The 71,866-nt window shown below is 35.8% G+C and overlaps 5 protein-coding genes and 1 long non-coding RNA gene across 9 annotated transcripts; 2 read left to right on the top strand and 4 right to left on the bottom strand.

Moving 5' to 3' along the window:
* Positions 1–3,169: 3,169 nt before the first annotated feature.
* LOC147491701 (glycosyltransferase family 92 protein RCOM_0530710-like) lies at positions 3,170–5,221 on the bottom strand. The gene has a single exon (XM_086566805.1). The coding sequence runs from the start codon at positions 5,097–5,099 to the stop codon at positions 3,342–3,344; it is 1,758 nt and encodes a 585-aa protein (XP_086422931.1). The 5' UTR covers positions 5,100–5,221; the 3' UTR covers positions 3,170–3,341.
* A 13,086-nt stretch (positions 5,222–18,307) lies between these two features.
* On the top strand, positions 18,308–20,360 carry LOC147491700 (small nuclear ribonucleoprotein SmD3b-like). The gene is made up of 5 exons (XM_086568715.1): positions 18,308–18,650; positions 19,504–19,556; positions 19,675–19,741; positions 19,828–19,884; positions 20,078–20,360. The coding sequence occupies exons 1-5, from the start codon at positions 18,492–18,494 to the stop codon at positions 20,135–20,137; spliced, it is 396 nt and encodes a 131-aa protein (XP_086424841.1). The 5' UTR covers positions 18,308–18,491; the 3' UTR covers positions 20,138–20,360.
* A 16,837-nt stretch (positions 20,361–37,197) lies between these two features.
* On the bottom strand, positions 37,198–71,553 carry LOC147491696 (BTB/POZ domain-containing protein At2g30600-like). Of its 4 annotated transcripts, none has more exons than XM_086565220.1 (12): positions 69,916–71,029; positions 69,426–69,755; positions 69,040–69,270; positions 68,496–68,657; positions 39,885–40,097; positions 39,753–39,800; positions 39,611–39,669; positions 39,159–39,291; positions 38,998–39,072; positions 38,825–38,905; positions 37,524–37,592; positions 37,198–37,438 (listed from the first exon to the last, which is right to left on the bottom strand). In XM_086565220.1, exons 1-11 carry the CDS (start codon positions 70,714–70,716, stop codon positions 37,578–37,580), a joined length of 2,148 nt encoding a protein of 715 aa, XP_086421346.1. In that variant the 5' UTR covers positions 70,717–71,029; the 3' UTR covers positions 37,198–37,438; positions 37,524–37,577. The 4 variants fall into 4 exon arrangements, with proteins under 4 accessions (XP_086421346.1, XP_086421344.1, XP_086421345.1 ...); XM_086565218.1 differs by lacking the exons at positions 37,198–37,438; positions 37,524–37,592 and adding exons at positions 38,093–38,286; positions 71,400–71,553 and having other exon boundaries at positions 69,916–70,769; XM_086565219.1 differs by lacking the exons at positions 37,198–37,438; positions 37,524–37,592 and adding an exon at positions 38,324–38,724 and having other exon boundaries at positions 69,916–71,030.
* On the top strand, positions 40,104–41,318 carry LOC147491699 (uncharacterized). Its single transcript, XR_015198193.1, has 4 exons — positions 40,104–40,552; positions 40,666–40,732; positions 40,819–40,875; positions 41,041–41,318. It is a non-coding gene; the product is annotated as an uncharacterized LOC147491699 (long non-coding RNA).
* LOC147491698 (protein FAR1-RELATED SEQUENCE 5-like) lies at positions 58,104–59,636 on the bottom strand. The gene is made up of 4 exons (XM_086568871.1): positions 59,124–59,636; positions 58,559–59,041; positions 58,412–58,485; positions 58,104–58,301 (listed from the first exon to the last, which is right to left on the bottom strand). The coding sequence occupies exons 1-4, from the start codon at positions 59,632–59,634 to the stop codon at positions 58,221–58,223; spliced, it is 1,149 nt and encodes a 382-aa protein (XP_086424997.1). The 5' UTR covers positions 59,635–59,636; the 3' UTR covers positions 58,104–58,220.
* On the bottom strand, positions 64,636–66,743 carry LOC147491697 (BTB/POZ domain-containing protein At2g30600-like). The gene is made up of 5 exons (XM_086565223.1): positions 66,611–66,743; positions 66,450–66,524; positions 66,277–66,357; positions 65,076–65,144; positions 64,636–64,981 (listed from the first exon to the last, which is right to left on the bottom strand). The coding sequence occupies exons 1-5, from the start codon at positions 66,659–66,661 to the stop codon at positions 64,763–64,765; spliced, it is 495 nt and encodes a 164-aa protein (XP_086421349.1). The 5' UTR covers positions 66,662–66,743; the 3' UTR covers positions 64,636–64,762.
* Positions 71,554–71,866: the final 313 nt, after the last annotated feature.

The raw sequence follows: 71,866 nt of genomic DNA, 5'->3' as shown, positions 1-71,866 counted from the left end.
ACCGCACCACTACCAAACACACAAAATGTTATCTAACACTAAAGGTGTGATTTTGAGTTTCAAAATTAATACATTTAAATTTAATGGGTGATGGAAATTTAAATTTATAAGTTTCAACTCCAATATTAGTGTAACAACTTGCAACTTGTTCTAATTTTAACTTTACAAATTGTTCTAATTTTAACTTTAGGCACAATTTTATGGATTTTGAGGCATTCTTGGTTAGATTGAGAGAGAAGATATAGAGAGTTTGACGGTGGTGCAAGTGGTCACAGCAGTGGTGGCGTAACACGGAGAAAATGGTGGATGTTGTCATTCGATCTAAACTTCAAAGGGTTAGTCCACTTTCTTTTTCTTTTTTTTTTTTTTTTGGGCTCGCGAACACCCCCTTCCCCAAACTACATCAAGGTAACATGTTGGCAACTTGTTTAGCATTTCTCTTATTTTCTCCCACATTTCTAATCCCTAATCCCTAAACTATACCCTAAGTCCTAAACTTAAAATTGTGCCAAAATTATTAACACTATACAAATCGTCCTTGAATAAAGTAATATCATCAAAATATAGTAGCTCAACATTTTATCTTGGACCATGTTTGGTCTCTGGTCTCATAAAACCAACATTCTCAACGATAATTGCAAATGCTACTACATATGACGAGGTGATGACTTAGGAGAGAAGCGGACCAAGACAAACTTCTTGATGTGTAGATATCCATACAAATTAGCAACATAAATGCGCCTCAAAGGGTATTCAGAGAAGGAAGGGGAAAACGAGCACGGGTGAATGGATTGACCATCTCCAACCCCCCGCAAATTCTATCACCAACCACCCAAATGGAGATCCCTGAACATACACGGATAAGCCCTTGGCACTTCGAACATGATTTTCATAGTCTTGTAGACTCAGTGAGTTGAACTTGGCATTTGAAGTTTCATCCATCGGAAAAAATAGCCAAGAATAGATCCCTGGATAGATATTATTTTGTTGTTTCTCGACGACAAAGTTCTAAATAGAAGAACATACAACACCAATAACATTTTTTTTTTATAGGTCTGGAATGTAACATCTCTTTAAAATCACGTTTAAGAACTTGTCTTGTAATTAGCAACCCCAACAGAGGATGACATAAGAGGTTTACCTTGGTCTTCCTCTGACGTGTCTTCATCGCTCAAGTAAACCATCCTTTATGAAAAACAAAATATCTCAGTACTTCAGTAGGAGAATCATAATTTATCATAGTATTTCAATAAACCATCCTTTCTTAATACAAACTCTACTTTGTTTAAACGTAATGAAGTTAACTGGTTGTAACTTAAAATTTTGATTTGCCAAATGAAATTAACTGGTTGTAACTGGTTATTTCCTGTTTATTTTTGTGCGGGCTTTGGTGATGTGGTCTGCCCAACACAAAATTGGTCCGTCAATAACAAGACTTTTTTTTTGGGCTTGGCAACTGGTTGTTGAGGGATGCACGTCTCTTATCCACGTGGCATAATATTATTGATCAATATTTGTTGCCATACTTTTCGAATGTGCAAAAGATATGATGATAAGCTTTAATTAACAAAAAAATATGAGTCCTATTACTCACAGACCACATATTATGTTGGGCAGACCCAAAAAAAAAAAAATTATTACAAGTGTGCTATTGGTTAAAAAAAAAAACAATTATTACAAGTGTGTCATTGGTTCCAAAAAATTGAATTCGAAAACTCCAAACTTAAACGACCCGGCTAGGTCGTTCATTGTGCAAACCCAACGATATGACCACACCGTTTGGGCCAAGTCGTTTGGACTAAGTCTCCAACGATATGGCCACACCGTTTGGACTAAGTCCCAAACAACTTGGCCACACCATTTGGGGCTTAGTCAAATGATGTGCACCGTTAAGAGTTAAGAAAGCGTAAACTTTATATTTTTTCAAAGTTCAAATTTAAAGCGGTGTGGCCATATCGTTTGGGGACTTAGTCCAACGGTGTGGGCACATCGTTTGGACTAAGTTCCAAATGACTTGGCCACACCGTTTGGGACTTAGTCCAAATGGTATGGTCATATCGTTGGAGACTTAGTCCAAATGGTATGGCCACACCGTTTGGGATTTGAACTTTGAAAAAATATAAAGTTTCGTTTTTGGCCTCTTGACCCGGTAAGGCACATCGTTTTGACTAAAGGCACAGGCGGTTATGGCCAAGTCGTTTGGAACTTAGTCCAAACGATGTGGCCATATCGTTGGAGACTTAGTCCAAACGGTATTGCCATATTGTTGGGTTTGTACAATGAACGACCTAACCGGGTCGTTTAAACTTGGGGTTTTCGAATTCAATTTTTTGAAACCAATAACACACTTATAATAATTATTATTTTTTGGACTTTTTGAAACCAATAGTACACTTGTAATAATTGTTTTTTTTTTGGGTCTGCCCAACGCAATATAGGTATGTTAATAACAAATACCAAAAATATTAGGGAGAGTTTAAAAGTTGAATTGAAATCTGAATGTTTCTCATTCAACTTGTTTTAATGGCATAGTATTTGTTGTGATACTTTTTCCAATAAGCAAATACTTAGGAATATGATGATAAACTTTAACTAAAATGAATTATTGTTAAAGCTTAATTAACCATACGTCTTCACATCTTTCTATGAAATATAATCTAATTTTGGCTTCTATTTCAACTGACTGGAATAGAATTTGAAATAGACCTGGCAAATGGAGATTTTTGGAAGTACTTCCCTGTGGCAAATTGATTGCGCTATCTATCTTTCTCTATCTTTCTGATTTCAGAAGAAGCTTGATGAGGGTTAAGGAGTTGAAGGAGTGAAGGCCAACTATAGCAGTTGGGGAGTGCCCTCCTTCTGGAGATTCATACACTTCAGTGCCTTTCTTCTAGGCCTGTGAAGAAGCATGGAAAGATTAATACGCGTTCTTAATTTTTCTTAATTTGTTTATTTTTGAAGACTAAAAACTAAATGTCATTGCTGAGAGAGAGAGAGAGGTTTATGATGTGAAGAGAGTTGGATGATTGTCTGGGTGTAGGTGATTGTATGTTAAGTAATCGGGTTTGATGACGTTGAACTTCAACAGTGTATTTTGTGTTCTTTAGAGCATCCTTAAATGGTGCACTCAAATTTAATGCACACTTGATTTTGAGTTTAAAAATGAGAGTAAGAGAACACACCCCAACGAGTGAAAAATATATATTGAGAAATAAAAGAACAAAAGATTTTATGAACATGTTTCCCTATTACATTTTCTGTATATACAAGTTTTTTTTATGTCTTCAACTGTTCAACATGACCTGACCTTCAAAAAGTTAGCACAAATCATTAGCCACACACTAATCTTGCCAAACCAATTTAGAGCCAATGGCCGAATCTTGACTAAACCATCTTTGAGTAGTCCTCTTTAGCCTAGTATCATTCACTTCACAAAATTGTTGAGCCCACCCTTCTGGCTCAATTGCTTCTAATCCAAGACCAGGCGTTCTATCTTTAGACTTGAGGTTCGCCTCTTGTGTCCAATCCACAACATAAGTTGATACCCTTCTTCTAAACTTAGCCTTAAATTCAGACCAGGCTTGATACTTGAAGTGATGCACAACTCCTTTATGCAAACTCAATGTGTTTCCTCGCCATCCTTCTTTTAATCGAAAATGGTGGATTGCATTCTGTAAAGATGTATCGATAGTGTCTAGTAACACAATTGATTTGTGTCGTTGCTCATTCCTTCTTCGACATGTATACCCTTGAGTAACTCCGGCAATAGGGTGTGATTGTTGATTGGATGGGCCGTAATCGAGACACTTAATTGAGACTTGCCCAATTGGCTGCGCTAACCATTTCGCCTTCTCATCTGACAAATTAGTATTAGGCGATGGCGCTGGCGCTGGGGACGACGACAAAGGAGTTGTTGGTAAGAATGATGGTATCATACCTTGAGATGGTTCAGATTCATTAAGCCATGAGTGAGCGAAAACAAATTCATCAACATCCATATACATCATCCATTTACATGATTCTTTAGCATAAATTGCACTGTGTGAGAATCCTGCTTCTTGTGCTTTAGGCCATGGCCAAAAGAAAACCTTCACATTATACTCTTCACCATCAACTAGTCCTTGAACCACCTTATGCAAATCATCATCACTATCATTATCATACAGTATAAACTTCTCAACACCAAGTTTTGAATTATATATAACCCACTCTTTCAAGAACTTGGCCACATTATATACCATTGTACACGCACACAATTGTGCCTTTCCCTCGCCGTCTTCAATACTACTCTTAGGCACATAATAGGCCACTGAAGGAACCCGAACCGGTCTTATCCCAACTATCTCAAGCGAAATTTTGATTTTCTCATCTCCATCCTTAAACAAACTGCCTAACTCTGTTTCAGTAGGATGATTACACCTAAAAACTTCTTGGGCAGAAGTGACAACGCTCGTTTTAACAGAATAACCAACGCCATTATCGAATACACAAAGTAGCTCTTCTGGTGATCTATTCACTCCTTGTCGGTTATTTATTCCTTTAGCAAACAAGATAACGTCGTTCTCCGTTGACAAAGACTCATAAGCTAAAAAACTCCACCTAATCATCTCTACCGCGTTGGACCCATTACTGAACGTAATATTTTCATCCGATTTCGTCAGAATAGGCTTAAGCAATGGCCTGATACAACGGACACTATCCGGTACCTCGCACTTAAATACCGTCCGGTTACTAGACTGTAAAAAACCGGTATACTCCCCTGGAGAAGTCTCGTTGTTTTGGAAAACACATGTATACTCGTTATCCTTGGACAATATACTATCAGGCGATGAGACAAATAGTACTTCCCAGTCAGGTAAGAGGACAGATTCAGGTTGCACATATTTTACTAAAGGCGGGTTGTTACGAACTAGGCGGTGAGAATCTTCTTCGACTTCTTCTTTGATCAAGTTATTGTGCTGCAAACTTTTTATGGTGGATGGACTAAGTTGAAGTTTTTGCCCAGAGAAGAAGTTGCGAACGACGTATAAAGATAAAGTTGTGAAAAGAAGGAAGGAGATGAATATGGAAATAAGAGGTGTATGGTTTTTCTGGCGCATAGTGGCTGGTTTGAGAAAAAAGAGAGATATGAGGTTTTGAGTAGAAGGGTTTTTTTTTAAGCTGGTCTTTGAAGTTGCGTGTGTGTGTCAAATACGGTTGATGGTAACACGGATTTTGGTGAAGTCTTTGGCAAAAATAATCAAAGTTTTATTTTAAGGTGCTTATGAAGTCTTTGGTCGCTTTTATACTGACTCGGGTTCATGTCTTTTCCTAGTCGGAAACTACTTACTAATTTAGTTCGAACTAGATTTTGGACCCGGGCCGGGCCGGGCCGGGATCTTTAAGATATTTTGCTTGAAGTAAAAAAAATTTTTTTTTGGTGCACAATGTTTTGAACATTTTGGAAATCAATTGGTAAATATTAAACCAATCAATTATGATAAAATGTGAGAACATTGCAGACTTAATTTTGATTACTCGCCATCTATTGCAAAATAACTCCTCTGATCGAGCAGCTCTAAGTACAGCACTATTGCCCGACCTATCGTTTAACAATCAATTTTTAATTTTCATTTGCTTCATTCCCCTTTTATCGTTTCTTCATCCTTCATGTAAGCCTCAATACTAAAAAAGATTATATTGCACCTTTTGCATAATTCTCTTAATCTTGACCTCCTTGTGCTCATACCTAATCAAGTTCCCGTTGTCCAATATCTCTATCATTAGAAACATGATGATATAACCTCAAAATTTGATTATAGAGAGGATGAGGATGCATTATAAACTTTTCATTATATTGTAGCGTGATAGAACCACTTAATCTCTTTACTAATGGTGCGGTGCTTACTCAACATATAAAACAATATCTGCACGGATCCTCATTATTAGATCATTTGATATGATTATGATTGTTCTATATGTAGAAATCTAGAGTTGACAGTAGTATTTCTATAATTGTTGTATATAGAAAGGCAAAATCAATTCAAAGAGGTTTATATATCCCTTAATTAGAGTTAGAACATATAACTTTTCGATATTAGGTATTATGGATACCATTGCTCATAAGTCACATTGTGCTAAAAAATTTGATCCTTTGAAAGCGAAAATGAAAAAAAGTAAAAAGTTCACTTCGGTCCCTTTGCATGATCTTTTATTAGTAAGTTTGGGGAAAATTAAACCTCCCATCGGAGTAATGTCCTTTTTAGTCCTATCGTACTCATTATCAACAATATGCATGCATGTGACCCATGATAAATCTTTCCAAGCTTGTATATCTTTTTGTTCATCTACGTATAATAGTGATACCCATTCTTCTCTACCCTAGCTATAGAGAATGAAACTCTAGCTGGATGCGCAAGCACCGATACAGGCTACCTTCAGCAAATCCCTATGAGTCTTGCCAAGAAGGCGACTAACACCCCATTGAGTCACCACACTCTCATAGCCTATGAAACACGAGCAAACCTCTTGGCGGGCTGTAAATATTCAAAAGAAGTGGAGAAAGGGGAGTGAATTGAATGAACCCAGTTTCAAAACTTATCAATATTTATAGGGACAAAGAAACTCAAAAGTGAGTAGTACGATTGATATTCTTATACTCTAGTAGTTTTCTCCATAATTCTTAGCTGATGGTGCAATAATGATTGTTAAGGGTGTAAGATCGGTCAGCTTGCATCATCGACTCGACCTTCCACTTCCCTTAAATGGCTCCATAAATGGTCCAGCTTCTGGGCTTTTAACTCTTGCCGAACGTCTCCGTCTAGTTTCTCATAGTGTACCAAGGTGTTTGAAAGAGTACCAAGCTAGGGCGGGTGCTTGCTTATTAGTACCATTCAATAGGTTAATAATTCTAGGAGAGTCAACCATATTACTCTTGTTCTTTGGTATCCAACTGTTATAGCTTAGCATCGTCTGATTATTCTCAGCCAAAAAAAATAATCAATCAACAGTGGACGAAAATCCCACGACAATGTGGTTTAGTTTAATGATATGAAGTCGATCACCACTCAAGTCATCATAAATGAGAATGTGAAAGGATTATTTAGACGTGAAAAGATATAGATCTTCTATATTTTGGTGAATACCTTATCAAAATAGACGCATCTATAATGTTTCCATCTTCAATTAAGTCTCAAAATAAGAGTTGCATACCGCCCATAGTCCCATACCACGTACACTCTTGAGACAATTATAGATAATTTCCTAATATCAAAGAAATTATGTTGTGAATTCTCAAAAGTTCCTAATCGATCAAGGTCAAAGTGGCACGAAGGAGTCCAGCAATTTTTGGGTTCGATCGTGTAAACATGTACATAAAATGATCTGCCATAAACAGGTACAGGTAGTTAAATCAAATGAAAATATAGTGTAAGTAAATTAAGCTTATGTCCCTTCATGCGGAGTGAGTATACAAAGGCCATAAGAAATAATATAATTTGTTTATACTTTGATCAACTAAGATAGTTTTGTTGGTCATGTCATGCCATACCATGCTATGCCTTCAATATAACCAAGAGAAGAGAAAAAGATCATCACTACACATTATTTGTGGCATAGGGTTTTCCCAATACTTTGTATTATGACAAAACAATGTAAATTGATCGCGTAATGGTTATTACATTACCAATTAGTAAGATCGCAAATTAGATTCAATGCAACTACTTTAGATTCTTTAATTTACCCTTATATTTATTTTCTTGCAGCTAATGAAAAACGTATATACTTATGTTGATCTTTAATTCCAACATTAAAGGAAAATCTATGTGTACAAAACTTTAGTGGGGGGGGGGGGGGGGGTTAATTATAAGATTATGTTTCCTATTTTTAAGGAAATAATTTATATAAATTTCAAATTTAAAGAGGATTCCTATTTCTGGAAGTTCTTTCCTATTTTTGAGGAATTAGGAAATGAAATGCTTTAAGAAATTCGCAATTTTATAAGATTATGTTTTCTATTTATTAGAAAATAATTGATATAAATTCCAAATTGAAAGAGGATTTCTATTTTTGAAAAAAAATCCTATATTTTTTGAGGAATTAGAAATTGGAATACTTTAAGTAATTCACAATTGATGGACTCTTATAAGAGAGTGCCAAGTAGATATCCACGTCATCACAACTCTATCAGGAGAGGCCACCTAGGAGAGAAAAAAGTCTATCGCTCATATTAGAGTGTCACAAAAAATAATTTATATAAATTTCAAATTGAAAGAGGATTCTTATTTCTGGAAGTTCTTTCCTATTTTTGAGGAATTAGAAATCGGAATGTTTTAAGAAATTCACAATTTTATAAGATTATGTTTTCTATTTTTTAGGAAATAATTGATATAAATTCCAAATTGAAAGAGGATTCCTATTTTTGAAATTCTTTCCTATTTTTGAGAAATTAGGAATTAGAATGTTTTAATCAATTCACAATTGATGGACTCTTATGAGAGAGTGCCAAGTAGATACGTCACCACAACTACATTAGAGAGGCCACCCAGAAGAGAGAAAAGTTTATCTCTCATATTAGAGTGCCACTTAGGAGAGAGAGAAATCTCTTTTAGAGGTCTCTCTTTAGTATATAGATAATAGATTAGAATTTGTTGCTCTAGGTAGTTTGGTTATTGTAAAACACGATTTTGGTATGGCGTGATCTCAACCATTTATTAGATTGTGATTGAAAGACATGCCTTTGATTGTGAATTGTGAATTGTGATTGGGTTGGAGTAATTTCTTTATTGTGAATTTAGTAACACATGATTAAAAAATATGGAAAAAGTCCTTATACAAATGTATTTTGGAGTTATTTTTCAAGTTTGATTAAGATTTGGGCGGGTGAGACCTTCTCAAAATTAGGCATTATCTAAGTCCGTGTCAAGATATACTTCCAATTAGGCATTATCTAAGTCCATGTCAAGATATACTTCCAATTTCTAAATTTGATGAAGTCTTCAATTGATCTTAGAAAAATATATTCCAAATTGGTGTTATGATTATTCTAATACACTGTTTGTTTCTGCCATATCCAACTCCAGATTAATACTTAAATCATAAAGCGTAAATGATTTCCGAATGAATAATGATTCTGCTAAGTATAAAATCTAGCTTTATCACGTAGGAGATAACTTATAAAATCTAGCTTCATCACCTAGTTAAAAATCGTTCTCAAATTTGATTTTTTTTTAAACGGCTCAGATTTTATGATTTTGCAATCATCTTTTCACATAGTTAAACATTATCAAATTAGTTGAAATTTTGTATAGATGATCTTCATGGTTAATTGAATACATCTACAAAAAATTAGGTTACAATTAACGTTGTAAATAAAGTTGTGGGGCATGGTATAAACTACGGTATAAAAAGTATGGTAAACGGAACCCTTTCATTATACTTTTTATACCATAGTTTATACCCCCCCCTACGATTTTGCAATCATCTTTTCACATAGTTAAACATTATCAAATTAGTTGAAATTTTGTATAAATGATCTTCATGGTTAGTTGAATACATCTACAAAAAATTAGGTTACAATTAACGTTGTAAATAAAGTTGTGGGGCATGGTATAAACTACGGTATAAAAAGTATGGTAACCGGAACCCCCCCCCCAAAAAAAACAAGATGAGTTAAGTGTTAATAATTTAATTTGTAGATATGATCTACTAACCATTGATAATATCTCCACAAAAATTTGTCTCATTTAGAAATCTCTAACCTAGTTAAAAATGGTTCTCAAATTTGATTTTTTAAACCGCTCAGATTTTACGATTTTGCAATCATCTTTTGACATAATTAAACAATATCAAATTAGTTGAAATTTTGTAGAGATGATCTTCATGGTTAATTGAACACATCCACAAAAATTAGGTTACAATTAACGTTGTACATAAAGTTGTGGGCATGATATAAACTATGGTATAAAAATGTGGTAAAAGTAACACCTTTCGATATATATATATATACTAGCTTTCGAACTTGTCCTACGAACGGGTGTTGTTATATTAAATTATTTTAAAAAATATTAGCAACTATTCATAACTATGAGATATGGAAATTATATTAATCACTTGTTTAAATTTCTTGCACCACTATCTATCAAAAGAAAACACCAAATCTTGGTAAAACCCATCGATTTATTTTTGTTGTTATGTTTAATAATAGAAGTTTGATTGAAATTTTGTGAGAATGCTCAATGTGGCGAAGATGATACTGAAGCTACTTAAATAGCAAGACATTCCTAATTATAATAAAGTAATTATAATAAACACTACTTAAAATGCAAAACTATACTTGTCGAGATATTATGTTCTCCCTATATATAATACAACTATGTTTCAAAGTTAGTTCAATGCATTTACATCAAGTTTCTAATTTTACGTTAATTATTCTTTGAGGCTAGTTCAATGTATGTAGTTGGATCTAGTTTCTGATTTTCCATTAATTATTCTTTGAGGTTAATTCAATGTAGTTGTATCAAAATTTTGATTTCCCGTTAATTATTATTTGAGGTTAGTTTAGTGCAGTTGCACCAAGTTTACGATTTCCCGTTAGTTATTCATTAAAGTTAATTCAGTGTAGTTCCATCTAGTTTTCAATATTTCGTTAATTACTCTTTGAGATTAGTTAATTGCATTTGCATCAAAGGTTCTAATTTTTCATTAATTACTCTTTGAGGTTATTTTAATACACATCGTATCCGTTTTCGATTTCCACATTAATTATTTTTTGAAGTTAGTTCGCATCTAGCTTCCAATCAATTTTCGATTATTTATGCTTTGAGGGTAGTTCGATGTAGTTACATCCAGTTTCTGATTTCTAGTTAACTATTCTTTAAGGTTATTTCAATGCATTTGCATCTAGTTTCGATTTTCCGTTAAATATTCATCAAGGATATTGCATCTAATTTCGATTTCTTGGCCTATTAGTTAATATATGATTTTAGTTTAATGCGGTTACATCCAGGTTTTCGATTTTCCGTTAATTATTCTTTGAGGTTAGTTTAATGCAGTTGCATCAATTTATTAATTATTTTTTAGGTTAGTTTAATGCATTTGCAGCAAGTTTTTGATTTATTGTTAATTATTTTTTGAGGTTTGTTCAATGCAGTTGCATCAAATTTATGATTTCCCATTAATTATTCATTAAGGTTAGTTGTAACGCCCGTATTTAAAATACGTATTTAGTTATTAATTTATTAATTAAATTATTTATTTAAAAATCGGTTGGATTTGATTTGGGAAACGTGGGCCTGATTTCTGGGCCTGAGTCTGTATTGGGCTTGGGTTTCAAACCCAAGTATATAATCACATTGTTCTAGAGAATAGGGTTTTTAGAGAATAAAATAAAATAAAAATGGAGGCAGAAATAGAAGCTGGATTGCTAGAGCGTTGGAGCGCGACGATTCGGACGATGAGGGTTTCGTCGAGTTGAGTTTTAATACAGGTGAGTAGTTAGTTTTTCTACTTCACCGTATATCTGTAAACAGATTTTATTGTTCATTCTTCTTCGTCATGTCTCGTTATTATTAAACTAGTTAAATATCGGTATATTGTTTTGGGTTATTATTGAACTATTTGCTTATTGGTACATTTGAAGCTCGAAAAAAGCGTCAATGGCGGCGCCGCAAGAATCAAACAAGAAGAATCGCCAATATTTCTATTTGAACCTTTATTATTATGTTATACTGTGTTGTGTGTGGGTTGGTTTCGGATTGGTGGTCGCGATTTGGAGGAAGGGTGCAGACATAAATCAGGTTGATTGTTTTGGTGGGTGATGTGGGTTTAGAATCGGTTGTTGAGGAGCTGTTCAAGCTCTGAAGGTGCGTCAATGGCGTCGCCTGTCCGTTTTTATTTTGAACTATGGTTGTTGTAGATGTTTAATTGGTTGGTTGAGGTTGGGTAGTGATGGGTGATTGAATGCTGGGTCGGATGGGGTTGTCGGAGGTTGTAGAAGCCGTTAATGGCGGCGGAAATTTGTCTCAGATCTAGTTTTGGTTGAAGATGTTGAAATCAAGAATGGAGGATTTCGCGTTTGTTAAAGTAGTGGGGGTTTTTACCCTCTTCATTTTCGGTTATGTTTGGAGTTTAGGGGTGGCGGGGTGGGTTGGCAGGTGGTGGTGGTGGTGGTAGTGGTGAGGGAAAGACGATGACCGGTTGGGCTTGAGGCTTGGGCCTAAGCTTGTTTAGTTCTTTGGGCGAAATTTCTATTTTTGGTTGGTTGGGCGGACCACATAGTTGCTTTTGGGCAGTTTTCTATTTGTTTTGATTGGGCCGGTAGTGTTTTAAGTTGTTGGGCGGTTTAGCTGATTGTTTGGGGCGGTCCATAGGACTTAAAATAGAGATCCAAATGGATCTTTCAACATTTAGACTTTTGGGGCCGGGTTCTAAGGTTTGGGCATGGCCAGTTGGGTCCGAACTATTACCTTAGTCATGAGCCCATGAGCCATGCACATTGACCTTAGCCATGAACCATGGCTACGACCCTGAACATGTTGAACATGGAAACGACACTTTGACTTTGACAATGACCGTTGACTGAGGAATGTTCACTTTTTCCAGTTTTTTTTCCATATTTAAGAATATGGACAAATGTAGTAATAAAATATTGTCGAAGCTTGTATAAATTTGGTTGTCATTATCTAAGAAAGATTTGACGTTGATATTATGTATATTTTGACACGTGACGAGATAGAAACTTTAGGAGATATAATATTCCTAAAACGCTATAAAAATGTATGCGATACGTTTGAAGCAATTGTGAAATTATATAATATGTTGGGATATATATATATATTAAATACAATAGTTTTGGATAAATAAATGTATAAACACTCCATTATTTTATCTGTGAGATGCTACTAGGAGGTAGTAGAGTATTTGTTGATATTTCCCACGGGATTGTGGCTTAGTGCAATAATATATTGGCATGTGAAAGAATGAAAACTGTTAGGAGATGTATTGAAATAATTCTACATATATTTGGCTTAGTGCAATAATGTATTTGACATGTACGTGATATAGTGATAATGTAGATTGTATTATAATGAGAAACGTTGAGCTTCAGTACAATTAAGTATACTGGCATGGGATAGAATAAGAATTATTCTGAGATATAAAGGTATGACACCGGAATAAATTACGTAACGAAAATCCTAGAACCTAGCTACCACAACTCATGTGATTTGCCTTTGTGATATGATTGGCCCTCAGGCGTTTCAGTGAATCTGAATGGCCCTTCTAGCGTAAGTAATGTGATTGGCCCTTCTGGCGTTTCAATGAAGCTGAATGTCCCTTCTGGCGTAGCCGAATAGTGGCTTGATTATTCCGTTTGCAAAATTAGAACGAGACGCGCAATATTTTATGCCGTATAATGGCAGTACTCACATAATGGCTTTCATGTAAGGGTTACCTGGTGTGCGGCATCCCGCTCAGGATAGTTACGTACGGAGTGGTTCATTATATGAGGGGAGGCATGTGGATGTACATGTTAGGCATTAGGAAGCGATTGTGGTAGCCAGGAAAACTAGGTAAGACATAGATACGACGTGATTTTAGGGACACGCAAAGAAAGTCTTAATTAATATAATTATGGTAATGTGTTGGTTAATGATGTATCTTTAGATAGATGATTGTATATGGTTTTGCAGAAGTGTGGTTCAAACTAATTACTTGTGCAAAGACGACCCACTCTGTAATTGAGCATGAAATACGGTAAGTATAGAATATACTTGGCTGGTTATTAGTTTAGTTAGAACCTAAGGCGCCTCGTGGAGGAACTAAATACCTTTTTATTATGCGTATGATTTGTTATGTGGTTAGTGGGAAGTTAAGGCGCCTCAGTGGAGGAACTACCTGCCTTACTTATTGTAGTTAAGCATGTTGTATTAGTTGTTGGAAGTTAAGGCGCCTCGGTAGAGAAACTAAATGCCTTATGGATTGTGTATATATATGTACAAGTATATATTGTATTTTAGAGCTACTCACACCAGCATTTTTATAATGCTGACCCGATTTGCATGTTTGCTTATCGGGTGTGTTCATTAAATGAACATAGTTGATAAGTCTTGACATGTTTAGTGTTGAAGAAGGTTGGTTGCTGCTTGTGGTTTGCATTAGCGTTGCATTTCAGGATATGTTTTGTTTTCCCTTGAGGTGATATAGATTTTCAGTTGAGATAAGGTTATTTGTATTTTCATTTGTAAATTTAAATAAAGAATTATTGAAAAGAGATTTGTAACCTAATCTTATTTGTAAATTTTTGTAATGAAGATGACTTTTGTTTAAGTTAAAATTTTTATTGGTTTTTAATTATCCGCATATTTAAACTGTTTATGGGTTTTTGGGAGTTGAGAGTGTGTCACACCTCGAAGATCGAAGAGTTGGGAACAAATATTGTTTTTCCGAATTCTGTTGAAATTCGGGGTGTGACATTAGTTCAATGCATTTGCATCCATTTTTTTATGTTTCTATATTCGTTAATTAGTCTTTAGATTAGTTCATTACATTTGCATTCAGTTTTCGATTTTTCATTAATAACTCTTTGAGGTTAGTTCAATACATCTGCATCTAATTTATGATTTATGATTATTTATGCTTTGAGGTTTTAATTAGTTCGATGCAATTTCATCCGGTTTCTGATTTCCCATTAACTATTCTTTGAGGTTATTTTAATGCATTTGCATGTAGTTTCTGATTTCCCGTCAATTATTCTATGAGGTTAGTTTAATGCAGTTGCATTTGGTTTTTGATTTTCTGTTAATTATATTTTGAGGTTAGTTTAATGCATTTGCATCCAGTTTCTGATTTATCGTTAATTATTATTTGAGGTTTGTTTGATGCATTTTTGCATACCGTTTCCGATTTACCATTAAATATTTTTCAATGATTTGCATCCAATTTCTAATTTCCCATTAGTTATTCTCTGACGTTAGTTTAATACAGTTGCATCCAATTTCCGATTTCTAATTAATTAATTTTTGAGTTTAGTTTATTGCATTTGCATAAAGTTTTCGATTTCCCGTTAATTACTCTTTGAGCTCAGTTCAATGTATTTGAATCCAGTTTTCGATTTCCTTTTAATTATCCAATGTGGTGTGTAATACCAACTTTCTACTTATCCATCTGTAGTGTCCTTGCAAACATGACATAAAAATAAATTATGTTTGATTTACTATATTGGATCATCAAAGATTATCCAGTTCCCGATTTTCCGTTAATTATTCTTTAAATTATATACCTGACTCACTATGTGGAATCTTCAAAGATTATCTACGAACGAGTCCTGTCATATTAATTATTCTGTAAAATATATGCAACTATATATGCATAACTATTATATACATATATTATATTGCTCACTCATCCAAATTTCTTATAACATGAAAACCTCACATACTCTTTATTAAAAAAAAAATAACTCACCATTAGTAAAACCCTTCAACTTCATTTGTTGTTTAATAATAGAAGTTTGATTGAAGTTTTGTAAAATTGTCTAATAAGATGAAGTTCATATTGAAGCTATTTGAATAGCAAAGTGTTCCCAATTATACGAAAAAAGATAAGATAAACACTGTTTTAAATGCAAAACTATACTTATCGAGACATTCCCACAACATATAACACAACTATATTTTGAGGTTAGTTCAATGCATTTGCATCCAGTTTCTGATTTTCTGTTATTTATTTTTTGAGGTTAGTTCAATGTTGCATCCCGTTTCCGATTTCTTGTTAATTATTATTTGTTATAGTTTAATGCATTTGCATCCAATTTCCAATTTCATGCTAATTATTCTTCGAGCTCAGTTCAATGTATTTGCATCCAGTTTTCGATTTCCCGTTAATCATTTTTTGAGATTAGTTTAATATATTTGCATCCGGCCAGTTTCTGATTTCTCGTTTATTATTCGATGAGGTTGTATTTGCATCTAGTTTTTGATTTCCCGTTAATTATTGTTTGAGGTTAGTTCAATGAATTTGCATCCAATTTCCAATTTTCTGTTAATTATTTCTTGAGGTTAGTTTAATGCATTTGCATCAAATTTATTTTTTGAAATTAGTTAAGTGTAGTTGCATCCAGTTTCCGATTTCCCGTTAATTATTTGTAAAGATTAGTTTCACGCGTTTGCATCCTGTTTCCAATTTATAGTTATTTTTTTTAGGTTAGTTCAATATAGTTGCATCCAGTTTTTGATTTCCCAGTAATTTAATCTCTGATGGTTAGTTCAATACATTTGCATCCAGTTTCCGATTTCTCGACAATGATTTGTTGGTGTTAGTTTGATGTATTTGCATTCAAGTTTTGATTTCCCATTAATTATTCTTTGAGGCTAGTTTAATGCAGTTGTATCAATATTCTGATTGTCCATTAATTAATTTTTAAGATTAGTTTAATACTTGCATGTGTATCCAATTTCCGATTTTCCGTTAAATATTATTTGAGGTTAGTTCGATGCATTTGCATCTAGTTTTCTGTTTTTCGTTAATTGTTCTTTGACGTTAGTTTCATACAGTATTATATATATTTGAAAATATTTGTTATTATTTGTTTTTTTTTCCCAATTGCTATTATATATTTTGTGATGTTATTTTTTGTATAATTTAATTTTCCATATGTAATTTGTTTTGGTTTGGTTTGGTATATAATTTATTTAAGCCCAACGTCTATTTTAACTAAATCAATAGTTATATAATTTATTTAAGCCAATGTCCATTTTAACTGAATCTCGTTATTCCGCTAAAATTGGAAATTATCAAATTCATAAATTTAATTAGAATATGTCGTAATTATTGTGGCTGTGGTTTTTGAAATCCTTAACTATGACTAAATTTTACACTTCAAATTGATTCAACTTTATTTGTTAGGCCCATATATATAGTGCATACAATATAATTTTATTTGTTTTTTGTGTACACTATTACCTATTTTATGATTTATTTATTTATTTTTTTCTTTTTTCTCAGTCACATGTGTGGTTAACAAATGCATAAAGTAAATGTTCAAGCAACTTAATTCATTTTTTCATTTGTTCTTTCGTAGTTTCATTATCATTTTCTAGAAAGAAACTCTGTTATGTTAAACTTCACCTGAGATTAGTGTGGAAACTATTCTTTGTGCATGTAAAGGATTTTAGAAAAATCGTTTTTGGTTGAAAATATTGTTTTTTGCAATTTAGTTATTTTTTTTAGGTTAGTTCAATACAGTTGCATCCAGTTTCCGATTTCCCGATAATTTAATCTCTGAGGGTTAGTTCAATGCATTTGCACCCAGTTTCCGATTTTCCGACAATTATTTGTTGGTGTTAGTTTAATGTAGTTGTATCAATATTCTGATTGTCCATTAATTAATTTTTAAGATTAGTTTATTAGTTTAATGCTTGCATGTGCATCCAATCTTTAAAAGTCTCATATTTTTTTTGGAATTAGCCCAAGTGTTTAGCAAATATTGGAGACTCTGTGAAGGGCTCAAAAAATAGAGCCAATAGGGTATAGCTATAATATATATATAAGGATATACCTGCCCGTTATATGAGCTCCACTTATACGAACTCCAAAAAAACTCCACCATGAAAAACAATGAATTAGAAGTTGATTTTTGGTGGAGATGTTCTCCCCACAATATAGATTATCTTTAGAAAAAAATCAGCACATTTGAAAATGTCTAGGCGTATCAAAATTTGCTTATAATGTTATAAAATTATCCAATAGTCTAGATTTTTCAAATATCAAAACAACTTTTGATAATGTTAAACATTTTTGTTTGGGTTGATTTTTTGTAGGAAGATTCTCCATTATGAGAAAACTATCTTCACCAAAAATCAACTCTGAATTCATTTTATAAATCTACTTTATGTGGTGGAGTTCATATGACGGACTCATCTATTTTAAAATCCGTGACCCTCATCTACAGTCCTGCAACAGTGATAATTTTTTTTTATTTATGTATCTCTAAATCTTTTGGTTTTGTTTTAACTATTTTACCCTTGTTTTTTTAGTAGAGATTGACGATATTATCCTTATAGTTTTAAGCAAAACGCACAACGTGTGTGCATCAATATAGAATCTAGAATATATCTATATCCATTGTAGCTCAATTTGTTGTGCGCTTGACCTCCATATCCTTTGTATTATTTATTTTGGAAATTAAAAAAAAATATATTCTTTTGTCAAAAAAAAAAATAATAATAAAAAATGAAGAACTTTGAATTGCTGTCATACTGCTAAAGATTAACTGTATAACAACTTAAAATAAGCAAAACTCATATGGTTGAGTCCAATGGTTTTAGAGATAGGAATTGGGAAGTGCAGTAGTAGCATTGGACTGAATTTTGAGGACTGGAGTAAAGTAAAAACAAAAGCCCATATGTGGGTGGGCTTGAACCGATCCAGTTTCTTCTTATATTAAGAAAAGCCGAAAGTGAGAGAGAAGAAGAAAAGGTTTTTAGGGTTTGCAAGAAAAGAGATCAGTAGTGAAAATGAGTAGAAGCTTAGGAATACCAGTGAAGTTACTTCACGAAGCAGCTGGACACATCGTAACTGTTGAGTTGAAAAGTGGTGAACTTTATAGAGGTAGTATGATTGAATGCGAAGATAATTGGAATTGCCAGCTCGAAAACATCACTTTCACTGCTAAGGTACTAATTTTCTCGTCTCTTTAATTCTTTTGATAGTTTACTTTCTTTTCCATAGCCTGTTTTGGAAACTTAAGGAAATATATAATAGAAGGAAACCAATTTGAAAGAGGGAAGGGAGTGTTGATTGTGCTAGATTGAATTGTATTGTTGATAACATTCAAAGTCTAGTTTGAAGAAGAAAAAAATAAATTATTATTCATTCCCTTAAAAACTTAAACTGCTTCTGCCTGTCCCTTTTTCTCGTTTTATTTCTTACCTATATTTTGAAACAGCTTTTTAAGTTGATTCTAATTTTGCACATGTACAGATGAGCATGTGACATGTTTTCATGCTTCAAAAGTGTCTCATGTGTACATGTTTAACAAAGAGGCCTTAAGCTTGTAAATTACCAGTGGATCTTCTTCCTGTCATTTAACCTCACATTTGTATGAATCTAGATTTAGGAATTGCTGAAAAGATTAAGAATTGTTTATCATATATATAATTGTTTTTTCTATTTTACATGGACTCGCCATATTTCAAATTTAATCCATGTTGGATACATATCCACGTGTCTGTCGGACACATTGTGTGCTATATACCAAATACCTCAATTTTTTATATTTCACTTCGTATCCGTGTCAGACGCAGACACACGTATCTGTGTCAATGTAACTTGGTTCTTTTTCATTTCTAATCTGTTGCTATTAGCATACTGTATAGGATTGGTACAAAAAGTAAAGACTTCACAAATAGAAATCACTGAATCGCCTTATACTATGATTGTTGTTTCATGGGTTTAATAATGCAGCTTATCTTCACTCATTAGTATCTGGCATTGCTGTTTTGATTGACATAAGTTTTTTACATGAAGGATGGGAAGACCACACAACTTGAGCATGTTTTCATCCGAGGAAGCAAAGTTAGGTAAACACATGAGCTTGTCTGTTTTGGATTTACAATGTGCTATTATAATTTGTTGTGTATTTAATATATTTGTGGCAATTGTTAGTTGACTGATCCCATTGAAATATTGATAAATAAGGTTCATGGTCATTCCTGATATGCTCAAACATGCTCCAATGTTCAAACGCCTGGATGCTAAAATCAAGGTAAGTTTGCCATGCGTTCATCATTTTTAATTTTGAATACTGAAGTTCTGGTGTGATTTATTTTGCTTTTTCTTGGCCTCTTTTAGGGTAAGGGTTCAGCTCTTGGAGTTGGTCGTGGTCGTGCTGTGGCAATGAAGGCTAGAGTATGTTTTTTTAAAAAAATTTCTTCTCTCCATTTGAACTGTTACTTTTATTTACAGTTTTACTATAAATGGGGAGCCTGAAATCCCTCTTTGGAACTGATGTGGAAAAACAAATTTATTTCTCTTTCAAAGTCTTGAAGAAAACATAATTTTTTCTTCAGAGACATTTATGTTTTTATTTTTCCTTTTGCAGGCGCAGGCTGCTGGTCGTGGGGCTCCCCCTGGTAGAGGTGTACCACCGGTACGGAGATAAACAGTCCTGAAATTTTGCACCTTGTATTATGGTGTCCTTTTCTACTATACTGGGGACAAAAAATCTTTTTCATTAAGGAATCTTCCTGGTTAACAAGTTTGTGTAAGTAACTAGTTTCTATTGTGATAGCTGATTTGTAATTTGAGAACCACCTGCATTTTAAGACCATCTATGTTTTTTTTCATTCTCTAAATCAAGTCTTTAGTTTTGAATTTTGGATAAATCCGTCTGTTGCTTACACCATCTCAGTAGGAACACAAACGATATCAATATATGTATATGTATAGTACAAATTCAATATGTTGAAACTGACAGTTGGAATGGGAATAACATCCATTTTCTTGAAGTTAAAACGAGAATTTGAAGAAAAATAAGAAGGAATACTCATAACCGAATAATGTCTTGAAAATTGATTTGAAAAAAAATCGGAATTAGTACATATTCATTGATGCTAACTATCATGGTATGTTCATTGATGCTAACTATCATGGTCAATGATTCCGTCACGCCATATTTCTTCATAACCCATAGTTCCACGTAGTTGCTATAATTGTAGATGATGCAAAGCTGCCCATCTTCTCACCTCGTTAAAACTTTCACTCACTATGTTGAAAGCAATGATTTTTGTTCCTGGTGTGCCACTGATACTTGCCAACCAATGAAGTGAACCATTAACAAGTACCCATGGATGTTTTCATAATTTGATATTTTTCGATTATACATATCTCGTAAAATCCTTGTATTTTCTAGTAGACGGATTCCATAAGCATATGCACATATACGAATCGTATAAGCTGGCTAAGCATAGCAGTCCATGACAAGAACCACATACGACCTGGAATTCCGTCAAAGGATGACGTTTCTTTAGAACTCTATGGTCATATGCTTTACCGTCTAGTGAATAGATCTTACTAACAGTGGCCATAAGTTTGAGGTCTTTCTTATTTTTCATTGATTGATTAAGGTGTGCCGCGATGAACTTTGGGCCGGTTTGTAAATCATGCCAAGATTTTGATACACACCTGAATCGAAAAAGAGACTTGACTGGGCAGTCTTGAGAGTATATCTTCAATGGATTTCAGGCGGGAGAACATTATTGTCCGACTTGCCCTTCTTCATTGTGTTCTTCTTCAATTACCTTAAGTTGGTACTCGTTCAGATAGGACATTGCACTATATTTGGAGGAAAAGATGTTTAAATAAAGGAGTTGGGATCTTTCCTTGAGCAAGTAGTCCTCTATTTTGATCAGACCTCTTCATAGGTATAGTGAATGCTGTTATCACAGACGAGGTAGAGAAGCCTAAGTTTGAGGGACATTGCTTGTTTAGCATTCAGCATTGGGAAGCTTTTAATTTGTTGTCATCAAAATTTTTAGCGGTGTGCAGACAAAAGCCAGAAGGCGGGAAGTAGGACTGAGATTCGAGAAGCCCTTGCACACCCGTTCTTTAACAACAAGGGCATTCAGAGGTCATTTTGGAATGGAAATTAGTGAAGCTAATAATTTGTTGTCTAATGCTCTAATCACAAGAATGTTGTGAGGCTCCTAGCCTCCTACTCAACTGACTGACTGGATCATCATTCTTATTCGCCCTTTAGTAGGAATTCCTGAACAGGCATTTGTTAACAAACAAGTTGTTTGGAGAAAAGCTAGAGAGAATACATGATCAGAGTAAGTACTAATAAGAATATAAATGCAGTGAAGCAGTTTTCTTTGAAGAAGATGCGCATATACAGTTTTCTTCCTTGCGTGTATTTTCCCTTCAAGCTCCGTCAACAACGCAGAGTAACAAGACTCTGTTAGTGCCCATCTTGGAACCTCTTTGACGCGAAATGCTTTATTGTCATTTGCAAAGCACAACGCACAACGGGTACATGTCACGTACCTTCCCATCACACCATATTCCTTCATCACCCATATTTCAACGTAGTTGTCAAAATTGTAGGTTAGCTCATTTAACTGGACTAGACCGTTTACGCTATCCTCTATCTGTTTCACCTCTGTGAAACTTTCTTTTCCCATGTCGAAAGGAATGATTCCCGTTCATGGTGTAGCATCGATTACTTCCTAAACAATGAAGTGAACCATTAGCAAGTACTCCTTTCTGTCCATGACAAATTAGATATTTGGCTTTTTTAATCCTTCTCCACTGATCCTTTCTCCAAGAGTATAAATTGTTACTTCCGAATAGCTGAAGATCGATGGTGAAAAATTTCTTCCAGCATGGTACTTTTACTTTAGAGCTTAATCATACTTTTATTGTGTTGATCCCAAAGATTAATCGTCCTTCTTTGGCGGAACATTTTCGGCCAATTAGTCTCACAAATGTCACCTACAGGATTATATCCAAGATCATGGTTAATAGGATGAGGCCTCTCCTAACCTCTCTTATTAGTCCTAACCAAAGTGCTTTCCTACCTGGGCGACTTATTCATGATAATGTTCTTTTGGCTCATGAAGCTTTTCACCATATCAGAAGCAAGACAAACAGAAAACATAATTTCTATGCTTTAAAGCTAGATATGCAAAAGGCGTATGATCGAATCGAATGGTGTTTTATCAAAGAGGCGTTGATGAGATTTGGCTTTAATGAACAGTGGGTGCAGAGAGTTATGTTTTGCATCTCTACTCCTACTTTTTCTGTCATGGTCAATGGCTCCCCATCAGGCTATATCAAATCTTCTTGCGGAATCAGGCAAGGTGACCCTTTGTCACCGTATATATTTATTCTGTGTGCCGAAGTTCTATCTTTGAAGCTGCATGATCTCTTGGACACAAATCAGGTCAGAGGGCTCAAATTGTCAAAACAGAGTAATCCACTATCTCATTTGATGTATGCCGATGATTTATTGGTTTTTGCCAAGGCTGATATTAATGAAGCCATTATTTTGAAAGAGGCTCTTCAGTCATATTGTACTACTTCTGGTCAACATATTAACCTCTCTAAGTCTCAACTAATTCACAATAAGGGTATGCCAAGCTGTTTTAGTTCTGTTTTACATGACACATACAAGGTTAAGGGTGTGTTTGTTAAATTTTAACTCATGGAAAGGAAAGGAAATAAAATGGGTGGTCCACTATGGAATGGAATGGAAAGGAAATAATTTTAAATGGTATATGTTTGGTAAACTGGGAAAATGAATAATCATGTTTGTTTGCAAAAGCTATGGAAAGGAATAATTGTATTGTTGAGTGGAGTGTATTAGTAGTAAGTTCCTATTTATCTATTTCCTTTCCTTTCCTTTCCACAAAATTTTCAGAGGTTAACTAAATACACAAAACCTTTTCCATTTGTTTCCATATGGAAAAGCCAATTTCCTTTCCATGGGTAAACAAACGCCTTAAAAACTATGGAAAAGGTGGACCACTCTTATTTTCCTTTCCTTTCCATAAGTGTTTCCATCATAACAAACACACCCCTAAGTGTACTTCTGACATTTCCTAATTATTTAGGAGTTCCATCAATTCCGGGAAGAGCATCTCTCGAATTTTTTCTCCCGCTTTTCAACGATTTCATAACAGATTGGCGGGTGGAAATCAGCCTTGTTATCAAAAAGTTGGTAGAGTAAGTCTTACAAACTCTGTTTTGTCCGATTTACCCACTCATATAATGACTTGTGTGAGACTTCCCGTTCAAGTTATTGAGATTTTGGATAGGTATAGAAGAAATTTCTTTTGGGGTCATGACAATGGCCGACGGAAGATGCACTATTTCGCTTGGGATCTAGTTTGCAAGCCTTTTCGCCTAGAGGACTAGGCGCCAAAGATTTGGAAGTTTGAATGTGGCCTTATTGGGTAAGCATGTTTGGTCACTATTACAACCATCTTCTTTATGGGCTTTCGCGACATGAAAGCGAAGTATTTTCCTTCTACCAAATTTCTAAGAGCTAAATGCCCAAAAATGCATCTCGGTGTGGAAGTCTCTTTTCAAGTTAAAGCATCTTCTAGCTTATGGGTTGAGATGGAACATTGGCAATGGGATTTCAGTTAGAGCATGGTTGAATTCATGGGTTCGGATACTCCATTTACTTTACCTCTACGATTAACAACCTGACTTTGAAGGATGCCACCTTGATAGGGTTTCAGATTTTATCGACCCGATTAGCTTCCGGTTGGAATGTTGATCTACTTTCTATGTATTGGCCACCTATATATGTTGAGAGAATATTATCTATTTCTCTCCGTATCCATCCTCATGAAGACTCTATATTTTGGGCGCCTAATAAACACGGTATTTACACTGTGAAAAGTGTATATGCCAAAGTAATGGAATATTTACAACCTGAAGTAGATCTTCATGCCTCTTTATATAGGAAAATTTGGTCTCTCCCAGTGCCTTATAATATGAGATTCTTCTTATGGCAACCCGTACATGGAGTCATTCCTACATCAGATTTCCTAGCAACTAAATCTTTCATAGTTGATCCAACATGCTATTTATGTGCACAGGCTTCTGAATCTCAGGTACATCTATTTGATAATTGTTCTTTTTCAAGAGTTGTTTGGTTTGGTCTTAACTTTGCTGAAGCTATTAATGGCGCAAGGAAGGACTCTCTTTGATTACGGCTAACAGATATCTTATTGACTATCAATAGTAAAGCGAACATAAATTACTTCAGCACTCTTTTTACAGTTACTATGTGGACTATATTGTTAGAGTGGAATAAATATAGATTTCAGCATACCACAGGTCCACAAAATCTGGTTGCCTTGATTCGTTGGGTTCATAGATTAACTGCTGAGTTGTTAGAAGTGTATACTACTAAGAAGTTGAGATCAGTGGCTCCAATACAGTTATCTTCAGTTCCTATATGTTGGAAATCACCAAGTCCTAATTACTTTAAATTCAACATTGATGGCTTTTCACTTGGAAACCTGGGACCCACAGGCGCTGGAGGTGTTTTTAGAGATGTATTTGGGCAATTCGTTATGGGTTTTGCTACTCTACTCAGGCAAGCTTCTACTTCAAGAGCTGAAGCTCTTGCATTGAGGACTAGTTTGTAGTTGGCTAAGCAGATGGAATTGGGCAATGTTGAATTTGAAACCCGATTCTCAGGTTATCTACAATCTTGTGAAGATGAAGCACAACAAATTTCTATGGACATCAAAGCCATTGTTTTGGATATACAAGACTTGCTTGCAGAAAATTCCACTTCTAAACTCTACTGGACATATCGGGAAGGAAATTGTGTGGCTGATTTTTTCGCAAAATTGGGATCTAATCAGGCATCAGATCAAACTTGGTGGTCGAATCCCATGGTTACTCGAGAAAACTTGCCCAATACACTTGCACATATGCAATTGGGTGTTACCTCTGTTTGGTGTGATAGTCCACCTAACTCTGTAAATAGTCCTTTGTTAAATGACTCGGCTGCTACTTGTACTTTTCGTACCTTTAGGTAAGTGAATAAATAGAATGCATTTTACCAAAAAAAAAAAAAACTGGTTGTAAACACTCTCAACACGTACGACCTGGTAATCCTTAGTAATTGCATTGTAACCAAAACCGTTTTTATTCTATTGACAGTTTTGGCGGCTGGACGAGCATTTGGTAAAATCTTGTATTCACTAGTAGAAGGATTCCATATGCACCTACGCATTCTAGTCCACGACAAAAACCAAGAAATAAAGCTAAAAGGCCCGCTTTCCAATTTTAATGGCAGTATAAGAGTTTTGAAATTGATAAGGATATTTTTTGGCTTATCACTACTATAAAACTCATATTTTACGTTTTAATTATTAATAAATACAAACTTGACTTTTTTTTTTTTATTTTTCGCTCTTTCCAATTTTACCTTTCTATGCCGACATCTATGCATACTAGGAGTGTGCAAAAACGAAAAGAATCGACTAACCCGACCCATTTCGACCCGATTTGAGCGGTTTCGATCGGGTTATTTGTGCGAGAATCGGACCTCCTCGGGTTTAACACACTTGAAAATCGAGATAACTGACCGAAACCGAAATTTTAATTAGGTTTATTAAAAGCTTGTATTTTTAACACTTAGATGCTTAAATGTAATCTTGAGCCGTTGGATCTAGTATAAAAGAAAAATAAACCTAATTTTGTTTCATTCTCTTTTACCCTAGTTTTATTTCTTCCTCTCTCTCACCAAGCCGCCCACTTCTCTCAACATCAGCAAATCACCAACTTCTCCTCTCCTCACTCCACTCCAACTCCCTCCTCTTTCCCAATAACATCTCTATGTTTTGAATGGTTAGAAACAAAAAATGAAGAAATTTACGTTTGAAGATTTGAAGTTTGAAGATTTGAAGATTTAAGGGCGAATTATGATGAGAATTACATAGATCTACTTTCATATATCATATTTGAGATGAAAAAATTTGTTTTTCTTTTGGTTTAAATGTTTATTGTTTATGTTTTTTTTTAAAAATTTAGTGTAAATATTGTACTTGATTTAATTCAATATATATGAACATTTCACTTTTCATTCGTTTATGGTTTGGGTACTTGGATCTGTTTCGTTTTTTCCCTTATATTGTGGTTTGAAATTAAAAAAATCGGCAAAACCGACGAAATCGACCCGATATTTCGGTTCGGATCGGATCGGTTGATGATTAACGTCGGTTCGGTTTCGGTTGTACTTGTGTTCAAACTGAAGATGTCGGTTCGATGGTCGGTTTGGCCTGAAAATCGACCGAACCGACCATATCCACCACCAGTGCATACTAGGGGTAGGCAATGGGTCGGTCGGGCTAGCCCTTCAGATATTAAGACTGGGTTGGCCCGACCCTAAAGTCGATATAGGGTCGGGTCGGGCCGGGTCACAAGTCTAAATCTCAATCCCTGACCCTACCCTAAGCCCTCTTTAAAGGTTTTAGGGCCGGGCCTATATATTTTCTTCTTTTTACTACATCAGTTTTAAAACTCATTTATATTACAAAAATATACAATAATCTATAAACTCAAAGTCCCACCAATCTAGTAATAATCCTGGATAAGTCCAACAATTTAAAATGCGCATCCACAATCTAATGAACTGAAGTACATCGAGAGTTCGGAATTTGTTCTTCCTTGTATTCAAACCTCACTAAAATTACATTTAATATTGAAATACATAGACAAATAATTATATTATCATTTTAAAGGAAGAAATAATAGATATAAAAAAGAAACAAAATAGCCTTGGTTAAGGGTCAGGAAAGTTGTTAAACTGTTTCCAATATCATAAATTGTTTCCATAATAGATTCAAACAAATATAATATTACCTTTCTTCTAATTTAAAAGTGATTCAAGCTTTGTATGTGGAAATGAAAATATTGGCTTTTGAACAAGTGATGAAGAAAGGTTTGAGATTACAAATGCCATTTTTCTGACAAAGGTTGTTTTTTGGTTTCTATGTTACAAATGTCTGCTCTGTATTTCGCTTTAATGGTGTGGAAGGAAACCTTTGGTTCTAGACTTGGCTTGGATGTGAATACAAATATAATTTATAAGAAGTAAGTGGAAAAAAAAATTGAGAATAATAAGTTCTAGACTTTGACTTGATGATCAAAAGAATAAAGTCTTATTTTTTATTAGGCTAGTGCTCATTGTTCTTCATGGTTGCTAAGTTGACAAGCTTTTATTATATAAGACAAGTTATTGAAAGTACCCTTGGGTGTAAGTGATAAATTACAAATGACAATGTTATTTTAATTGAAAATATTTAATAAAGAGTTGGATAATTATAGTATATGTATTTATAGTGAAAATGTGAAACAGGGCCGATTAGGACTTAGTTAGGGCTTGGTTAGGGTCGGGCCTATGTTTTAGAACCTTAGCCCTTGCCCTGCCCTAAATTCTGTGAGGGCTTTAGTTGTGAGGGTTTTATAGGGCTTAGGGACAGGTTAGGGTTGTTAGGGCCAAATTCCCACCCCTAGTGCATACCCATCCATCATAAAAAAAATAGTATGCACAAATGTCGGTGCATATCACTTTTGGTTCACTTATTAAAGTGGCATACACCAACATTTGTACATACACTATTGTCTTTTCCAGACAAGAGTCAACTATTGTCTTTGAGAGTGTTTTGGATATAAGAGTGGTGTTTTGGATTTATTATTTTGAAATTTTGTCCTTACAAGAATCCCCAACAAATAGTGGTATGTTCACAAACTTATTCTGTCCAACAAACGGTGACTAACACTCTAGCACGCCATGGTTACATGTTTTACCGTCTAATGATAAATCTGATCAATAGTCGCCATAAGTTTGAGGCCCTTCTTATTTTTCTCTTAGTCGTTAAGGTACGCCTCTACAAACTTTAAGTCAGTTTGTAACAGACGCCAAGATTTTGATACACTGAAATCTTAAACGGTTTTCTATCTTTACTCCAGAGACCACACCATCTCTAGGTTTACCATGCTTGGATTTATCTTTGGTCAATGCATGTAAAAAGATTTCATTGCCCTTTTAATAGTTTTATAGTTTTACCCCCACAATTCTTTTATCTAGAGGTTTACCCCCCATAACTTGGGCCAATTAGCTTTACCCCCCAGTTCTTTCATCTAGAGGTTTACCCCCCAATACCACAACACATCCAAGTCAATTGAGTTTAACCGTGATGTTTTTGGTCAAGACAAATAAAAAAACTCTAATGCCCTTTTCTAGGTATAATTATATAAATACTTTGTTACTTTGGCAAAGACAAAATTCAAATTCAAATTATCTAAGACACATGTCATGATCTTGTGAACTATATCCGACGGCTACCACCAATCCTTATCAAATGATATCCACACCCTTAACATTATGAAATTACATAATTATCCTCACAGTTGTTAAAAGCTATATGTATACTAGGAGAAAACCAACCGTAAAAAGACAATGAAGTCTTTTTATGTGGTAGTGGTGTATGGCTTGGAGAAGATAATGCTACAGTGATGGTAGTGGTGTAATTTGATAATGTTAAGGGTGTGGATGTCATTTGATAAGGATGTGGTAGCCGTTGGATAGAGTTCACAATATCATGACATGTGTCATAGATTATTTGAATTTGAATTTTGTCTTTGCCAAACTCACAGGGTAATTATGTAATTATACCTAGAAAAAGGCATTAAAGTCTTTTCCTTTGTCTTGACCAAAAATATCATGGTCAAACTCAGTTGACTTGGATGTGTTGTAGTCTTGGGAGTAAATTTCTAGATGAAAAACTGAGGGGAGATAAAACTAATTGGTCAAAGTTATGGGAGAGTAAAGCAAGAAAACTATTAAAAAGGCAAAGGGCAATGAAATCTTTTTACATGTATTGACCAAAAAGATAACAGTCAAGCATAGTTGATTTGAATGTGGTGTCGTCTTCGGAGAATAAACCTCTAGATAAAAGAAGGGGTAAAATTAATTGGGTTGGGTTGGGTTGGGGTATATCTTCAATGATGTCTAGTGGGAAAACAATGTCTGACATGCACTTCTTCATCTTGTTCAACAAAGAAAAGTGTACTTGGGGCAAGGGAAAAGATGTGTAAATAAACCCAGAGTTGGGATCTTTGATATAGCAAGTGGCTATGTTTTATATACTGATTATAACTCTATATGTTTAGTGAAAATGCCTCATTTACTAAACCCAGAGTTAATGTTCGATGATAACATTACCATAACTCAACCGGAAATGTAAAACTACTGAAGCCACACAATCATGTCTCAACTGGAACTAAGGTTGGGTCTTAGACACGAACTATGAAACTTGCCTTTTCAATGGCTCCTGAAGTCCTGGCTCCACGGTTCATGCATCAGTTGCTTGTGACTTTTTTGAGTACATCCTCCTAGTTATTAATATAGTAAATAGTTTTGCTACAATGTTCAATTCAGCTTAAACCCACACTCAATGTAAGCCTATTATTAATTTGTCAAAAAATTGTACATGAAAGGCTTTAAGACCTTGTCACAGCTCGAATTTCTAAAAAATTACAAAGTGAATATTTGAAATATAAATATTTTATATTTCAAACATCGCTATGTTTAATTGTCTAAAAACCCAGGCTATGACGGAGTGGATGCAACACATACCAAAACCGAAAACCCACATCATAAATAATCAACTTAACAATAAAAATCTCCAAAATTTCTCAACTATCACTTTATTAAAAGACTATCTTTCGTCCAAAAATCATCAATATAACATTCTAAGAATAACAGGTCTTCAACATCGTATTTTCATGTCATATGAATAGGAAACTACGTTATTACATACTTCCAAAAGATCAGACCTAATAAAATAAACTCCCGGACTGCTCTAGAAACAAATCCAAATCAAACACCGCGGTTCCACTGCCTTCCACCTATGTTCCCAAGAATACACCCACATTGCCCAAAACAAAGCAAACATGGATCAGTAAAATGAAATTTGTTGGTATGAGTAGACTAACCACATATAAACATTATCATACTTTAATTATCGAAACAATCACTTTATATTTTCCCATAACTTAATCATTTTCAGCTTGGAAGACAGGTAGTTCTGTCATTTCAACCGACATAGTTTTTTCCCAAGCAAGACTTCCATTCTATTAACTCATTATCATAACTTGTTTTAATAACTAAGTAACTGAATTAAACCTTACCGATATCCACTGCTGTATAAGGGTAGGACCGCGTTCCTGCACAAAATATTATTAAGTCATACCTTCCAGCAAAAGAAAGTTAGAACTTTTATATAACCTATGTAGATATCATATAGGTATTCAAATGTAAACCCAAGCACACTCGCATAATCAAATTAATACAACTAACCCGCAAAGCGAATACCTTAGTTCCTCTCTAGGACAGTCCAAACAATCTAGTCATTCATGACACATTTAATGAATACCCGGGTCATTCATGGCACAGTCAATGAATACCCAATTATAACACTAACGGGCCATTTATGGCACATTCAATAAATGCCCATCTAACATATGACATCATCAGTTATAAAACTCATTTCCAAAACTTGAGGCGTGGAGAGTTATAAAAGTGTAGTAAATTTGTTTGCGCATTATTGAACTTTATTGCATATATTATTTCAAAGAACGGACGAGTAATTTGTTTCACGTATTATTGTTTATGCGTTATTAATTAGATTGATGTCTAAGTGTCATAGTACACAGATATCATAAAATCTTGAAATATCACATAAGTAGTTAATACACGCATTACCCGCGTATATATAGAAAAGTCTTAGCCTAAAGACAAACATGCTAATAGCCCTAGACCTATCCTAATAGACCTAATCTTAGTCAAGTCAAAGGTCAAATTGGGTCAAACTGGTCAAAATCAACCCCGATCAAAGTCAAAGTCAACCATCCAAGTGGTCAAAACCAACTAGCCAAGTCAACATCACCAACCGGTTCAAACTCTTCTAACCCAAAAGCTCAAAGTCAAAAGCCCAAAGTCTAAAAACTAAAATCCAAATAGAAATTTCAAAATTTAAAACATTCAAGCCCACGTTTTTAGTTCCCGCCCAAGCCCAAACCAAAACTAAAATCGTGATTGTTCATCTTCCCCTTCTTCTTCCTCCTTCACCAAGATCCACACCTTCAACACCACCACCGGCTATCTATCTCCACTATGAACCCGGGTTTGATTCTTTTTGAAAACCCCTACATACCTATACCAACCAATCTCCATTCCCTTATATTTGTGTAAATCGGGATCGACGCCATTAATGGCTTCTGCGGAGCTTCAATGACCCCTCGACAACCTCCATTACACAACCAAACCAACATTATACACATAATAACATTCAAACAATATATGGGGTTTTAACTCCTTTAAGGGCGATTTCTATCCTATCCGTGGGCTTAGCTTATGCGACCATTAACTCTTTCAATTGTTCAAAGAAATTCAATAAATAAACCTGGTTTTAACAATAACAAGTAGAATAATCCGCATTTAGAGGAAAAATGAAAAATAAGCAAAGAACATTGTAATACAAGAAAACTTAATTTTTTATCTCTATATAGACGAGAAAACTAAACTACTCACCCGTGATTAGCTCCATTTGTCAAACTAGCTATTAAGTAGATTTTCTAGAAAACTTCTCTCCTCCCTTTCCTCTTTGTGAAACTCTCTCTTTTTCAGTAAAACTCTCTGTTTTTACCAACCCTATTTTGTTTCTTTTTTCGTTTTAAAAAAAACCTCCGAAATAGGGAAGAATGTTTATCCCATAAACCCACGCCTCCTATTTCCACTAACAATTATCCTATTTTATTTTATCTATTATCCATTATTATTATTATTAGAAAAAAAATAAAAAATAAAACACGGGGTATTATAATATACACACCTTTTAAAAGGATTTAGATCCCGAGATTCAAGATAGAGTGTAGATTAACCAAACAAACAAAGATCGTCAACCAATAAATCTTTATAGAGTATCTGAGTTAACAGATTATATCCCAACAACTAAACTTTAAGTAATAATATATAACATGTCAATGAGGGAGATTAAATTAAACACATCATTTACAAATTTTGCACCCAATGATCATAGTAAACCAATATCAGAAATGAGACATACGTGTATACGCAAGTATACACACCTTAAAAGGAATACACATATATAATATCATATAGATAGGCATACTAATATGCAAATCACATACTTTGAAAGTGTGTCTATATACGTATAGAACCCAAGAAATACGTGTATACGCTAGCATACACAACTCAAAAGAATAAACGTAATTAGTTTCTTCAATTGCCAACACTTAAGTAAACTCATTATTTCTCAATTTAGCAAAACTTATATTCTTCAAGTTAAATCATACTAAGAAGGCAAGGTAGTTCCTCTCACACCAAGGCAGTTAGTTCCACTCTTAGTATTCCCCAACTAATCCAAGACATTTAACAATAAATATACATATAATAATTTACTTTTCAACGATTTTCCTTGTCAAAACTAATCGTTTAAAAAAAACTCATAAGTTTCATCATTATCTTAGTGTTTACAAATATATCCACATTTCTCTCAGTGTCTCACAAACACCACATGTTCGAAAAAATAAAACTTTTACATTATATAGGGTGATTCATATCATCAACCACCTATACTATGTCCACTATCACATAGGATCAAACACCTACAATGTGATGCATATACATTGGCTCACACACCAACGATGTGCAAGTATACTGTTGGTTCACACACCAACAATGCATACTAGCTCTCTACCATCACATAGGATTAAACACTAACGATGTGTGGTATGCACACTGGATCACACTCCAACGGTGTACATGTACACATTGGATCAACTCCAACGATGCATACAGAGAGATGTTATGTATATTGGATCACACACCAACGATATACATAACTTGGACAATATAAAAAAAAAGTCAAATTCAACCTTTATAAAAAGGGTTTCTTTATTCCTTGGATAATTCCAATTTACTCAAATATGAAATTTTAAAATAATAATTTCTTCTTTAGCCAATACTTACTTAAAATAGAAAACTCCGTTAGGAAAACAACACTATAACATGTTGAACAATTTCGACTATAAATTTCATAAGAAACTAACCGTTAAAACAACCAGCATTTTATTTTCATAATCATACGATAAATTCTTACATGCTAAGTACCAATAAAAGAACTAGTAAACAACAAATTCAAACATACCTAATATTAACCAGTGCAGTTCTTCACATAGTGTCCCAACTGTCCACATTTATAACATTTGCCCACTAGTTCATTTGGTTTAGGACATCTTCGAATAATATGCCCAATTTTCCCGCAGTTCAAACAATTACCATTAAATCTCTTTAGCGAAGCACTCGCGTCCTTATTCACATGCTTACTGGTTTGCCTATTATATGGGTGATGCCGACTTTTTCTCTGCCCTTGACGTGGTTGACTAGAAATAAGGTGTAAGCTGACTTGTTTTGGGGCATTCTCTTTAAACCTCTCATCTTTGGGTTTATTATCCAATTGTTCATATTTTAATGCCAAATCTAATACGCGATCGAAAGTTTCTGAATCAAAGGGTATCAAATAACTCGATAGATATGGCTCTAGTCCACAGATGAACTTCTGGTTCTTCTTTACATGGGTATCCACTAGATAAGGAGCATACCTCGATAGTTCATTGAACTTAGTCCGCGTCTAAAATAGCAGTTTTTCCTCCTTAGGCGGATTAAAGAATTTCTCGTTAATTGCTCTTAACAAAGATTAGGAACAAACCTTCCCTCAAATCTTACCCGAAATCCTCCCAAGTCATAGTTCTCACATCCACATTATCCTTGATAGACCTCCACCAAAATAAAGTCGAATTCTTCCAACTGGTGAGAAGCCAACTCTTATACGACCTCGATTGAAGTTACATCTTAGCAAACACGGACTCACACATAGTAACACATTTCTCAGCATCAATGGCCCATTTCTCTCCCTTGAACTTCTGGCCTCCTAAAGTTGCAAAATCCTTGTTTCTCCTAGTAAAAGAATCCCCTAGATTAGTATGTTAGTTGACCCCTCTGAATAGTTTACACCAACTGAGTTAATATTGCTCCCAAATCAGCAGGTATGGTATTACTTCTAGTACCAGTAATGTCATTGTCATCTCCAGCCATCACCTTAAAACAAAACAGACTTCTATTAGTACTCCAAACATCTTAAACTCAAACACACCCAATCACCACATTCCGAGGATCACATATACCTTCCAAATCTAGGCTAATCTAAGCTCTGATACCAAAAATGTCACATCCCGAATTTCTAAACAATTACAAAGTGAATATTTGAAATATAAATATCTCAAATATCGCTATGTTCAATTGTCTAAAAACTCAGACTATGACGGGATGGATACAACACATGCCAAAATCGAAAACCCACATCATAAAGAATCAACTTAACAATAAAAATCTCCAAAATTTCTCAACCATCACTTTATTAAAAGACTATCTTCCGTCTAAAAATCATCAATATAACATTCTAAGAATAACAGGTCTTCAACATCGTATTTTCATGTCATATGAATAGGAAACTACGTTATTACATACTTCCAAAAGATCAGACCTAATAAAATAAACTCCCGGACTGCTCCAAAAACAAATCCAAATCAAACGCCGCGGTTTTACTGTCTTCCACCTATGTTCCCAATAATACACCAACGTTGCCCAAAACAAAGCAAACATGGGTCAACAAAATGAAATTTGCTGGTATGAGTAGACTAACCACATATAAACATTATCATACTTTAATTATCCAAACAATCACTTTATATTTTCTCATAACTTAATCATTTTCAGCTTGGAAGATAGGTAGTTCCGTCATTTCAACCGGAATAATTTCTTCCCAAGCAAGACTTCCATTCTATTAACTCATTATCATAACTCGTTTTAATAACTAAGTGGCGAATTAAAACTTACCAGATATCTCATCGGCGTATAAGGGTGGGGACCGCTTCTCCTCGACAAAAATATTATTAAGTCATACCCTCCAACAAAAGAAAGTTATAACTTTTATATAACCTATGTAGATATCATATAGGTATTCAAATGTAAACCCAAACACATTCGCATAATCAAATTAATACAACTAACCCGCAAGGCGAATATCTTAGTTCCTCTCAGAGGGCCGGTCAAACAATCTAGTCATTCATGACACATTCGATGAATACCGGTCATTCATGGCGACGATCGATGAATACCAATTATAACGCTTAACGGGCCATTTATGACACATTCAATAAATGCTCATCTAATATATGACATCATCAATCATAAAACTCATTTCCAAAACTTGAGGCGTGGAGAGTTATAAAAGTGTGGTAAATTTGTTTACGCATTATTGAACTTTATTGCATATATTATTTCAAAGAACGGACGAGTAATTTGTTTCACGTATTATTGTTTATCGTTATTAATTAGATTGATGTCTAGCTGTCATGGCGTACAGATATCATAAAATCTTGAAATATTACATAGTAGTTAATACGCATTAATAACATTATATATATAGAAAAGTTTTAGTCTAAAGACAAGCATGCTAATAGCCCTAGACCTATCCTAATAGACCTAATCTTAGTCAAGTCAAAGGTCAAATTAGGTCAACTGGTCAAAGTCAACCCTGGTCAAAATCAAAGTCAACCATCCAAGGGTCAACATCAGTCAACTAGCCAAGTCAACAGCAGTCAACCAGTCCCAAATTCTTCTAACCCAAAACCCCAAAGTCTAAGGCCCAAAGTCTAAAACTAAAATCCAAATAGAAATTTCAAAATTTAAAACATTCAAGCCCACGTTTTTAGTTCGGCCCAAGCCCAAACCAAAACTAAAATCGCATTGTTCATCTTCCCTTCTTCTTCCTCCCTTCACCAGCGCATCCACCACTACAGCAGCCACCACCGGCTATCTATCTCCACTATGAACCCAACGGTTTGATTCTTTTGAAAACCCCTACATACCTATACCAACCAATCTCCATTCCCTTTATCTTTTGTGTAAATCGGGATCGGCGCCATTAATGGCTTCTCGGAGCTTCAAATGACCCCTCGACAACCTCCATTACACAACCAAACCAACATTATACACATAATAACATTCAAACAATATACGAGGTTTTAACTCCTTTAAGGGGCGATTTCCCTATCCCGTGGGCTTAGCTTAGCAGACCATTAACTCTTCTTTCGCAGTTCAGAAATTCAATAAATAAAACCGGTTTAACAATAACAAGTAGAATAATCGCGGACGAGAGGAAAACAGAAAAATAAGCAAAGAACATTTATACTACGGTAAAACTTAATATTTTTATCTCTCAGATAAAGTAGAAAACTAAACTACTCACCCGTGATGATTAGCTCATTTGTCGACTAGCTATTAAGTAGATTTCGGAAAAACTTCTCTCCTCCCTTTTCTCTTTGCGAAACTCTCTTTTCTGTAAAACTCTCTGTTTTTTACCAACCCTATTTTATTTCTTTTCTTTTTTAAAAAAAACCCCCGAAATAGGGAAGAAGGTTTATCTCATAAACCCACGTCTCTTATTTCCACTTATCCATTATTATTATTATTAGGAAAAAAATAAAAGAATAAAACACGGGGTGTTATAGACCTCATGCCTCACTTCTGTGCCATTATCCACATTGGTTAGGCAGGCACTTTATATCAGTGAAAATAACCATAGAGTTCTATTAAGCAAACACACAAGTGATATGGAATAGAATCACTTATCGTAGGACCTGTCAGGATAACTCGGAAGAGTTGGAAGGGAAGCAGCGCAGTCGAACCATTTATAGGCCACGAAGCAAACTGCCCTGGCTTGCATATTGTTTGGTCATTCTCATGTACCCTCAAGTTGGTCCAATTCTTTCCATCTAATGAACCCTGAAAGAGATCGATCAAAATTTAATTAGTTAACTACCTTGTCTTTTCTCTTCAACATTGACAAGACATCTGGTTTCCACCCCACCTGAATAGCCCATGATCTTATGAATGCAGTTGACCCATCCTGCCTCAAAGTGTACTACTTGCACATAAGCTGTAACAGAGAGAAAATTAGAGGAAATTGTCAAGTTTTATTCTACTCATTCTGCACGACTGATTTTATGTAATTGAAAGGGGAGATACATTCCAGTTCATAGCTAATCATATACTTAGAGGAAATTGTCAAGTTTTGTTCTACACATTCTGCACGACTGATTTTATGTAATTGAAAGGGGAGATACATTCCAGTTCATAGCTAATCATATCTAGCGCTGAGACACGATAAAAGTAAACCAAATGCTAAAGCAGATGTTAATTTTGGAAAAGGTTGAAAGATAATAGTATCTTTTAAAATTTACACTGTTGAATGCCCTATTTTATATTCACAATCTCTGAATTAGTCCCTATACATCCTACTCCTGAAACCGTAAACCGTAAACCGCCCTGCGGAGTTGATAATAATATATCCTAGCCATTGTAGGTCATGAACTCTCCTGGGATATTATACAAGTGAAAAGTCACAAATTAGACTATGTCTATGAACAATGTAACAGAGACTTTGCAAGATCTGGGAAAATTCCAATTCTCTACCGCCAAAAAAAGCACAATCTGCAACTTGACAGGTATTAGGTCTCATAAAGAGGATATTCTTAAGTTGACAGATAGAGGAAACCAAGCATGAAAGGAAAATCTAGATTCATGATTGCTCCATATTCTCGCTGTGGCTAGTAGGTCAGCTGGCAAGACACCTGCACAAATGCTAGTAGCTCAAAGGTTGTGCACAAACATAGCTGAAGGAGTTTTCAGTCGCAAAAACTTTTAAGCCCTTGGGGGCCGACGATGTTCGGCTCAGTTTTTCTAAGTTAGCTATGACTCCATGGTCAATTATCCGTCAGGGCCGCGGTGTAATTAACCTTCGGGCCGGGGGGACGGTTGCGCTTTTACATAGATCAAATCGAAAGCGGAGTCCTCATAGGTGTGGAAACCCTTATATAGTGTCGAGGCAAAGGAATTACTTGGTGGCAATGACCTGTCCTGTTTCATAGTTTCACACCCAGTTGCTTGGGTTGTAAGCAACAACCTCTATCTATAAAGAGGTTTGAGAAAATGCAAAGCACTGAGGTTGTTCCACGAGTTCTTGAATTTGAGCTCAATACATGGGTAGAGATTCAGATAGAATGCATACACTGGATTATTATACATCATATCTGAATTAGGCAGAATGCAGATTTGATTTCTAGTAGATTTACGTAAAAGTTTAAAAAGGATCAAGTCCAGAAATAACACCTGATGATCTTGGCCAATGTCAACCATCCACCATGAACATCTCTTCCCATCCTCAACCCGTGGTCCAGCGAAAGAGGTTGCCTGATGTATGATAAAATTAATTTATAAACATCCAAACAGGGTCAAGAGTTTGCCCAATAAATTAAACCTTTCCAGAACTATACCCAGCATACCTGGTATGTCCTTGAAACTAAAGCCTTGGGGTCAGTGAATCTCGAAGATGGGCTGCTAGCTGTCATAGTTATTTTCTGTGAACAGTGAAAAAGACTCACTGCAACAAACTTACTCTTGACCATTTATATGAAATGTTGACATCGAAGAGTTCAGAATTTACCTTCGATAGAACAGGATTGACCCACTGATGAATTCCGTATGATGTACCCGCAAAGTAAATTACTCCATTATTGTCTCCATCACATATGTACTGGAGTTCCTTGAAACTAGACCTCCGGTGCTGAAATCTCACACTAAACAAAGGTAAGGTATTATATGATGATCTCCTGTATATAAAGCTGCCCAGTTCGACAAAAGATATACGATTCTTAAAGAAGAAAATAAATTGCACAATCAAGTACGAAGAAGATATCCATTCTGATGCCCCTGACATCATTAAGTGGGTGAGTTATCAGTAGAAACTTTCCAAATGATTTACCCAAAAAAATATCCAGACCAAACAGATGGACCATTTTGTTTTGAACAGTATCAACAAATAAAATTCAGTGGGGCTAAAAAATTCATCAAAACATGGTTTCCTAAACAAATAAACAAGAATTAGCCTGTGCTTACTTCTGATTATCTCCTGGTAGTGCGATTCCGGAGTCTTTATAATTAATTGCTTCCATCACCTGAAATATGATAATGGAGGCAAAGATTCAAATTACCAGAGTAAGAATAACCTTGACAAGTTCTTAATTGTTAAATTACTTACAAGTTGCCCAAATGCTGGAATCTGATTGCTAAGGTTGCTCTTTGACAGCTGCATGATCATTGGATATAAGTAGAGAGGTAAGGTACAGCTCACATTTAAGGCAAACGGATGCCACAATTTACAATCTAATACCTTCTCAAGTATGGCTGCTGACATCAGCGGGAAACGCACAAATGGAAGCAAGACTTTAACTGACTCAAGCCTATCTCCAAAAAGGAGTTCAGATCTTGAGGATTTGAAAAGTGTATCCACTTCTTCCCACCCACACAACTCGTCGGCTAACAATCCCCACAATAAGATGGCATCAAGAACTCGTTCCTCACATATTACCGTCAAATCTGGATGCTGCGAAATACAAAAACACGCGTTTGATATAGAACTTAACACTTTAAGCAATTATAAAGGTGGACAATCTTGCATAAATAATGCGTTAAACTTTGCTCAGTAATTGCACATATAACACAACTAATCATTGCATATATTCTTGGAATAGAACTGTAATTTTAAGTAATATCAAGGTAGACAATCTGGTAACATAAAATTTCATCTTAGCTCAGTAATTGCACACACAGGACGTCCTACTGATAGCACCACTTTCTCAAAAAACCTGATCTAGAAGGAAGAGGAATTAAAATATACACGAATAACTATTCATACACATTATATCGTATTATTAATATTAATATATAGCGTGAGAAACACCTAACAGTAGAGTATAACGGCAACAGCCTACATGGCAACATACCAACATAATCCGATGGGCTTTTGTCTTAAAAACTCTCACACGGAACTCATTGCATGTTAGTCATAATCCAATGAATGAGCTTGTCTGTTTTGGATTTACAATGTGCTGTTCTAATTTGTTGTGTATCTAATATATTTGACTGATCCCATTGAAATATCTATAAATAAGGTTCATGGTCATTCCTGATATGCTCAAGCATGCTCCAATGTTCAAACGTCTGGATGCTAAAATCAAGGTAAGTTTGCCATGCGTTCATCATTTTTAATTTTGAATACTGAAGTTCTGGTGTGATTTATTTCACTTTTTCTTGGTCTCTTTTAGAGTAAGGGTTCAGCTCTTGGAGTTGGTCGTGGTCGTGCTGTGGCAATGAAGGCTAGAGTATGTTTTTTTTTTAAATTTTCTTCTCTCCATTTGAACTGTTACTTTTATGTACAGTTTTACTATAAATGGGGAGCCTGAAATCCCTCTTTGGAACTGATGTGGAAAAACAATTTTTTTTCTTGAGAGACATTTATGTTTTTATTTTTCCTTTTGCCGGCGCAGGCTGCTGGTCGTGGGGCTCCCCCTGGTAGAGGTGTTGTACCACCGGTACGGAGATAAACAGTCCTGAAATTTGGCACCTTGTATTATGGTGTCCTTTTCTACTATACTGGGGACAGAAAAAATCTTTTTGATTAAGGATTCTTCCTGGTTAACAAGTTTGTGTAAGTAACTCGTTTCTATTGTGATAGCTGATTTGTAATTTGAGAACCTGCATTTTAAGACCATCTATGCCTTTCTCACTCTCTAAATCAAGTCTTTAGTTTTGAATTTTGGGTAAATCCGTCTGTTGCTTACACCCATGGACCCAAATATCGCCGATATATCCGATATATCGCCGATATATAATATTTTGGTACACCGACATCGATATTTCCGACATATATTCAATATAGAATTCTTTTGATATATACTGAATTTCCGATATGAAACTTTATATGCCGATATAATCGATATTTCGATATAATCGATATATATCGGTTGACTTTTTGACCATTTTAAAATATAAATCCGATATTTCCAATATATTTCCGATATATATCCGATATTTCCGATATATCCAATATTTCCGATATTTTAAATAGTTTGGACTGGTTACCAAAAAAATGGATATATCCGATATATATCGGTTTTTGGGTACACCGATATATTGATCGATATCGATATTTTGGGCCTTGCTTACACCATCTCAGTAGGAGCACAAACGATATCAATATTACAAATTCAATATGTTGAAACTGACAGTTGGAATGGGAATTATAACATCCCGTCTTGTTTTTTTTTTTTTTTTTTTTTTTTTTTTTTTTTTAATAATAATAATATTAAGTAAAACAAAATAGGATAAACTTTTGTTAAGGATAGGAAACCCCGTAGTTTAAGAGATAAACCTTTGATCCTTGTTTTTCAGTGGGGGGTTTTTAAAACTGAAAAAGAGATTCTCACGTAGAGTTTTTAGAGGAATACATATAAAAAAAGGGATTATACTGAAAGAAGAAAAGGAAGAGTTTTTCTGTTGGCTAGCTGATAGTCAGAACGCAACGCAATACGAGTGAGTAGTACGAAGACATTCTTTTAAATTTTCGTTGACTGCTAATCACGTCGGTTATAATGTTTTCCTTATATGATATATAGTGTTATTGAACATATTGTAACTCTGTCAATGGTGGTCGTCATTCATAAAAAAAGGAAAATGTGTTGAAGTACTGTATCTACGAAAATTCTTTTTTTTTGTGATTGTTATGTGGTGAGGAGGATGAGTATGTGTATTAGTAAATACCCAATTCCTTGTTTAATTGATTCGAATAGGTTTCTATTACTAGGGTTGGTTTTATTGCTCCTGATGGTCTGTAGGATTATGTTGGTGGTTGGAAAGTGTTTTGTAGTAAAAAGACGATCTTTATGGGTTTTGTGGGTTTCCAGGGGATGATTAGTAGTGATGGAATTGTTGTAGGAGTGTTGTGAAGCTTTGAACATCCATTAGTGGCGTTCAAACAAGAACCAAACCGTCCTGTGTCTTTGTGTTATGTGTATGAATTGTTTTGAATGACTTTTTTTGTTGGGTTGAGGTGGATTGTTGGTGGTTGAATGGAGATAGTGGGTTGGGGGCTGTTGAAGCTCCAGAGAAGCCGTTAATGGTGTCGATCTCGATTTTTACAGTATAAGGGAATCACGAATTGTTGGTATAGGTACATGGGGTTTTTCTCCAGGAACCAAACCGCTGGGTTCATTTTGGTTATAGATGGCCGGTGGTGGCTACATAGGTGGTGGAGTCGTTGGTGAAGGGAGGAGGAAGAAGGAGAAGAAATTTGTTGTTGTTTCTTTTTAGCTGGGATTGGGCTTGGGCCGGCATGTGGGTTGAGATGTTTTAAACTTTAGAATTTCATATTTGGATTTTAGTTTTAGACTTTGGGCCTTTGACTTTGGGCTTTTGGGTTATAGGAGTTTGGGGCTGGTTGACTGTTGTTGACTTTTGGCAGGTTGACTTTGACTGTTGACTAGGGTTGACTTTGACCAGTTGACCCAATTTGACATTTTAACTCGGATTATGATTTGGGCTATTAGGATAGGTCTAAGGCTATTAGCATGCTTGGCTTTAGGCTAAAACCTTTATATATATATGTGTGTACATGTATTAACTACTATGTGATATTTAAGTTTTTATATACAATGTTATGACACTTAGACATCGATATATTAATAACGTGTAAACAATAATACAATAAACAAGATACTCCTCCTTTATCTGAAATAATATATACAATAAAGTTCAATAGTGTTCTCAACAATTTACCGCACTCTTTTAAAACTCTCCACGCCTCAAGTTTTGGAAATGAGTTTTATGACTGATGATGTCATATGTTAGGTGGGCATTTATTGAATGTGCCATAAATGGCCCGTTAGCGTTATATATGGGTGTTCCGTCCCCCACAAATGTGGCCCAATAAAAGCCCTATTCAATATAAAGCCCACGCTCAAAGCCCATACTCAGAGCTTTGCTACAAAAAAGCCCACACTCAGAGCCCATGCTCAGAGCTTATCTATAAAAAAAAGCCCACGCTCAGAGCCCATGCTCAGAGCTTATCAATAAAAAGCCCACGCTCAAAGCCTACATCCCACGATGTTTTGCGAGTCAAACAACTTCCACCAACTTCATCCCACGACAGTTCTCTCGCCAGTTCTCCAACTTCATCCCACAAGTTGACAGTTGTCCCGCCAGTTCTCCAACTTCATCCACAAGCCGACAAGCCGGTATCGCCCGATTCTCCAACTTCATCCCACGAAGTGACGACTCTCGCCAATTCTCCAACTTCATCCCACCGGTGACGGTTGTCCCGCTTAGTTCTCCAACTTCATCCCACGAGCCGGCGGTGTCGCCATTCTCCAACTTCATCCCACAAAGCCGACGGTTGTCCCGCGAGTTCTCAACTTCATCCCACGAGTTGACCGGTTGTCCCGCCAGTTCTCCAACTTCATCCCACGGTGACGGTTGTCCGCCAGTTCTCGATCATCATCCCGGTGGCGGTTGTCGCCAGCTCTCCAACTTCATCCCATGATTGGATAGTTATCCTGCCAGTTCTCTAACTTCATCCCACGATTGGAATATTGGAGAACGAGGAAGTAACTATCACCAATCCTACCTATAAAATCCAACATTCGTCATTTTTCCAAAACTATGCAATCGAGACTTGATCCCAAGCAATATCTTTGGGTACGTAGGCAACTTCAAAACCGAAGTCCAGTCTCATCTTTTCCCAACCACCAACCACCATCTCCAAAAAACATTACTTTCGACCACTCAGTGGTGTGTTTTAGCAAATCTTCTTTGAAAAACATATTTGCGTATCTATCGTTCTCTACTCTCAACCATAAAAAAGCTACGTCGATGACTTCATGAAGATCTCCTAACGGAGAAGACTATCCTCTCAAGTCCAACATTCAATTTCTACAAATGGGAATTCTCATGTATCCAAGAGCACTGACGATGGTTCTCAACAGCCATTCAATGCAATTGAGATAGTGGATATTACTATTACAAATCCAACAACTCAGGTTGATCACTGTCTTCGAAGATGATTGTAAAACAAAAACAACCATCTTAGGAGACAATTGCATTGACTTCTCGAAGTTGATTTGGAACCAACGAAATTGAGTTTGCCAAAATAATCCGTTGAATTTGGCAGTCGATCACTCATGGAGGGATCGGCGGCAAATCAACTGATTTGCGCCAATGCTTTTATAGTCGAACCTCTATGGCTGGCTCTGCAAGTTGTAGTCCCAACCTTTGAGTTCTCCAGTTAACCAACGCATGCTCCATATAACATGTCAATTGACGGTAGTAGTTCTGTAGAAGGTGACTCGCTTACATAGGACCACGAAAAGAGTGATTGGATTCCAACCTTCCATCCATATTCTATAGATATTCACCCTATATATGAAAGAACCGGTCTTCATAGTTGGCTCGATCATCTTCATTGCCAATTCGCAATATCTGATTTTGCCTAACTTTAAAAAAAAAAAAAAAAAAAAAAAAAAAAAAAAACAACAACAACAACAACTTGCCGATCTAAAATTGTTTGTCACTTTGGCCGATCCAAATGGTTGGCAAGAGAATTTTTGGCACTCCAAAAAAATTTACTTTGGTCGGCAAGCAAAAAGAATATTGAGTAGATCACTTCATTAAATAGATATTATGTTTTCTCTGATCTATTTACAGTAGATTAGAATATACTATTGAGCAGCTTAATTCATATAATATTGATTAGATCTCATTTTTATTCTGATCCTCTTATATTGAGTAGATCATAATCTAATATTGACCACATCAATCATTTTGAGTAGCTTGATCATCGAGATGAAACTCTAGTACCAAATCAGCATATAACAAGGAGTGGTTGACTTCGTCATGGAACTCGCACAGTTGATAGTAGCCCAAACTTTAAGGCTCATCGACATGTTGATTTGTTCATATGATAATGTTGATAGCTTTCTATTTGTTGCATCATTGAAGAATGGATCGACATATAACAAAGAGTGGTTGACTTCGTCATGGAACTTGCACAATTGATAGTATCCCAAACTTTGGGGCTCATCGACATGCTGATCTATCCATATGATGATCAATAACCTTCTATTTGTTGCCTCACTAAAGAATGGGTCGGCATATAGCTAGAAGTGATTGACCTCATCATGGAACTTACATAGTCATCCAAGCTTATGGCTCATCGACATGTTGACCAGGCCAATATGATGATGTCAATATTCTTCTGTTTATAACCTCATGAAGAATGGATCAGTGGTATACAACAAAAAGTGATTGATCTCGCCATAGAACTCGCACAGTTGATAACATGTCAAGCCTATGGCTCATCAACATGCTGATCAGTCCAATATGATGATATCGATATTCTTCTGTTTATAGCCTAAATAAAGAATGGATCGGGCATACAACAAGAATTACTTTACCAACGACTCAAAGAGTGATGATGCTTACAACACTTCTGCCTCAAATTCATATTGATTCACTACAAAAAAAAAATTGCAATAACAACATTCACTCTATCATCAAACGAAAGACCTTCCATTCATACATGGGGCGTCTTAAATATTTTTTACATTTATAATTCATTTGTTATTCATACATACATACATTTAAATTAGCATTCATAGCATTTCATTCATACATTTTAATCATTAAATCATTATATTATCTTTACACTTTGGGGTGACGACACCACAAAATTCAATACGTTACCATTGCACTTGGGGTCGGTGACACCCTAAATTTAATTACGTTATCATTACACTTTGGGGGCGGCAATACCCCAAATTTCATTATGTTATCATTGCATACTATGGGGGCGGCGACACCCTAAATCGTGTTACGTTATCATTAATGGAGCGGCGAAATCCCAAATTTCGTTACACTATCATTACATTGGGGGCGGCGACACCCCAAATTTATTTACATTATCATTACACTATAAGGGCGACGACACCCTAAATCTCGTTACATTATCATTACACTGGGGGCGGCGACACCCCAAATTTCGTTACACTATCATTACACTGGGGGCGGCGACACCCCAAATTTCGTTACACTATCATTGCACTGGGGGCGGCGACACCCCAAATTTCGTTACATTATCATTACAATATGAGGGCTACGATCTACCAACTTTCGTTACATTATCATTATAAATGGGGGCGGCAACACCCCAAATTTTGTAACATTACACTGTGGGGGTAGTGAATTTGTTTGAATTAGTCAATTTGTTGATCAATCAATTTGTCGATCAAGTTGGCTAATCTCGAAACCCAATCTCAATTCAAACATATCCGTTTGATTCTATTCCCAATCAACTTGCCGATCAATCTAAAATCAAACAAATTCAAATAGTTGCCGATTAATGGATCGAGCAAAACGGATGAGAGAAGTGAAAGGCAAGCAATTATCCTTTTGAACTTGACGATCTTTATTCTTTGCCAATCCAATTATTTGCCGCTAAATCACTATTGTTAATACCCAATTTCCAAATATTTTGGTAAACCAAATAACTTGTTTGCCGACCAACTATATAGCAATTGAATGTAACTGATCTAGCCAAGCACTCCTTGCCTATCTATGTTTTGTCGCTCATGTGACGTTATTTTTTATTTTGCCGATCCTATTAATGAAACGAGCCTGATATCTAATTAGCCTATTAGTAACCCACTAATTACTCAAGTTGCTGATCAAACCATTCAAGTTATCGATCAATACAAATTCTCAAACCAAAATGCCTATCAAGTTTAAACAACCGGCCAATGAAAACAATTCACAATCGACCAGTTTTTTGAAATTGAACTCGGTCAAAAATTTAATAATTTAATTTGCCGATGTAGCCATCTGTTCTTTTCTTTAGGAACTGAATAATTCCCAAACTGAATTTGAATTTCCAATTGTTCAATTCAGTTCTTCTACCGACCCTTCTAATATTACTATCCGATCCTTTTGACTGGTAGCTCTAAATTTCTCTCAACCCAAGCGATTGAGAACCGACCCTAGTTCTTCTTATAAAAAGTCAGTAGCTTACTTTTTTCTCCATTGAGAAACCGATCCTTGCATCTCATCTTTTTCCCAAGGTGTGCTTGCCTTACCATCTATTTCGATCAATTCAGCTCTCTGTAATTACCGATCCCCTATTGTAGTATCTACCTTCCTTTTGCTATTTTAGTATAACCGACTCTTTAGATTTATATATGTACACTTTAAGCCGCTCCTATATTAAGTCAGTTTGAAACTTGCATTACCACTTAAAAATTTAGCCGATCCTTCGAATTATCGATCTCTTTGAATTGCCGGTCCTTTGAACTGCCGATCCCTTTTGCCGATTGTCGATCCCTTTGAACTGCCGATCCTTCCAATTGTCGCTTTGAACTGTCGATCACTTTGAATTGCTGCTGGTTCACCACAGCTGACTTAATCTCTTTTCTGGCTTGAACAATTGGGACAGATCTGGCTTGGGCAGTTGGGACAGATATGGATACAGGCGAGTCACCTGAGTATGATTGCTTGCAGCCTCCCTCAGCTTCATAGGGGAGTTTGCTTGAACTAGCCGAAGCTTTCCGCTCTCGAGAAGAGAGGAGACCCTTAATGGGACTTCTATCTCTCTAAGTGAGTTTGCTTCAATTCCCCACTTCCCACAAGTCTGTTCGATCATCCTCCAATTAAAAACCCGTCAGTTTACTAAAGATCAATATCATGTTCGTAGTGACCTTTTCTACCAATCCAAACTGAACCTGATAGTTCTTTCCTTTTCAGTTTTTTCGCTCCATTACCAAATCCCAAATACAAATACCCACTTCAAATGCCGACCCATCCCATCTTTTGAAGCCTTTACCTTTAGTCACCATTTCTTTAACTATCAACCCTTTCTGATGTATTATTTACCATACTGCCATGCACTAAAACTAATGGCTAAAACTGCCGATCCTTTTACATTACATTACCCACAAATTACGAAACTGCCATTGTTATTTAAGCCGATCTATTTGCCTACCATTTCAATATTCAATCCTTCGAGATATTACAATGACTTCTATTTTACCGATCTATTTACAAACCTACCAATTTTTTTATACGCCAGATGGGTCTTGCCAAAAAATAAAAAATAAAAAAAAAATAAAAAAATGCTATATCTAGTGATATATCAGTTGGGCACATTCAAGCTCACATTATAAATGCTTGACAATTTTGCAGTGGAATTTGAAAAATGACATGCCAGAGATATAAACAAGACTGACTGTCTTCTCAATTCCCTCAACTTGTGTTTCAGAGGCATAAAATGGCATTTCTCGACCCTGTAAGGTGACAAGAAGCATTAGCAAAGTCCAAAGCGCGGACGGATACATGCTCAGTCCCTTTGTTGTGTGTCTTCAATAGAATCTCTCACGTCATCGACCGTCTCATTACCATACTGGCCATTTCACCATCTCGTTGACATCATCATCTCTTCTTAATTTAATAATCAATAGCTCCAACTCTTTTTCATTGACCCGCTATCATCTTACTCACTATACCATTTTTCCCATTCTTCGCAAATTCTATTTTTGACTCTACAAACAATTCTATGCCACTACAAACAATTTAGTAAGTATCATAAACAATACATTTATATCCACCTTTTTTGCCCGACCCTACCTTTCCATCAATTCTCTCAACCCGACATGTTTTAAGGCCGGCAAATTCGTTTGCCCGATCTTGCTTATACCCAATCAATCATTCAATTTGCCGATCCTCCTTTTGCCGATCATTTTTGCTGCCATGTCTTGTGATATTTTTTCATTTCCTTTTTGCCGATCCTCTAACTAAAGCCAATGAACAAAAATCCAAAGGCCCATTAGCAAAGCCCAATAGACCATTCTCTTTTCTCTAAACCTTTTTTGAATGTGTTGATCTTTTAATCTTTTAATTTTTCTTACCCACAATTTAGCAAATTTCAATTACATTTTACCAAATAACTTGAAATTTTTGCAAGCCAATTTAATCTCCAACTCTATGCAAGATATTTTCCCACCGCTACCATTTCTATTTATGAACATACAAAAAACAAAGCATAAGTACTTCTTTGCCACATGGGCCTTGCCCATGTAACAAAGAGAGGGCGATGTTCCGGCCCCTACAAATGTGGCCCAATAAAAGCCCTATTCAATATAAAGTCCACGCTCAAAGTCCATGCTACAAAAAAACCCACGCTCAAAGTCCATGCTACAAAAAAGCCCACACTCAAAGCCCATGCTCAAAGCTTATCTATAAAAAAGCTCACGCTCAAAGCCTACATCCCACGATGTTTTGCGAGTCAAACAACTTCCATCAACTTCATCCCACGACAGTTCTCCGCGTTCTCAACTTCATTCCCAAGGCGGTTGTTGTCCGCGGTTCTCAACTTCATCCCACGAAGTTGGTTCTCCACTTCATCCCACGAGTTGGACAATTTCTCGCCAGATTCTCCAACTTCATCCCACGAGGCCGACAAATTTCGCCGCCGATTCTCCAACTTCATCCCACCACCGGTGGCGGTTGTCCCGGGTTCTCCAACTTCATCCCTCGAGCTTGTTGTCGCGAGTTCTCAACTTCATCCCACGAAGCCGGTTTGTCCCGCGATTCTCAACTTCATCCCATGATTGGATAGTTCTCCCGCCAGTTCTCCAACTTCATCCCACGATTGGAATATTGGAGAACGAGGAAGTAACTATCACCAATCCTACCTATAAAATCCAACATTCGTCATTTTTCTAGAACTATGCAATCGAGACTTGATCCCAAGCAATATCTTTGGGTACGTAGGCAACTTCAAAACCGAAGTCTAGTCTCATCTTTTCCCAACTACCATCTCCTTCACCATCTCCAAAAAAACATTACTTCCGACCCTCAACTGGTGTGTTTTAGCAAATCTTGCTGAAACAATGGGTATTCATTGAATGTGTCATGAATGACCTGGGTATTCATTGAATGTATCATGAATGACCAGATTGTTTGGACTGCCCTAGAGAGGAACTAAGGTATTCGTCTTGCGGGTTAGTTGTATTCATTGATTGTACGGGTGTGCTTGGACTTGCATTTGCATACCTATAGGATATGTACATATGTTATATAAAATTACTAACTTTCTTTTGCAGGAGGGTATGACTTAATAATATTTTGTGTAGGGACGCGGTCCTACCCTTATCCAGAAGTGGATATCGGTAAGTTTTAATTCAGTTACCTAGTTATTAAAACGAGTTATGATAATGAGTTAATAGAATGAAAGTCTTCCTTGGGAAGAAACTATGCTTAGGTTGAAATGGCGGAACTACAATTGCCTTCCATTTGAAAAGGATTAAGTTATGGGAAAATATAAAGTGATTGTTTGAATAATTAAAGTATGATAATTGTTTTATGTGGTTAGTCTACTCATACCAGCAAATTCCATTTTGCTGACCCATGCTTGCTTTGTTTTGGCAACGTGGGTGTGTTCTTGGGAACATAGGTGAAACTGCGGCGTGTGATTTGGATTCTTGCCTGGAGCAGTCCGTTAGTTCTTTTATTAGGTATAATTCTTATTGGAAGGATGTAATAACGTAGTTTACTTTTTTTGCATGACATGAGAACATGGTAGTGAGGACTATTATTCAGAGAGTTTGTTTGATGTTTTATTTGGACGGAAGATAGTTTAATAAAGTGATGGTGGAAAAATTATGGGGATTGTGCAGTTTAAGTTGATTTTTTTATGATATGGCTGTTAGGGTTTTGTATGTGTTGTATCCACCCCGTCATAGTCTGGGTTTTTAAACAAGTGAACCGAGTGATGTTTGAGATATTTATATTTCAAATATTCACTTTGTAATTGTTTAGAAATCGAACTCTGACAGGAATAACCTCCATTTTCTTGAAGTTAAACGGGAATTTGAAGAAAAACAAGAAGGAATACTCATAACCGAGTAAAGACTAAAAAGAGAATACAGTGAAACAGTTGGATTGAAAATTGATTTGGCAAAAAATTCGGAATTAGTACATATCAGACTCTCAAATGTCATATGATCGAATTTAAGTAAAATGCAACAGTTCCATTTATTTGAAATTTCTAGAGAAGATGTGCAGAGGTACGTTGTACAATATCCTGTCAGGGCAGAGCAACAGGGCTCTCCATGTAGGTCGTTACTTCCCCTTTCTCTACATCTATATCTTGTTACACTTCGGCCTTTTAGGTGATACAAAAATAGTGTACCCGAAACGTGTAGTACTAGAGCTTTACCGTCATTTGCAAAGCACAACGGCACCACGTAACTTATCTTTATTGGAATGGTATGTTCATTGATGCTAACTATCATGGTTCATGATTCCGTCACGCCATTTCTTCATAACCCATAGTTCAACGTAGTTGCTATAATTGTAGGTGATGCAAAGCTGCCCATCTAATGCTGAAAGTTCATTGTCGATCAGACTGTCAAAAGGATAGCCTTTCTTTCTCACCTCGTTAAAACTTTCACTCACTATGTTGAAAGCAATGATTTTTGTACCTGGTGTGCCACTGATACTTGCCAACCAATGAAGTGAACCATTAACGAGAACCCCTTGATGTCGACCTGTGTAGATGATTTCGTCTGAATAGAGATCCCTGTCGTTGGTATCACTCACAACTGTTACGATCTTGTAATCCTTAGTAATTTCATTGTAACTGAAACCGTATCCGTTCGAGTATACATATATATCTCGTAAACTCTTGTATTTTCTAGTAGACGGATCACGGATTCCATAAGCATATGTGCATATACGAATCGTATAAGCTGGCTAAGCATAGTAGTCCATGACAATAACCCCATACAACCTGGAATTCCATCAAAGGATGACGTTTGAATAGATCTTACTAACAGTGGCCATAAGTTTGAGGTTTTTCTTATTCTTCTTTGATTGATTAAGGTGTGCTGCAATGAACTTTGGGGCGGTTTGTAAATCATTCCAAGATTTTGATACACACCTGAATCGAAAAAGAGACTTGACTGGGCAGTCTTGAGAGTATATCTTCAATGACTTCAGGCGGGAGAACATTATTGTCCGACTTGCCCTTCTTCAATTACCTTAAGTTGGTACTCGTTCAGATAGGACATTGCACTATGTTTGGAGGAAAAGATGTTTAAATAAAGGAGTTGGATCTTTCCTTCAGCAAGTAGTCCTCTAAAGCAATATCTAATATCCAAAAAATATTAAAATATTAACGATTTCTTTTTTCATAAATGAATCACTGTTAGGCTTAGCGTTTTTCTTTGGAGCAATGCACACAAGAGGTAGAGAAGCCCAAGTTTGAGGGACATTGCTAGCATTATATTGGGAAGCTTTTACATTCTTGCTATAGGCTTAACAGACTAATTGGTGAAGCTTTTAATTTGGGGTTAACTAGTATTATCCCCTACTAGATAAGCCAATTAGGATTTCTCCCAACTATATGGGAAATTAGAGTCTCTTTCTGAATACACACAAAAAAAACAGTCAACTTTTTGTATGTAATTAGAGGAGACCCTAATTTTCCCATCTAATTGGGGAAATCCTAATTGCCTCATCTAGTAAGAGGTAATACTAAAAAATCCTTTAATTTGTTGTCATCAAAAATTTTAGTGGTGTGCAGATCAACTTCTCAATACGTACGACCTGGTAATCCTTGGTAATTGCATTGTCACCAAAAGCAAACTATTAGAAGTAAGAGTGAGCACGTGCTCGACACAAAGATAACTTCGGCCTGCCCGAAGTTCAATTGCTTGATTTTAGACCGATACGTTTTTTAAAACTGGACAGATCTTTGTTATTTGTTTCTATTTTTCTGTTCACGTGTACAACAAGGATTGACATCAATCTTAAAAACTTGTAATCTCTATATAAACCAGAAACGGAGTCAGGATTCTAAGCCAGTGGGTGCGAGATTATGTGCACACCCCACCCCACCAAAAAAAAAAATTATTTTTTTTGTCGGAAGTTTTAAACAATAAAGATCAACAAAATTATGTATTTATTTTAATTCTCAAAACTAGAGTGCGTTAACTACTTAAACACTTAAGTCATTAATTGATACTACTATATCTATATATATCTACATTATCTAATCCACAAGTTTACAATAATTCAACAAATTGTTAACTTCCTATAATATTATAAGTCTATATAATGTTATATCATTATATAATGTTATATATAATATTATAAATTTATAACATGTTATAATGTTATAACACTTTCGTAGTAAAATAAAGATAATATTTGAACAATAATTGTCCTGCAGTTAGGGAGAAAGCTATGTCGACTCTAGATAGTGCTTTGGCGAGTTTTTCAAGGATACCAAGAGGAGCAAAATGGAGTCAGATTGAGTGTGAATATATTGATGTCACACAGATATTCGATAAGATTAAGCAGAATGATGGATATTTCACAGATTATACTTCAAAATATGTGGTGCCATCAATTAAACTTCTGGATATGCCCAAAGATCCAAATATAAAAGACAAGAAAGTGAAACTAGAAAAGATTTTATTAATTTTTCATCAACAACATCTACAGATGGAATTTCACCAAAATCAGAGTACATTTATTGATTTGGTAGAGCATTATAGGAAGAACATACCAACTAATTGTTTCTGTATAAACAAGTACAACATCATGGTAACAAAGTTTTTTGCCATTCACAACAACATGATCTCACTGATCATTCATGAGGTGTATGGGGCGTCGTTGTCTATCACTAAGCTTCATGGTATCCAAAGATTATACCTGGAAGACTTGGTAGCACTCCTTATGTATTGACGGATTTCTACCCCGGCTTGACAGATCAGGTTGGGGTTAGTCCTGAACAACAGAATCAAAATGAATTGGCCTTGACTCCAACTTATGAGTTTCTGTTCCATAAAGAAGTCAATTTTGGCTTCATGGAGTGAATTTCATTGGAGAAGACGAGAAACAACATAAAAGCTTTAGAGGCATAACTTCAAATCAGTTAAAGACGAATATATGTTTATTTCTTTACATACTTTGGTTAGTACATAAGTTAGGGATTGGCAACGTACAAACCTCTCCCTTTGTCGTGTCATTGATGTACGTTTATTTCTTTTAAATACACTTTATGTTTAAAAAAAACATTATAACATGTTATATAAACTTATTAAAGATTAACATTGAAAATAAAAAATTACCTTGTTTTGTTTTGCTTTTTTTAAGTGGAAATTTTATTGATAATGATATTGAGTTTTACAAATAATTAAGATAAACGTGCAACAAACTGCGCCGCAAATCATTTCTGAATTTGTGTGTGTGTGTGTGTGTTTTTTTTTTTTTTTTTTGGATTTTTAGGTTGAGGTATGACAATTTGTTTAAGAATTGAGAATGAAAGAAATGAGAGAGATCATACGAGTTTTTTATAGGTGATTAGAATTATACAAACTGACTGGTTGGGCTTTTGGGACTCTGACTATTTGTTTTAGTCCCATCAACCCATCAAACATATTCAAAGACACATTTGTCCAAAATAAATGATAAGTGATAATTTTGTAAGCCCAAAAATAAAAGTAAAAAAAAATTGGTTTATTGGAATGTTTTTTATTAGTTTTTTTTTTTTTTTTTGAAGATTTTTCTAAGCAATTAGTTATGTGGTAGTGGAACTTTTCTAATTTCAGGGGGTGTGATCGAAACCCCCTATATCCATCTATGTAGATTCACATGTCATTTAATAGCAGCGTTGTCCATACTTTCATCTTCTTCGGCTATATAAAGAAGTCATTATACCTTCATGCAACCTCAGAAGAAACAAAATCACTGCAAAGTCTATCGCAATTCTTATCATCATTTTTTTCAAACAATGGCAAAGCATGTGATCATCACTGTCTTTATACAAGTGTTAATGCTCATCATGCTTATACTGATGGCAAATACCACACCAGCAGAATCTGCTAGCGGAAACTGCAACTGTAAGAAGGACCCAACCTATTGTCAACCTCACCCGTGATATGACTTCGGTTTGGCGGCGGTCAATGCACAGTAGGGCTTTAGTATGACATTGGTGGTACTAATAATTAGTTATTTATACTGTTTGTTTCTTGGTTTTCTAATGTATGAGTCCGAATTTGTTCACCAGCGGCTACTGCTGGTGAAATCCACCAGCGCTAATTGAAGCCCACGTGTATTACTAAACTATCCGTTTTTTTTTTCTTTTTTAGAGAAACAATATATCTAAAAAACAAAAAAAGAATAAAACTATTTCTTCTCCAATTCTCTCCCCAACAATGTCGTACTCTCTGTCTCTCTCCCACTTCCCTACTCCTTCCCTCAAACTTATTTCTATCTCCGATTCGTCTTCTCTCTCCAACAAAGAGGACCCAATTCTGTTACGCAAAAGAGGAACCTCCTTATTAAGTAATTTGGTGCTCTCAATCTCTCTCTGTCACCAAGATGTTATTTTCTACATTATCTATTTTTTTGCTTTTTATTGGTGATGTTTGTTCTTTGCTCATTGATCTTTGGTTAAGTAGTTCGTGTACAACTAATTTGTAAATGTGTGAATTAATTTGAATTTGTAAGTTAGGGTCTATGAATTTAGAAATTGTTAATAATTGGTGGGTTTTGGTATACCCAGTAATGAATTTATGATATGAATTTTTTCGATGCTTGTTTCGAGAATAATGCGACACCAATTGAGCGGTTTCATATTCAAAAGGAAAATATGATTATCAATGAGTGATTTTAACTTATTTGTTTACAACTTGGTGTAGTTTAATGATGCGGCTGTTTGATTTCTTACTATTATATTTATTAACAATGCTGCTCATAGAGTTTTTTGGTGAAGCCTCTTGCTACCTTGAATTTTCTTTTTATTAACATTGCATAATTTTAAAAGCTTGTTTGTTTTAAATTTCCAAGAAATGAGTGGAAAATGTTGTTGCTTGGTCTTCTGAAATTCTTTGAAAAGCTTGTTCATGGCAGCCCGTATGCATGTATTTCGATAAATCACCGTGATATTAAATTCTTGGAATTGGTTATGTGATTTTTAAATGGATCTTTAGCTTAAAAGGCAAAGCGCTTGGGATCAAAATGCGGCACATTTATATCCCAAGAGATGGTGGTTCGAATCCACTAAGATCGTTAGAGTTGAAACATTGCAAATTAGTATTGATTCCATGTATTTGGTTTAATTTCTTGTGTCTTCTACGTCCCCCAAGTCGTGTTAGTTCTCGTCACAATTAGTTTAACTCTCTTGAATTTGTCCCCGTTTGAATATTCTTAGTGCTCAAGCTTAGAGCTATTTGTAGCCAATACCTCCATCTCCAAATAGCTTATGATAGCACTAGTTGAGCCAGATGAGTCATACTATGTTTGGTGCTCAACCGAACTACGGCGAGGAGCCCTAGCTTAGCAGCTCTTTTTTCAGCCATGTGACTGTTAGGTATACCATGCATATTTTATTTGCCTTCTGCATTTCTAATTTTCCGATTAGCGAGTTCAACTTTGTCAAGTTACCTAAACACCAAATACCTATGGTAGCACTAGTTGATCAAGTCACAAGTCACCGAACTATGGCAAAGCAACTCTTGGCAGCTCTTTTTTCTTGATTGTTCTTACCAAAATACGTCATGTTCAGCCTTACGTTATACAAGAATTTGAATGTTAGTTATACAATATATTATTTGCCTTCTAACATAATTTATTTTCTTCGAATCTGAAGTTCAACCGATCACATGGTGCATTGAACACCACAAAGCATCTATGGTGTGGAGCCATAGCTGCAACGGTTTCAAGAACTATTGTTGCTCCGCTTGAGAGACTTAAGCTGGAATATATAGTACTTGGGGAGAAGAAGAACTATGTGAGCTCATCAAGACAAATGGAGTTTCAAGAACTATATAGTACTGCTGTTGGGATTACTGCTACCATACTTTGCTCACCTAAACAAATGGAGTTGGGTCCCATGGGAACGTTGCTCTATGGGGCTATTGTTGGCACTTGTGCTGAAGCTTCCACTTATCCATTTGAAGTTGTGAGGAGACAGCTCCAAATGCAAGTTCAGGCTATAAAATAACCATAAAATAGAACATCCAATAAAATAGAGAGCTTTCAAAATACTCCTTTCAAAATAGAGAGCAAATTAAGATTTATGTCCCAAACATAACATCCAATAAAACTACCGCGTTACAAAACAATAGATTATATCCCAAACCGGCCAAACATAACCTACTAGCCTTGACATTATTAATGGTTCTTCTCTAGAGCTGAATTTTTTTCTTATTTACAGCAACATAGGTTACTAAGCCCTTGACGAGTCTTGAAAATGTAGCCTTCGAACCGGACCTCCTGGATAACTTGGCATGTAAAACATAGGTACAGGGCATTCGCTTGAAACGAACGATTGATTCCTATCCTGGTCACTGGTTAAAAAGAATGGTCCATCACTTTGTTGTTGATGATTCACTTGTGGAGCACCATCAGTGTCGTACATCATCGGGTATCCCGTCATATAAGTTGGTGGATAGATGATTTGTTGCATAAGCGGCACCTGATTTGAGTTATGTGGTTGGTATGTAAAAAACTCCTACACAACAATGAATGAAAATAAAACTAATTATAATTACTGTGATATGATAATGCAAGAAGAAATCCCGGCCCCATTTAATTTGGGTTATATAATTTTTTGGTATCACACCTGAGTAGCATTGTAGGTATTAGGATGAGCATCCAAATTGCCCGGGTTCCTGTTTTCGCTTGCCGAAGGACCTGACTGTTGCAAAGTAAAGAGGCACAATCATGTATAGGTTTGATCTTATTTCAAAATAATAAGGAAAATAAACAAATTTGTTTGTAAATCTTAGAAGAAGCTCATCCACTCACTTTTAAAGTATCACCCATATCAATTGGGTTACTTGATAGTTTGTCCGTCATGGTTGCATTTTCATCTCCAGCACCTACATATACAAAAATTGTAAGTGTACGTGTGACAAACCAATGTATTCAAAAGAAACAAATACAAGTACAAACCTTTTTGCTTGGATTGAACTGTCTTCTTTTGTGTGATCCTTTCCAGAACACCCTTCTTTCTTTTTGACGAGCCTCGACTTGGCTTTACTTTTGGGGCTCTCAATTGCACATCATCATAGGAGTCTTGTGGTGAATTATCATAAGTTTCTAATGTGATTTTTTCTGAATTTCCCACAGCTCGTTCTTTCTCCAAAGCATCTAAGGCTATCAATTCCTTATGGAGTTCTAGTAACTTTGAGTTTGCATAGGCACATAATGAATTTGACTTTGCACCAATAGTAATAACATTTTGTGAATTATGTGACAACTCACTGTAACGAGTCGTTGACAATGGATCCAAGTCACTACGAATTGCATCACCATATGCGTCATAGACAACTTCATTTATACACTCCTTCGACCACCTCTTCAAATAATAATGTGAAGGCAGACTTGTAAACTCCAATTCATGGAACAATTTTAACGCATGAGAGCAAAGGATACCTTAGAATTCAAACCAATAAATTTTTTTCAAAATAAATCCAAATGATAAGCAAAACAAAAATATTAGCGAAAAATAAAGTACCTTGGAATTCAAATTTTCTGCACGAACATTGCACTGTTTGTTTTGCTTGAACATATGTCAGTGTACGATCCTTTTTGTCCGTTCCCCTCTCTTTAACTTTGTAAATAATAGTATTCTCGTCTCTCGATTCCTGCAATAAACGAAGATTAAGAAGTTTTGTATACTCTTGCTGGAAAAGGCTAAATATCTTTTTTGTATATTTTTTTGATGCTTCTCTCTCAACACGCCAAGTAGAGATTAAGTTGGGTGCAATTTGCTTAGATTTGGTCTCTGCTACTCTTTCATTCTCGCGCAAATGGTCCACAGCTTTTGAGTACTGGTCAACAAACTGTCGAAGAATGATAGTACTCCCAAAGTATTGCTTCAGCAATGAATTGATGCTCTCGCTTCTTTGAGTTGTTGTCATCCCATCACAAAAAAAAGTGCGTGCATAAACTTGGGCCCACTTTTCACGTGACTTATACAAAGTACTCAACCAATTATTTTCTTCCAATCCAAATTCTTTAAGCATGGCTTCCCAATTCTCTTCAAATTCACTTACAATCTCTGGTTCATATATGCATTTCTTGAACATCGTATAAATTTTTTCGAACTGACCAAACTTTTTCGCCAAATTCTTTAGAGCATTCATACGTAGGTGCCAAAGACAAAGTTGATGACTACTATCTGAGAATACATCATCAATTGCATTAGAAATGGCCATAGCTTGATCAGTGAAAATAGTTTTTATTTGTTTTCCCCATGGCTTCCAAGAGCGTGTTAAATAACCAAATGAATGATTGTGTGGTTTCATCACTCAATAAGCCACAACCAAAAAGCTTTGCTTTTGTCCATGACTGTTAATACCAACAATTGGAGCACACACTAGATTATAATTATTTGTTTTGAAGGTTGTGTCAAAACCAATTGCATCACCAAATAATCCAGTAGTCTCGTCTTGACTTCTCGTGATCACGAAGAAAACTCCGGTTATTTCATTGTCTTCATTGTACCGAATAGAATAAAAAGAATTTATTCTCTTTTTTCCCCACGAAATAATCAAGAAGACATTGGGCATCTCCTTTCTTGAGATACTCTCTTCGCTCTTTCTGCAACCGGTTATTACAGTCAATTCGAGTGTAGTCCAGATATTTGGCTCCTCCCGCTTCTGCGCAAGCATAAGAGTGAATTTGACTTGGTTTTAGTCCCGCCGAATACATTTTCTTCATCATTCCTTCCTGGGATTCATCTGTTGACCTGTGAGACCTTAATAAATTAGAATCTAATGGAGGAACAAGATCATGACTATGTTCACTAGTGAACTTAGTCAAAACATACTTCTCATTCTTCAAACACTTAAATCGCCTTTCATCTCTCTTTTTCTCCGGCGTTTTGATCTTTTTGTATACTCCTTCGCAAGAACAACAAAGACAACATTTTAATATTTTTTTAGAATCGGAGCGACTACTGTTTGATCTTTTAACCCTCACGCTAAACCCAACTGCTCTTGCATAACTATTATAATAATCATGAGCATGTTTAACACTGTCGAATGTCATTCCAATTACTGGTTCCATTTTTATTGAACAAAATGACAAGAAAAAAGATAAAACGAGTAGAGAGACGAGGGGAGTCCAAATGTGTATGAGAAAAAAAATAAGTATTTTGTTATTTTTATTTTTCCGTACTTTTTGTTTTTACGTGAGGTAGGGGAAGAATGGAGAAGAAAGGGGATGAGCGGGAGAGAAAGAAATTGGAGGGAAGTGGGAGAGAGACAGAGAGTACGAGAAATAGTTTAATTCCTTTTTTGTTTTTTATATATATTGTTTTTCTAAAAAAGAAAAAAGAAAAAACGGATAGTTTAGTAATACACGTGGGCTTCAATTAGCGCTGGTGGATTTCACTAGCAATAGCCGCTGGTGAACAAATTCGGACTCCTAATGTATGCTTGTCAGTTTGTGTACGGTTTGTTTCTTGGTTTTCTAATGTGTTTGTCAGTCTGTGTAAGGACATGTATTTGCTTTAGTATGTGGTGTTTGCGCTGCGTAGTGCTATTCTCTTATGTATTTAAGTTTTCTTATGAAGTAAATAAATGTGTTTAATTTGCTGTCAATTATTTGCAAATGGTCTTCAAATGTATTCTTTAAGGGCATCACCAATGCAGGCCCTCAAAATAGAGGGCCACATCAGCAGTTTAAAGGTTTGGTTGAAGGAGAAGCATCAAATGAAGGACCTCTAAACTAGAGGATCTCGGTAGCGACACTGGAAAAACAACTTTAAAATTCGAGAAACTCAAGCAATCAAACCGACATCGGCCCGGTGGCAAAGTTTGGCCCTTGTATAAGCGGCCGGAGTTGAGTAGGTTGTTCGAAGTCTCGGGGTGAGCAAAATTTAATGCGTTTCAGTTTGTTTTACAAAATAAAAGATCATATGCGAATGGGCTCCTCTAAAAACATCTATAGATATGAAGATAGATATCCAGGATGGTAAAAATGGAGGCCTGTTTAGGGGCTGCGTTGGAGGGCTGTTTTCTGGATTGGTCCTTCAAATTTGAAGATAAAGGCCCGTATCCAGGCCCCATTGGTGATGCCCTAAGTGTCCATGAATATTCCTTGGATACTCACAGTGGTCTTCAAATGCAAATCAGCTTTCATACATGCCTAAATATAAAATCAATTCTCATTTTTATGTTTTCATTTCGTTTTGGTTGTAGATCCTTAATTGACTGCTCTTCCATTTCCCCTTTTGTTTTAATTTCCTTTTAGTACCCTGTAATTTGAAAAGGTCAAAAGGCCAACGTACAGACTACAAACACTCATACAATAACATGAACACGTACAGCTCTAAGACTCTAATACAGGTTATAGTGTTGTTATAGTGTTGGTTAAGGCAGAATTAGAGATCATCCTTAGAAAATTCCAATTGTGTTTCTGCAGTTCTGCCTACATTTGTGTCATGACGAAAGTGCAAATCTTTTGCGTCTGTAAGCTTGATGGTCGTGATATCTAACTTCTTTAAAGAAAACGGAAGGAGTAACCGTGAATTCATCACATCATTAATTTTGTTTCTTTTATTGCCCTCGTTGTATTGTTGAAATTACATATTTGTCCTCCATTATAAAAGAAACAATAAAGTCAAGAAAATAGGACCCAATCATAAATGTTTTGAACACTTAGTAATTTGGTTGCTTCTAACGTGGCAACATGATTGGCCCATTTATGGGCTTAATATTTTTTCGTCGTACCTATTTAGTTTAAGAAATAGTTTTTCTATTAAATTGTTGAGATGCTTAATTTTTTAATGCTATGCTTAATTCAACGCTCCTCGAGAGTATAAAAATGCTAGTAATCATTGAAGAGTGAATTCCCACTCTACGAAACTCTGAAATTCTTTTTCACTTTGAAATTCAATTTGAAGAGTGATATAATCATTGAAGAGTGAATGAAAATATTATAATTAAATTGAAAAATAATTTGCGCAATTAGAAGAAAAAAAATGATTGAGGGACGTGATTTAAAACTAAGAATTTGATAAAAGGGAGATCAATAATTGCGGGTCCTGCGGGAGTATTTTACAACGGGAAGGAGAGAACCAAGCTAAGCTTAGGAATTTGTTTCCAACTAATAATGCTCAAAGTGAAGGGTTAGAAGACGGGGCATCCTTCAACATGCACACCTGAAGCAGTAGGGCACTGTGCTAGAGAGCAATGATCACCCACCTCAAAGCCCCACCAATCCACACCGTAGACCTCTTTCGTAAACTGGAGTGCGGCACTTGTCAAAAGAGCTGAGAAAGCAACCCCCAAATCAAGTCCAGATGCTAAAATATAGTTGTACTTTGGCCACCATCCTTTGTACTTTCTAAACGTATAGACGTTGAAAAAGAACGCCACCATAAACCAAGGCCAATGATTTACTGCACCTGATACTAGCATAGTGTTGGCAGCTCCAAATACAACGGGAAAGCTTAGAGCATCTCTAGGTGGTGGTAGTATACTCTTTATATTTGAAGAATGCGACCAGAGAAACTGGTCGCAAATTTCGATCAACTCTAGATGGTCGCAAATTTTGTATAGAATTTGATCGTAGGGCCACCAACCCGCCATTAAATTGGCTGGCAAGACCAAGTCCATTCAATGTCGCGTGCTATCGAGTATAAACTCCGGCATTTTAAGAAATTGCTTCATTCTCACCTAACACTCCAAAACTATCTCCACAACTATGGTTTTTTCTTCATTATTGCAAAAAACTAGCCAACACACTGACGTTGCCGAATCAACTCAACAATCATGTTATTTTGATACACTCGATCAAGAGATGTGCCAAATTTGCACCTCAAGAAAACACCTTGCGTTATCATGCAAGTATCTGAACAAAAGGTGTCATGAAGCACCACATTGTCAAGGTTATTTGCTCATACATAGAAGTTGTAACGAAGATGGAGAAAAAGTAAGATTTTTGAAATGTCCAAATGGTATATGTCCTGGTATGGAATATATATATAGAAACAGTTTGTTGATATGCATGTGTTGTGGCGAGGATGATCATTAGTATAGATATTGCCCTCTATGCGCAGATAGCATGCCCAAATGGTTGTGATGGTGTTAGAGAGCTGAAAAAGTTTGCGAACCTTAAAGGAAAAGGTCTTGATCTATTGAAGTGTTTGATATGTGAAAAATGTGAGTAGTTAGGTGTTGTAATGAAAAATGTTAAGAATGGTTAGAGTGTTGTAATATGAGTGGTTAATGTTAATCATTTTATTTTCTATGACTATATAAAATAACCTTTTTTTAATATGAATAAACTTTAATTTTGGGTTCATTATTTTTTGGGTTCATTATTTTGGAATTTTGTCCTTACAAGAACCCCAATCAAACGAGAATATCCTCAAAGGGTGACTAACACTCTAGCACGCCATGATTACCTGCTTTACCGTCTAATGAATAAATCTGATCAATGGTGGCTAAAGTTTTAGGTCCTTCTTTTTTGTCTGAGTCACTAAGGTGTGCCTCAACGAATTTTGAGTCAGTTTGTAACAGACGCCAAGATTTTGATACACACCGAAATCGTAAAAGAGACTTGACTGAGAGTCTTGAGAGTATATCTTCAATGGTGGTCTGGTGGGAGAACAATATCTAACTTGCACTTCTTCATCGTGTTCACAAAAAAAAGTGTACTTGGGACAAGGGAAAGGTGTAAATAAACCCAGAGTTGGGATCTTTGATATAGCAAGTAGCTATGTTTTATACTGATTATAACTCTCTATATGTTTAGTGAAAATGGCTCAATTACTAAACCCAGAGTTAATGTTCGATGATGGCATTACCATAACTCAACTGAAATGTAAAACTACGAAGCCACACAACCATATCTCAACTGGAACTAAGGTTGGGTCTTACACACGAACTAAGGAACTGCCTTTTCCATGGCTCCTGAAGTCCTGGCTCCACGGTTCATGCATCAGTTGCTTGTGACTTTTGTGAGTACATCCTCCTAGTTATTACTATAGTAAATAGTTCAGCTACAATGTTCAATTCAGCTTAAACCCACACTCAACGTAAGCCTATTATTAATTTGTCAAAAAACTGTACATGGAAGGCTTTGAAACCTCATGCCTCACTTCTGTGCCATTATCTACATTGGTCAGGCAGGCACTTTATATCAGTGAAAATAACCATAGAGTTCTATTAAGCAAACACACAAGTGATATGGAATAGAATCACTTGTTGTAGGACCTGTCAGGATAACTCGGAAGAGTTGGAAGGGTAGCAGCGCAGTCGGATCATTTATAGGCCACGAAGCAAACTGCCCTGGCTTGCATATTGTTTGGTCATTCTCATGTACCCTCAAGTCGGTCCAATTCTTTCCATCTAATGAACCCTGAAAGAGATCGATCAAAATTTAATTAGTTAACTACCTTGTCTTTTCTCTTCAACATTAACAAGACATCTGGTACATCTGGTTTCCACCTCACCTGAATAGCCCATGATCTTATGAATGCAGTTGACCCATCCTGCCTCAAAGTGTAATACTTGCACATAAGCTGTAACAGAGAGAAAACATACTTGAGGAAATTGTCAAGTTTTGTTCTACGCATTCTGCACGACTGATTTTATGTAATTGAAAGGGGAGATACATTCCAGTTCATAGCTAATCATATCTAGCGCTGAGACACGATAAAAGTAAACCAAATGCTAAAGCAGATGTTAATTTTGGAAAAGGTTGAAAGATAATAGTATCTTTTAAAATTTACACTGTTGAATGCCCTATTTTATATTCACAATCTCTGAATTTGTCCCTACACATCCTACTCCTGAAACCGTAAACCGCCCTGCGGAGTTGATAATAATATATCCTAGCCATTGTAAGTCATGAACTCTCCTGGGATATTATACAAGTGAAAAGTCACAAATTAGACTATGTCTATGAACAATGTAACAGAGACTTTGCAAGATCTGGGAAAATTCCAATTCTCTATCGCCAAAAAAAGCACAATCTGCAACTTGACAGGTATTAGGTCTCATAAAGAGGATATTCTTAAGTTGACAGATAGAGGAAACCAAGCATGAAAGGAAAATCTAGATTCATGATTGCTCCATATTCTCGCTGTGGCTAGTAGGTCAGCTGGCAAGACACCTGCACAAATGCTAGTAGCTCAAAGGTTGTGCACAAACATAGCTGAAGGAGTTTTCAGTCGCAAAAACTTTTAAGCCCTTGGGGGCGGCGATGTTCGGCTCAGTTTTTCTAAGTTAGCTATGACTCCATGGTCAATTATCCGTCAGGGCGCATGCGGTGTAATTAACCTTCGGGCCGGGGACGGTTGCGCTTTTACATAGATCAAATCGAAAAGCGGAGTCCTCATAGGTGTGGAAACCCTTATATAGTGTCGAGGCAAAGGAATTACTTGGTGGCAATGACCTGTCCTGTTTCATAGTTTCACACCCAGTTGCTTGGGTTGTAAGCAACAACCTCTATCTATAAAGAGGTTTGAGAAAATGCAAAGCACTGAGGTTGTTCCACGAGTTCTTGAATTTGAGCTCAATACATGGGTAGAGATTCAGATAGAATGCATACACTGGATTATTATACATCATATCTGAATTAGGCAGAATGCAGATTTGATTTCTAGTAGATTTACGTAAAAGTTTAAAAAGGATCAAGTCCAGAAATAACACCTGATGATCTTGGCCAATGTCAACCATCCACCATGAACATCTCTTCCCATCCTCAACCCGTGGTCCAGCGAAAGAGGTTGCCTGATGTATGATAAAATTAATTTATAAACATCCAAACAGGGTCAAGAGTTTGCCCAATAAATTAAACCTTTCCAGAACTATACCCAGCATACCTGGTATGTCCTTGAAACTAAAGCCTTGGGGTCAGTGAATCTCGAAGATGGGCTGCTAGCTGTCATAGTTATTTTCTGTGAACAGTGAAAAAGACTCACTGCAACAAACTTACTCTTGACCATTTATATGAAATGTTGACATCGAAGAGTTCAGAATTTACCTTCGATAGAACAGGATTGACCCACTGATGAATTCCGTATGATGTACCCATAAAAGTAAATTACTCCATTATTGTCTCCATCACATATGTACTGGAGTTCCTTGAAACTAGACCTCGGTGCTGAAATCTCACACTAAACAAAGGTAAGGTATTATATGATGATCTCCTGTATATAAAGCTGCCCAGTTCGACAAAAAAGATATAACGATTCTTAAAGAAGAAAATAAATTGCACAATCAAGTACGAAGAAGATATCCATTCTGATGCCCCTGACATTATTAAGTGGGTGAGTTATCAGTAGAAACTTTCCAAATGATTTACCCAAAAAAATATCCAGACCAAACAGATGGACCATTTTGTTTTGAACAGTATCAACAAATAAAATTCAGTGGGGCTAAAAAATTCATCAAAACATGGTTTCCTAAACAAATAAACAAGAATTAGCCTGTGCTTACTTCTGATTATCTCCTGGTAGTGCGATTCGAGTCTTTATAATTAATTGCTTCCATCACCTGAAATATGATAATGGAGGCAAAGATTCAAATTACCAGAGTAAGAATAACCTTGACAAGTTCTTAATTGTTAAATTACTTACAAGTTGCCCAAATGCTGGAATCTGATTGCTAAGGTTGCTCTTTGACAGCTGCATGATCATTGGATATAAGTAGAGAGGTAAGGTACAGCTCACATTTAAGGCAAACGGATGCCACAATTTGCAATCTAATACCTTCTCAAGTATGGCTGCTGACATCAGCGGGAAACGCACAAATGGAAGCAAGACTTTAACTGACTCAAGCCTATCTCCAAAAAGGAGTTCAGATCTTGAGGATTTGAAAAGTGTATCCACTTCTTCCCACCCACACAACTCGTCGGGCTAACAATCCCCACAATAAGATGGCATCAAGAACTCGTTCCTCACATATTACCGTCAAATCTGGATGCTGCGAAATACAAAAACACGCGTTTGATATAGAACTTAACACTTTAAGCAATTATCAAGGTGAACAATCTTGCATAAATAATGCGTTAAACTTTGCTCAGTAATTGCACATATAACACAACTAATCATTGCATATATTCTTGGAATAGAACTGTAATTTTAAGTAATATCAAGGTAGACAATCTGGTAACATAAAATTTCATCTTAGCTCAGTAATTGCACACACAGGACGTCCTACTGATAGCACCACTTTCTCAAAAAACCTGATCTAGAAGGAAGAGGAATTAAAATATACACGAAAGGAATTGTGGGTATTGGACTCAGTATCTATTGCTTATAGCATCTTTACAACAACTGAAAGCCCGAGCTAATAAAGGCAGGGACAGATGAACATCAAGCACGAATAACTATTCATACACATTATATCGTATTATTAATATATAGCGTGAGAAACACCTAACAGTAGAGTATAAAGGCAACAGCCTACATGGCAACATACCAACATAATCCAATGGGCTTTTGTCTTAAAAACTCTCACACGGAACTCATTGCATGTTAGTCATAATCTACATGCAAAGTATACACACGAAAAGCTAGTAATGAAACATTTAACATCAACCTCATTGGTCCTTCAACTTTTTCAAATCCAGGACTGTATTTTCCCTCCTTTATATATCCCACATGTATATCTTCCAGTTAACTCTCCAACCAAATAACATATACTTTAAATTAAGGACTACTACAATGTATTGTTTTGAGAATACATGTATGTGTCTCGTAGCAATCAATACTTAGTTTCAGGGAAGGTAAGAAATATAAGTTTATATAAATTCTGAGAAAAGCTAGTGCAACACCTTTAACTCATTGAACAGATCAAGTGCAACTGTGCAAGACAAGAAATGGTAGCTAACATTTCTCTTAACAAATTCAGTTTGAGGAACCCACCTGAAGAATATCAGTGAAAGTTGCCTCATCTAACAACACAAAATCAGAGCTGGCAGTAGTGCAATAATCAAAATGCTTAGAAAATATCCTCTCACAAGTTTCTTTAAGAAGTTCGCACGATGAAATGGGTGAAACCACCTGAAGAATGGGGCATACTGAATCCTGCAAAATGTTTCAAACAGTCAATTGCATAGGCAGTAACAGTATGCTCTGGGAAATCTGTGCGGCCTTGCTCATTAAATTTGTGTATAATACAAATAACTCTGTTGCAGGAGCTTCTTCCAGTACGAGGACTCCAACCCTGCATATATATGTAGACAAGAGTATCAATATTTCATTATTCTTTACCATCAAAAGATTCTGCTTTTGTTTTCGGAAGTCTGAGCAACGCAAGGTAGCCGTCTACTCTCAAATCCCCAAGTCACTTGTCTGCTCTTTAGCATCTTATTTATATCCATAAAGAGAAAAAAGAACACAAAGGGTATTTTTCTAATACATAATAACAAAACAAAGAAAAGTACGCAGTAAGGGAATCACTAACTACCTCAGAAAGGCATTCCAAAATTGTTTTGCAGCACTCTTGGTGAAGAGGTGCTACTCCAAATTGATCGGCCAACAGAACAAGTTGGATCAGTAAGCTGCCAGAAGCTCTTGTATCTTTGACATCAAGTTCCCCACTATACATGAACTGGACCATGGTTGTAAAAGCTTCAAATGATACATCCCTTAAGAAGATTTGTGAAGAATTACTCTCACACATTCCATTTGTGAACATCTGCAATTGGAACATCATCCTTCAAAAAACAGAAGGCAAAAATGCGCAGGAAAAAGGGTTAATGCTATGTATTGTAGAAGATACCGGCAGTGTATTGTAGAAGATACCAGCAGTGTACTACACAATGACAATAAATGTATTTAAAATTGGCCAACCTTCATAAAAGGGATACTCCATAAACTAAGGATGATCTTGTGTGACCGTGCTGCAAGTTTGTGTCCATCAATATAAATGTCCACATCAGTGTAGTCGCCAATTGAAAGTAGCTGATTGAGCTTTCGGACGATGATAGGGAGTTCAAATGGAAAGACTGAAGAACGCTGTGGCTTGGAACATGGGTGTAAAATCTCCACTTTCTTACCCGAGTCAAATAATTTCTTGTTCAGTTTAAAGCGATCAATTACTTCTTCACATTGCTTGAATAATGGCATGACTTCAAATTGTTGGCTCAAATCCCTTAAGCAACCAAGTTGTGATTCCAAAACCTACATTGCATACATAGGCAACCAATTAGCTATCAATGCAATTCACCACGAAGAACTCAGTGTCTGTGTTCTAGCCTTCTAGGATAACATAATTATCGGTGACAGAAAAAATTATCCATAACCTTTTATATATATCTGGATGAAAGATCAGAAAACTTACTAGGGTCTGGCCAGTGTAAATATATTGAAGAAGAGCATGTAGAATTGGATAGGCTACTCCAGGCAGCTGAATGATATCCTCGGTGGATGAACTAAAATGAAAACTACCTGATGAACTTAAGATAACTTTATGGGCAGGAACGACCTTTTCCTCCATTCCAACAACAAAGAACATGTCAGAGAGGTCCCAGCTCTCAAGAAAGTTCTTGAGTCCCCATTCTTCAATACCTTCAGACCCATCTTCAGGCTCACTGTCATTATCTTCGTCTTCTTTGTTTTCATTGTGACTCACATGCTTCCAAAGTGAAATGTGGTTCTGCTTCAATGGCAACACATTCACATTCCTATATCCCACATGTTTGTCCCAGCTACTGAGCCCAACATACTGAACACTACAGTTGGGTTTAGAATCAAGCCACTGAAAAACAAGGTTTTGAAAAGGAAATTGACCCTTTCCGATACATATTAACCCGTCGCAGACACTGATCCAATAACTCTGAAATCCCGAAGAACAACAGAGCCCAATCCCTGCCTCGTCGACAACAGTATTTCCATCTACTTCGATCTTCAACCTTCGGTTCCTATGGCTCCCTATAATCACAGTGTAGTGTGGACTATTATCCATTTTATAGTGGTAATGCTGGCTACCCACATGTTCCCTAAACACAACTGTAACATCATTGTGAGCAAAAGCTTCGAAAGAGACACAGCCCCGGCCAGCCTCTCTAAATCGCAATTCCTTACGCCACGCACACTCAAATGGTGCTACAGTAAGGTACGTCTTCTGCTTCTTCCCATCCATACTTCCCTCCCAAAGATCTTCAACTGATTCACTTCTCACCTTTAAGGCTTTAACTACAAAATGATTTTATAATCAATAAGATCAAAAGCCTACCTCACCACAAAGAAGGATACTTCAATCAAGGACAAACAAGAACAAGTATGGTGATAAGTTCTCATCATATAGAAAGTGGAACAAAGTCCCAGAACCAGAACATAAAAGTTCTCCCATATAAGATATGCTATTGTTACCAGAAGCAGCTCTCTTTTGTTTTTGTTGTTTTCTCTATGAAATCTATCCAATCCAAGGGTGGCCAAAATCTCAAAAATAACATTTTATTAGTTTAAAAAAGAAAAATATCAGTCACTATATTCACAAACTAACTACCTTGAAAAAAAAACAATCATTATGCCAGAAAAAGCCGCAGGTTGCACCAGTTGTACTTTGTCCTACACCACATTCTTATCCTTGTTAAGGAAAATATCCAACAGAAAGCGGGCACAGAAAACTCAGTAATTAAGGATGTTGGAACTCATACATCAAGAAACCCAATCTTCTTACATAAAAAATATCTATAAGCTCTTCAATGACAAAGGTAGAAACAGAAATGAAGCAACCCCACCTAAGATTTTTGTTCGTGTGTTGTTTCAGAAAACGAAAATCGGAATTTAGTGGTGTGTAATAATGCAGAAAAAAAAGGTTACCTGATGTTGATGTACTGCTTCCAAATGGCCTTGGTGCAAATCTATCATGTTGGTTGACGAGGTGAAACGAATATATATATATTTTTGCTGCATGGGGAAATGAGAGGATTCTGTAATTTTCATTCACATGCTAAGTTTTGGATTTTGAGTTACCTCCTTGGATTCTGTAAGTTAATGTTTCAGTACCTTGTTGTTTGACTTTCAAAGACCCACACTTTGAGTAGTAGAAGTAAATTAAAACTAAGGCTAAGTACGATGGTGCGTCTACCCTCTATTTCCATTATACAAAAAAAAAAAACAGTATTTTGAGGATGGAGAGTTAATTTTGGTGTTCAATTATTCGGACTATTCTACACCACTTTAAGTAGCGCAGTTTGAATTGGTGGGGACACAACAATTTTAAACAATTTTAGTTATAATTAGTTTTTGATTTTGTGGGAACATAAAACAATTAATTCTATTCCACG

This window comes from Coptis chinensis, chromosome 6 (genome assembly GCF_015680905.1).
Source record: "Coptis chinensis isolate HL-2020 chromosome 6, ASM1568090v1, whole genome shotgun sequence".
NCBI classification, from domain to species: Eukaryota; Viridiplantae; Streptophyta; class Magnoliopsida; order Ranunculales; family Ranunculaceae; genus Coptis; species Coptis chinensis.
The sequence above is the reverse complement of the archived record's forward strand: the minus strand, read 5'-3'. Positions and strand labels throughout refer to the sequence as shown.

What these genes read in the sequence shown, in the direction of transcription:
- LOC147491701 (XM_086566805.1), bottom strand. Translation starts at nt 5,099, where the DNA reads ATGCGCCAGAAAAACCATACACCTCTTATTTCCATATTCATCTCCTTC.
- LOC147491700 (XM_086568715.1), top strand. Translation starts at nt 18,492, where the DNA reads ATGAGTAGAAGCTTAGGAATACCAGTGAAGTTACTTCACGAAGCAGCT. An exon ending in ATCCGAGGAAGCAAAGTTAG is followed by an intron (nt 19,557 to 19,674) that starts GTAAACACATGA and finishes TTGATAAATAAG; the next exon opens with GTTCATGGTCATTCCTGATA. An exon ending in GCCTGGATGCTAAAATCAAG is followed by an intron (nt 19,742 to 19,827) that starts GTAAGTTTGCCA and finishes GGCCTCTTTTAG; the next exon opens with GGTAAGGGTTCAGCTCTTGG.
- LOC147491698 (XM_086568871.1), bottom strand. Translation starts at nt 59,634, where the DNA reads ATGCTTAAAGAATTTGGATTGGAAGAAAATAATTGGTTGAGTACTTTG. An exon ending in CAGAAAATTTGAATTCCAAG is followed by an intron (nt 59,042 to 59,123) that starts GTACTTTATTTT and finishes TTGAATTCTAAG; the next exon opens with GTATCCTTTGCTCTCATGCG. An exon ending in ATATGGGTGATACTTTAAAA is followed by an intron (nt 58,302 to 58,411) that starts GTGAGTGGATGA and finishes ACTTTGCAACAG; the next exon opens with TCAGGTCCTTCGGCAAGCGA.
- LOC147491697 (XM_086565223.1), bottom strand. Translation starts at nt 66,661, where the DNA reads ATGGGTACATCATACGGAATTCATCAGTGGGTCAATCCTGTTCTATCG. An exon ending in ACATTGGCCAAGATCATCAG is followed by an intron (nt 65,145 to 66,276) that starts GTGTTATTTCTG and finishes TCTCTGTTACAG; the next exon opens with CTTATGTGCAAGTATTACAC. An exon ending in TAAGATCATGGGCTATTCAG is followed by an intron (nt 64,982 to 65,075) that starts GTGAGGTGGAAA and finishes GATCTCTTTCAG; the next exon opens with GGTTCATTAGATGGAAAGAA.
- LOC147491696 (XM_086565218.1), bottom strand. Translation starts at nt 70,716, where the DNA reads ATGGATGGGAAGAAGCAGAAGACGTACCTTACTGTAGCACCATTTGAG. An exon ending in TTCCAGCATTTGGGCAACTT is followed by an intron (nt 39,670 to 39,752) that starts GTAAGTAATTTA and finishes ATCATATTTCAG; the next exon opens with GTGATGGAAGCAATTAATTA. An exon ending in TCAATCCTGTTCTATCGAAG is followed by an intron (nt 39,073 to 39,158) that starts GTAAATTCTGAA and finishes CACTGTTCACAG; the next exon opens with AAAATAACTATGACAGCTAG.